Source organism: Heptranchias perlo, chromosome 37 (assembly GCF_035084215.1).
Source record: "Heptranchias perlo isolate sHepPer1 chromosome 37, sHepPer1.hap1, whole genome shotgun sequence".
Classification (NCBI taxonomy): domain Eukaryota; kingdom Metazoa; phylum Chordata; class Chondrichthyes; order Hexanchiformes; family Hexanchidae; genus Heptranchias; species Heptranchias perlo.
In genome coordinates this window covers 506,568-577,899 of record NC_090361.1, presented here as the reverse complement: position 1 = coordinate 577,899, position 71,332 = coordinate 506,568, and the positions used below count along the sequence as shown (strand labels likewise).

Sequence of the window (71,332 nt, the reverse complement as noted above, 5' to 3'; positions counted from 1 at the left end):
TCATGGGAGGAGGGGCATCACCGAAACCCCCAGCACTGTTGAAAACTTGTCCCCAGGGAGGCGGTGACTGTCCACCAGGACCAGGAGGTGAGGGATGGAGCTGATTCTGCACTTTCATTATTTCAGTTCTGCCAAATCAAGGAAGTGAAAGAAAATACTTTTCAAACAATTTACTAAACCCACAGGGATTTTGCCTCACACAACCACAGAGCTGAAGAGATCAGTAGCCCCCACCTTGTACCATTTGTCTGCTTCCCAATAACTTTGTGTCCAACTCACAAGCACAGAGCTGTGATTGGACCCGTCTAACTCTGCCCCTGGACCTGTTACTCCATTCCCAAGGGTTGCAAATAATCAGAAAGGAACAGTCTGGACACAGTTCTCACGAGGAACGTGGAGGACATGTTGTGGCTTTGTATGAAATTGTAGAGCATCTAAAGTCTGGAAGCAAACACACAGTTACATTTTGCTTCCATTCTTTCTGGAAGCTTCTCATTCTAGTGCCTGTGCTCCTCAGCTGTTACATTCAGGCAATATACCGGGCAAACTCAGGGGGCCAGGAGCCTTGGCTGTGGCAACTCGCACCTGATCATTCTGAGCAAAGGTTTAGTGGGGGGCGTCCCCGAGGGACATGTGTGTGCTCAGGGTATTGGTGCTCCGTAACGACCAAACAGAAACACGACAAGGGTGGATTTCTCAGTAGATTGGTTGGGAGACTTTTAAATATGATCCTCGTTTTCCAGGTGAGAGAAAATTCATATCGGTTGGACCCCCCCCACTCCCCCTCCTTCCTGTCAGTTGGCCCCCCCACTCCCCCTCCTTCCTGTCAGTTGGCCCCCCCACTCCCCCTCCTTCCTGTCGGTTGGCCCCCCCCCACTCCCCCTCCTTCCTGTCAGTTGGCCCCCCCCACTCCCCCTCCTTCCTGTCGGTTGGCCCCCCCCACTCCCCCTCCTTCCTGTCGGTTGGCCCCCCCCACTCCCCCTCCTTCCTGTCGGTTGGACCCCCCCCCCTCCCCCTCCCCCTCCCCCCCTCCCCCTCCTTCCTGTCGGTTGAACCCCCCTCTCTCCCCCTCCTTCCTGTCGGTTGGACCCCCTCTCTCTCTCCCCCTCCTTCCTGTCGGTTGGACCCCCCCTCCCCCCTCCCCCCCCCCCCCCCCTCCCCCCTCCCCCTCCCCCTCCCCCTCCCCCCTCCTTCCTGTCGGTTGAACCCCCCTCTCTCCCCCTCCTTCCTGTCGGTTGGCCCCCTCTCTCTCTCCCCCCTCCTTCCTGTCGGTTGGCCCCCCCCTCTCTCTCTCCCCCTCCTTCCTGTCGGTTGGACTCCCCCTCCCCCTCCCCCTCCCCCTCCCCCCTCCTTCCTGTCGGTTGAACCCCCCTCTCTCTCTCCCCCTCCTTCCTGTTGGTTGGCCCCCTCTCTCCCCCTCCCCCTCCCTCCCCCTCCCTCCCCCTCCCTCCCCCTCCCCCCTCCCTCCCCCTCCCTCCCCCTCCCCCTCCCCCTTCCTGTCGGTTGAACCCCCCTCTCTCCCCCTCCTTCCTGTCGGTTGGCCCCCCCTCTCTCTCTCCCCCTCCTTCCTGTCGGTTGGCCCCCCCCTCTCTCTCTCCCTCCTTCCTGTCGGTTGGCCCCCCCTCTCTCTCCCCCTCCTTCCTGTCGGTTGGCCCCCCCTCTCTCTCTCCCCCTCCTTCCTGTCGGTTGGCCCCCCCTCTCTCTCTCCCCCTCCTTCCTGTCGGTTGGCCCCCCCTCTCTCTCTCTCCCCTCCTTCCTGTCGGTTGGCGCCCCCTCTCTCTCTCTCCCTCCTTCCTGTCGGTTGGCCCCCCCTCTCTCTCCCCCTCCTTCCCGTCGGTTGGCCCCCCCTCTCTCTCTCCCCCTCCTTCCTGTCGGTTGGCCCCCCCCTCTCCTTTCCTGGAAATAATTAAGAATGATATTCCAGTTATGGATAGTTTTACTTTGAGCATGATTTTCATTTAAGGACAAATTCCAATTAAGAATGAGATTCAGATCACCGTAGATTCTTGAAGTTTTTGGTGGGCAGGAGCGGCAATTAAAGTTGCTTCAATTAGTTCATTTTGTCACTGGGAAAAACAGACTTTTTCTCAAACAAGTTCCAGAGATGGAATCTGGTCACAGGTTGGGGGGGAGGGAGGAGCAGAGAACACGAATCAAAGTGAGGGGACGACATTCCTTCCATTTAGTTATTCTGTTTGTTCGGTGTCTTTCCATGAAGCTGTGGGTTGCTCACTGCTTTTTGCGACATCTTATACGGATAGTATGGGTGGGATTTCCCGTGTCTGTAACACACCATGGACCCATGAGAGAGAGACTGTGTTAGTGTAAGAGAGAGAGAGAGTGTGTTAGTGTAAGAGAGAGAGAGAGTGTGTTAGTGTAAGAGAGAGAGAGACTGTGTTAGTGTAAGAGAGAGAGAGACTGTGTTAGTCTAAGAGAGAGAGAGACTGTGTTAGTGTAAGAGAGAGAGAGAGTGTGTTAGTGTAAGAGAGAGAGAGAGTGTGTTAGTGTAAGAGAGAGAGAGACTGTGTTAGTGTAAGAGAGAGAGAGACTGTGTTAGTCTAAGAGAGAGAGAGACTGTGTTAGTGTAAGAGAGAGAGAGAGTGTGTTAGTGTAAGAGAGAGAGAGAGACTGTGTTAGTGTAAGAGAGAGAGAGAGACTGTGTTAGTGTAAGAGAGAGAGAGAGTGTGTTAGTGTAAGAGAGAGAGTGTGTTAGTGTAAGAGAGAGAGAGAGTGTGTTAGTGTAAGAGAGAGAGAGAGACTGTGTTAGTGTAAGAGAGAGAGAGAGTGTGTTAGTGTAAGAGAGAGAGAGAGACTGTGTTAGTGTAAGAGAGAGAGAGAGACTGTGTTAGTGTAAGAGAGAGAGAGAGACTGTGTTAGTGTAAGAGAGAGAGACTGTGTTAGTGTAAGAGAGAGAGAGACTGTGTTAGTGTAAGAGAGAGAGAGAGTGTGTTAGTGTAAGAGAGAGAGAGAGAGTGTGTTAATGTAAGAGAGAGAGAGAGACTGTGTTAGTGTAAGAGAGAGAGACTGTGTTAGTCTAAGAGAGAGAGAGAGAGAGACTGTGTTAGTGTAAGAGAGAGAGAGAGACTGTGTTAGTGTAAGAGAGAGAGAGAGACTGTGTTAGTGTAAGAGAGAGAGACTGTGTTAGTGTAAGAGAGAGAGAGACTGTGTTAGTGTAAGAGAGAGAGAGAGTGTGTTAGTGTAAGAGAGAGAGAGAGTGTGTTAATGTAAGAGAGAGAGAGAGACTGTGTTAGTGTAAGAGAGAGAGACTGTGTTAGTCTAAGAGAGAGAGAGAGAGAGACTGTGTTAGTCTAAGAGAGAGAGAGAGAGACTGTGTTAGTCTAAGAGAGAGAGAGAGAGAGAGACTGTGTTAGTCTAAGAGAGAGAGACTGTGTTAGTCTAAGAGAGAGAGAGAGACTGTGTTAGTTTAAGAGAGAGAGAGACTGTGTTAGTTTAAGAGAGAGAGAGAGACTGTGTTAGTTTAAGAGAGAGAGAGAGAGACTGTGTTAGTTTAAGAGAGAGAGAGAGACTGTGTTAGTTTAAGAGAGAGAGAGAGACTGTGTTAGTCTAAGAGAGAGAGACTGTGTTAGTCTAAGAGAGAGAGAGAGACTGTGTTAGTTTAAGAGAGAGAGAGAGACTGTGTTAGTTTAAGAGAGAGAGAGAGACTGTGTTAGTTTAAGAGAGAGAGAGAGAGACTGTGTTAGTTTAAGAGAGAGAGAGAGAGACTGTGTTAGTTTAAGAGAGAGAGAGAGACTGTGTTAGTTTAAGAGAGAGAGAGAGAGACTGTGTTAGTTTAAGAGAGAGAGAGAGACTGTGTTAGTCTAAGAGAGAGAGAGAGAGACTGTGTTAGTCTAAGAGAGAGAGAGAGACTGTGTTAGTTTAAGAGAGAGAGAGAGAGACTGTGTTAGTTTAAGAGAGAGAGAGAGAGAGAGAGACTGTGTTAGTTTAAGAGAGAGAGAGAGACTGTGTTAGTTTAAGAGAGAGAGAGAGAGACTGTGTTAGTTTAAGAGAGAGAGAGAGACTGTGTTAGTCTAGAGAGAGAGAGAGAGAGACTGTGTTAGTCTAAGAGAGAGAGAGACTGTGTTAGTTTAAGAGAGAGAGAGAGAGACTGTGTTAGTTTAAGAGAGAGAGAGAGAGAGAGACTGTGTTAGTTTAAGAGAGAGAGAGAGACTGTGTTCGTCTAAGAGAGAGAGAGACTGTGTTAGTTTAAGAGAGAGAGAGAGAGACTGTGTTAGTTTAAGAGAGAGAGAGAGACTGTGTTAGTCTAAGAGAGAGAGAGAGACTGTGTTAGTTTAAGAGAGAGAGAGAGAGAGACTGTGTTAGTTTAGAGAGAGAGAGACTGTGTTAGTTTAAGAGAGAGAGAGAGACTGTGTTAGTTTAAGAGAGAGAGAGAGAGACTGTGTTAGTTTAAGAGAGAGAGAGAGACTGTGTTAGTCTAAGAGAGAGAGAGACTGTGTTAGTTTAAGAGAGAGAGAGAGAGACTGTGTTAGTTTAAGAGAGAGAGAGAGAGAGACTGTGTTAGTCTAAGAGAGAGAGAGAGACTGTGTTAGTCTAAGAGAGAGAGAGAGACTGTGTTAGTTTAAGAGAGAGAGAGAGAGACTGTGTTAGTCTAAGAGAGAGAGAGAGAGACTGTGTTAGTTTAAGAGAGAGAGAGAGAGACTGTGTTAGTTTAAGAGAGAGAGAGAGACTGTGTTAGTCTAAGAGAGAGAGAGAGACTGTGTTAGTTTAAGAGAGAGAGAGAGAGACTGTGTTAGTTTAAGAGAGAGAGAGAGACTGTGTTAGTTTAAGAGAGAGAGAGAGAGACTGTGTTAGTTTAAGAGAGAGAGAGAGAGACTGTGTTAGTTTAAGAGAGAGAGAGAGACTGTGTTAGTTTAAGAGAGAGAGAGAGAGAGACTGTGTTAGTTTAAGAGAGAGAGAGAGAGAGAGACTGTGTTAGTTTAAGAGAGAGAGAGAGACTGTGTTAGTTTAAGAGAGAGAGAGAGACTGTGTTAGTCTAAGAGAGAGAGAGAGACTGTGTTAGTTTAAGAGAGAGAGAGAGAGACTGTGTTAGTTTAAGAGAGAGAGAGAGAGAGAGACTGTGTTAGTTTAAGAGAGAGAGAGAGACTGTGTTAGTTTAAGAGAGAGAGAGAGACTGTGTTAGTTTAAGAGAGAGAGAGAGAGAGACTGTGTTAGTTTAAGAGAGAGAGACTGTGTTAGTTTAAGAGAGAGAGAGAGAGACTGTGTTAGTTTAAGAGAGAGAGACTGTGTTAGTTTAAGAGAGAGAGAGAGACTGTGTTAGTCTAAGAGAGAGAGAGAGAGAGACTGTGTTAGTTTAAGAGAGAGAGAGAGACTGTGTTAGTCTAAGAGAGAGAGAGAGAGACTGTGTTAGTTTAAGAGAGAGAGAGAGAGACTGTGTTAGTTTAAGAGAGAGAGACTGTGTTAGTTTAAGAGAGAGAGAGAGACTGTGTTAGTTTAAGAGAGAGAGAGAGAGAGACTGTGTTAGTTTAAGAGAGAGAGACTGTGTTAGTTTAAGAGAGAGAGAGAGACTGTGTTAGTTTAAGAGAGAGAGAGACTGTTAGTTTAAGAGAGACTGTTAGCTTAAGAGAGAGAGACTGTGTTAGTTTAAGAGAGAGAGAGACTGTGTTAGTTTAAGAGAGAGAGAGACTGTGTTAGTTTAAGAGAGACTGTTAGCTTAAGAGAGAGAGACTGTGTTAGTTTAAGAGATCTTGAAACATTTACCTGAGGAAGGAGAAAATCTCCGAAAGCTTGTGAATTTAAAATAAAATTGCTGGACTATAACTTGGTGTTGTAAAATTGTTTACAAGTGTTAGTTTAAGAGAGAGAGAGAGACTGTGTTAGTTTAAGAGAGAGAGAGAGAGAGACTGTGTTAGTTTAAGAGAGAGAGACTGTTAGCTTAAGAGAGAGAGACTGTTAGCTTAAGAGAGAGAGAGACTGTGTTAGTTTAAGAGAGAGAGAGAGAGAGAGACTGTGTTAGTTTAAGAGAGAGAGAGAGAGACTGTGTTAGTTTAAGAGAGAGAAAGAGAGACTGTGTTAGTTTAAGAGAGAGAGAGAGAGAGACTGTGTTAGTTTAAGAGAGAGAGAGACTGTGTTAGTTTAAGAGAGAGAGAGAGAGAGAGACTGTGTTAGTTTAAGAGAGAGAGAGAGAGAGACTGTGTTAGTTTAAGAGAGAGAGAGACTGTGTTAGTTTAAGAGAGAGAGAGAGAGAGACTGTATTAGTTTATGAGAGAGAGAGAGACTGTGTTAGTTTAAGAGAGAGAGAGAGAGAGAGAGACTGTGTTAGTTTAAGAGAGAGAGAGAGAGACTGTGTTAGTTTGAGAGAGAGAGACTGTTAGTTTAAGAGAGAGAGAGAGAGACTGTGTTAGTTTAAGAGAGAGAGAGAGAGAGAGAGACTGTGTTAGTTTAAGAGAGAGAGAGAGAGACTGTGTTAGTTTAAGAGAGAGAGAGAGAGACTGTGTTAGTTTGAGGAGAAAATCTCCGAAAGCTTGTGAATTTAAAATAAAATTGCTGGACTATAACTTGGTGTTGTAAAATTGTTTACAATTAGTTTGAGAGAGAGAGAGAGTGTGTTAGTTTGAGAGAGAGAGAGAGTGTGTGTTAGTTTAATCGTGAGTCTCAATGAAGAGGAACTTTCTGAAGAATCTTTGACGTTCAGTCGTTCAGTCGAAGTGATTGTGTGAGTTGATCTTTAAGGAATGGTTTTGTTGAGCTGATTGCTCTCAGTGGGTGGAGTCGAGGTGTAGACTCACTGATGTGGGTGTTGGGTGAATGCCAGATTCTCTGTCTGTGCTGAATACTATTGGCTAGTGACCAGGGCCGAGTTGGATTTGAGTCACCGTGGGTACCTGTTCTCACTGCCTGTAAATGTCTAAATAACACCATGGAGGCGGGGACTGAACCCCCAAACCACGTGGCTCACATTGGGAAACACAGTTGTTCATGTTGAACTGGAGACTAAGAGCACAGTCCATGCATTGGGCTTGTGAGAGCAGACAGTGAGGCTGAAGGTGCTGCCAAGATGGAATCTGCCCGAGACAGGCCAACCACAGTTCTCAGTATGATTAGTTTACACTGACGGACAGGGCTTGTTGCTTGCGTTACTGTGGTAGTGTGCGTAGTGTGTGTGGTACATGGTGTGTGTGTGTGGGGTACATGGTGTGTGTGTGTGTGGTACATGGTGTGTGTGTGTGGGGTACAGTGTGTATGTGGTACATGGTGTGTGTGTGTGGTACATGGTGTGTGTGTGTGGGGTACAGTGTGTATGTGGTACATGGTGTGTGTGTGTGGTACATGGTGTGTGTGGTACATGGTGTGTGTGTGTGGTACATGGTGTGTGTGTGTGTGTGTGTGTGGTACATGGCGTGTGTGTGTGTGTGTGTGGTACATGGCGTGTGTGTGTGTGGGGTACATGGTGTGTGTGTGTGGGGTACATGGTGTGTGTGTGTGTGGGGTACATGGTGTGTGTGTGTGTGGGGTACATGGTGTGTGTGTGTGTGGGGTACATGGTGTGTGTGTGTGTGTGTGGTACATGGTGTGTGTGTGTGTGTGGTACATGGTGTGTGTGTGTGGGGTACAGTGTGTGTGTGTGTGTGTGGTACATGGTGTGTGTGTGTGGGGTACAGTGTGTGTGTGTGTGTGGTACATGGTGTGTGTGTGTGTGGTACATGGTGTGTGTGTGTGTGTGGTACATGGTGTGTGTGTGTGGGGTACAGTGTGTGTGTGTGTGTGTGTGGTACATGGTGTGTGTGTGTGTGTGTGTGTGGTACATGGTGTGTGTGTGTGTGTGGTACATGGTGTGTGTGTGTGGGGTACAGTGTGTGTGTGTGTGTGGTACATGGCGTGTGTGTGTGGGGTACAGTGTGTGTGTGTGTGTGGTACATGGTGTGTGTGTGTGTGTGTGTGTGGTACATGGTGTGTGTGTGTGTGTGGTACATGGTGTGTGTGTGTGTGTGTGGTACATGGTGTGTGTGTGTGGTACATGGTGTGTGTGTGTGGGGTACAGTGTGTGTGTGTGTGTGGTACATGGTGTGTGTGTGTGGGGTACAGTGTGTGTGTGTGTGTGGTACATGGTGTGTGTGTGTGTGTGTGTGTGGTACATGGTGTGTGTGTGTGTGTGGTACATGGTGTGTGTGTGTGGGGTACAGTGTGTGTGTGTGTGTGGTACATGGTGTGTGTGTGTGTGTGTGTGTGTGGTACATGGTGTGTGTGTGTGGGGTACAGTGTGTGTGTGTGTGTGGTACATGGTGTGTGTGTGGTACATGGTGTGTGTGTGTGGTACATGGTGTGTGTGGGGTACATGGCATGTGTGTGTGGTACATGGTGTGTGTGGTACATGGTGTGTGTGGTACATGGTGTGTGTGGTACATGGTGTGTGTGTGTGTGGTACATGGTGTGTGTGTGGTACATGGTGTGTGTGTGTGGTACATGGTGTGTGTGTGGTACATGGTGTGTGTGTGTGGTACATGGTGTGTGTGTGTGTGGTACATGGTGTGTGTGTGGTACATGGTGTGTGTGTGTGTGGTACATGGTGTGTGTGTGTGGTACATGGCGTGTGTGTGTGTGTGGTACATGGTGTGTGTGTGTGTGGTACATGGCGTGTGTGTGTGTGTGGTACATGGCGTGTGTGTGTGTGTGGGGTACATGGTGTGTGTGTGTGTGGTACATGGTGTGTGTGTGGTACATGGTGTGTGTGTGTGGTACATGGTGTGTGTGTGTGTGGTACATGGCGTGTGTGTGTGTGTGGTACATGGCGTGTGTGTGTGTGGGGTACATGGTGTGTGTGTGTGTGGTACATGGTGTGTGTGTGGTACATGGCGTGTGTGTGTGGTACATGGCGTGTGTGTGTGGTACATGGCATGTGTGTGTGGTACATGGTGTGTGTGTGGTACATGGTGTGTGTGTGGTACATGGTGTGTGTGTGTGGTACATGGTGTGTGTGTGTGTGGTACATGGTGTGTGTGTGGTACATGGTGTGTGTGTGTGGTACATGGTGTGTGTGTGGTACATGGTGTGTGTGTGGTACATGGCGTGTGTGTGTGTGTGTGGTACATGGTGTGTGTGTGTGGTACATGGCGTGTGTGTGTGTGTGGTACATGGTATGTGTGTGTGTGGGGTACATGGTGTGTGTGTGTGTGGTACATGGTGTGTGTGTGTGGTACATGGTGTGTGTGTGTGTGTGGTACATGGTGTGTGTGTGCGTGGGGTACATGGTGTGTGTGTGTGTGGGGTACATTGTGTGTGTGTGTGGTACATGGCGTGTGTGTGTGTGTGTGGTACATGGTGTGTGTGTGGTACATGGTGTGTGTGTGGTACATGGCGTGTGTGTGTGTGGTACATGGCGTGTGTGTGTGTGGTACATGGCGTGTGTGTGTGTGTGGTACATGGCGTGTGTGTGGTACATGGCGTGTGTGTGTGTGGTACATGGCGTGTGTGTGGTACATGGCGTGTGTGTGTGTGGTACATGGCGTGTGTGTGTGTGGGGTACATTGTGTGTGTGTGTGGTACATGGCGTGTGTGTGTGTGTGGTACATTGTGTGTGTGTGTGGTACATGGTGTGTGTGTGGTACATGGCGTGTGTGTGTGTGGTACATGGCGTGTGTGTGGTACATGGCGTGTGTGTGTGTGGTACATGGCGTGTGTGTGTGTGGTACATGGCGTGTGTGTGTGTGGGGTACATTGTGTGTGTGTGGGGTACATTGTGTGTGTGTGTGGTACATGGCGTGTGTGTGTGTGGTACATGGCGTGTGTGTGTGTGGTACATGGCGTGTGTGTGTGTGTGGTACATGGCGTGTGTGTGTGTGGTACATGGCGTGTGTGTGTGTGGTACATGGCGTGTGTGTGTGTGGTACATGGCGTGTGTGTGTGTGGTACATGGCGTGTGTGTGTGTGGGGTACATTGTGTGTGTGTGTGGTACATGGCGTGTGTGTGTGTGAGGTACATGGTGTGTGATACTGTGTGTGTGGTACTGTGTGTCTGTGTGTCTGTGTCTGTGTGTGTGTGTGTGTGTGTGTGTGTGTGTGGGGTTGTGTGTGTGTGTGTGTGTGTGTGTGGGGTTGTGTGTGTGTGTGTGTGTGTTACTGTGTGTGTGTGTGGGGTTGTGTGTGTGTGTGTGTGTGTGGGGTTGTGTGTGTGTGTGTGTGTGTGTGTGTGGGGTTGTGTGTGTGTGTGTGTGTGTGTGGGGTTGTGTGTGTGTGTGTGTGTGTGGGGTTGTGTGTGTGTGTGTGTGTGTGGGGTTGTGTGTGTGTGTGTGTGTGTGTGGGGTTGTGTGTGTGTGTGTGTGTGTGTGTGTGGGGTTGTGTGTGTGTGTGTGTGTGTGTGGGGTTGTGTGTGTGTGTGTGTGTGTGGGGTTGTGTGTGTGTGTGTGTGTGTGTGGGGTTGTGTGTGTGTGTGTGTGTGTGTGGGGTTGTGTGTGTGTGTGTGTGTTACTGTGTGTGTGTGTGGGGTTGTGTGTGTGTGTGTGTGTGTGTGGGGTTGTGTGTGTGTGTGTGTGTGGGGTTGTGTGTGTGTGTGTGTGTGGGGTTGTGTGTGTGTGTGTGTGTGTGGGGTTGTGTGTGTGTGTGTGTTACTGTGTGTGTGTGTGGGGTTGTGTGTGTGTGTGTGTGTGTGTGTGTGGGGTTGTGTGTGTGTGTGTGTTACTGTGTGTGTGTGTGGGGTTGTGTGTGTGTGTGTGTGTGTGTGTGTGGGGTTGTGTGTGTGTGTGTGTGTGTGTGTGTTACTGTGTGTGTGTGTGGGGTTGTGTGTGTGTGTGTGTGTGTGTGTGTGGGGTTGTGTGTGTGTGTGGGGTTGTGTGTGTGTGTGTGTGTGTGTGGGGTTGTGTGTGTGTGTGTGTGTGTGTGTGTGTTACTGTGTGTACTTCCTGACAGTTCTGATGTGCATATTTTGGCTGAGTGATCGTGCATTGTCAGAATGATTATTGTGACCCACCATGAATCAGCAGTAATCAGGTCAGCTCCTCTCATTCTATTCACACACAGTAAGACCCCACCCTCAGGACTGAGTGTGTGGCACTGGGCAGGCAGGTTTGTAAAACAATTGCCCTCAGGATTTGTATCTCTGGTAAACCTTCTTTGAACAACTGAGTATCTGGATTAGTTCAGAGAGCAATAATAGTGTAGACTGGACAGTAGTGAACTAATTGGTTTAATGGTCAGGTCCTCCCCCCAAATTATGAGATTTACTAAATTCAGTTCTAAACTTGCCACAGTGGGACTTGCCTCATGGTTACTAGTCCAGAACCATTGCAATGTGTACGCAGCACCTCATGCAGTTCCCAGCAGACTAACAACTTCTCCCTAGTACAGATACCCAGAGGGATAATAACCCCTGCAAAGGGTCCAGGCAGAGTAGATATGCATCAAGTGTCGTCTTCTCTCAGAGGGCTGTGAATCTTTGGAATTCTCTACCCCAGAGGGCTGTAGATGCTGAATCATTGAATATGTTCAAAGCTGAGATAGACAGATGTCTGGACTCTAAGGGAATCAAGGGATATGGGGATCGAGGGGAAAGTGGAGTTGAGGTTGAAGATCAGCCATGATCTGATAGAATGGCGGAGCAGGCTCGAGGGGCCGAATGGCCTACTCCTGCTCCTATTTCTTATGTTCTTATGTCAGAAAGTTGTGTTGAGCCAGAGGGTCACCTCACTGCACTCCTCGAGACACATTCCTGAAGTGGACACCTCCAAAGATAGAGAAATAGTAAAGCAGAGGAAGGGAAGTGGGAGTTGAGGAAGAGACTGGGAAATCCTCTGGGTCTGGACTTGTCCAGTAGGTAAAGTTCTCAACACCCACGATGAGCAAAAGGATAGAGGCACTCGGAGGCAATGAGGTTACACACGGGGAAAAGAGAGAAACTCACCATGAGAACAGGAAAGGGATTGGTTGTGGGGATTCAATGATTATGGGGATAAAGGGCCTGTTTGGCAACAATGCCTGAATGGTGGAGGCTGTAGGAGAACTTTGAACTTTTCAGTTCCTCGCTGTCTCTGGTTTTCATGCAGTCCTTTGTACCTCACCGTCCTGTCTGTTTCTTGCTCTCCTCTCGGCACCCCCGCATCCCCTCTGTACCCCCGGCTGGCCCTTTGTACCCCTGCGTCCCCTCTGTACCCCGGCTGGCCCTCTGTACCCCTGCGTCCCCTCTGTACCCCCGGCTGGCCCTCTGTACCCCGGCTGGCCCTCTGTACCCCGGCTGGCCCTCTGTACCCCTGCGTCCCCTCTGTACCCCCGGCTGGCCCTCTGTACCCCGGCTGGCCCTCTGTACCCCTGCGTCCCCTCTGTACCCCCGGCTGGCCCTCTGTACTCCCGCGTCCCCTCTGCACCCCTGCGTCCCCTCTGTACCCCGGCTGGCCCTCTGTACCCCGGCTGGCCCTCTGTACCCCCCGGCTGGCCCTCTGTACCCCGGCTGGCCCTCTGTACCCCGGCTGGCCCTCTGTACCCCGGCTGGCCCTCTGTACCCCGGCTGGCCCTCTGTACCCCGGCTGGCCCTCTGTACCCCGGCTGGCCCTCTGTACCCCGGCTGGCCCTCTGTACCCCGGCTGGCCCTCTGCACCCCTGCGTCCCCTCTGTACCCCGGCTGGCCCTCTGTACCCCCGGCTGGCCCTCTGTACCCCGGCTGGCCCTCTGTACCCCGGCTGGCCCTCTGTACCCCGGCTGGCCCTCTGTACCCCCGGATGGCCCTCTGTACCCCCGGCTGGCCCTCTGTACCCCCGGCTGGCCCTCTGTACCCCCGGCTGGCCCTCTGTACCCCGGCTGGCCCTCTGTACCCCGGCTGGCCCTCTGTACCCCGGCTGGCCCTCTGTACCCCGGCTGGCCCTCTGCACCCCTGCGTCCCCTCTGTACCCCCGGCTGGCCCTCTGTACCCCGGCTGGCCCTCTGTACCCCGGCTGGCCCTCTGTACCCCCGGCTGGCCCTCTGTACCCCCGGCTGGCCCTCTGTACCCCCGGCTGGCCCTCTGTACCCCGGCTGGCCCTCTGTACCCCGGCTGGCCCTCTGTACCCCGGCTGGCCCTCTGTACCCCGGCTGGCCCTCTGTACCCCCGGCTGGCCCTCTGTACCCCGGCTGGCCCTCTGTACCCCGGCTGGCCCTCTGTACCCCCGGCTGGCCCTCTGTACCCCGGCTGGCCCTCTGTACCCCGGCTGGCCCTCTGTACCCCGGCTGGCCCTCTGTACCCCCGGCTGGCCCTCTGTACCCCGGCTGGCCCTCTGTATCTCCCCGCTTTCTCCTTTATTTCTATGAGGAGGAATATTTTTTGATGTCCTCGGCATCTTCCTCCCAAAATCACTTCTCTCTCCAGACGACAGCTAGAATCCTTGAATTTATGTCGCACCCATCACATTGTCAAACCATATCGATGTGCTTCATACATTGAGATTAGGTACAATTTGCAGATAAAATTGCACAAATACTCAACCGTCAACAAAAAAGTGACTAAACATTTCAGTTTCCAGCAGTATGAAGGTAAAACCATTCTGTCCTCGGCACAAGGCCTTTTTCTGCACTGATAATTCCATTCCACCGTTCGGCATTTCTGACACCTCCTGAAGAGTTCAGTATTTTATGGTTTTTTAACCTCTTGTAGCTCCAAGTTTTAAAAAAATGTTCAATTATGTTTTAATTCTAAATGATAACATTGTTAAATTTGTCTGGTGCTCCCTCATCATCTTCTAGAACTTTTATTTGATTAGACTGAAGATTAAAGTGTGGGCGGGAGAGACAATTTGCATTCAGCTAACAAAGCATTTCTGAAACTGTAGTGCATCCTGTGAAATTTGCCCCATCAATCACTCCCGGGGCAGGTACAGGGTTAGATACAGAGTAAAGCTCCCTCTACACTGTCCCATCAATCACTCCCGGGGCAGGTACAGGGTTAGATACAGAGTAAAGCTCCCTCTACACTGTCCCATCAAACACTCCCAGGGCAGGTACAGCACGGGTTAGATACAGAGTAAAGCTCCCTCTACACTGTCCCATCAAACACTCCCAGGGCAGGTACAGCACAGGGTTAGATACAGAGTAAAGCTCCCTCTACACTGCTCCAACTGGGGCACTGACACACTAGGACATAAGGGCACTGGGGCACTGGCACAGTAGGGCACTGATGCACTCACACGTGGGGCACTGACTGGGGCACTGACACACTAGGACACTAGGACACTGGGGCACTGGGGCACTGACAGATTGGCAGTCATCCCATATCCTTTCTGGTGAGATTGCCATTGGTGACAAACAGCAAACTGTTTTGTGCTGAGAAGCTGTGTTTGCTGAGGTGCTGAGACTGCCCAAACACACCGGACAGCAGAGAGAGGAATTATTTATCCCAGTCATCTGTTTGGAATCAAACCCAGATCGCTGATAAGGAAGAGGAGAATTGCACTGGAACAGAAATATATTTAAAATAAATTAGCCTCCAGTGAAAGTTTCAATGCTCAGATTTGACTCATTCTTCTCCAAATATTGAAACTCAGAACAAGTAAATAGCAATAATTCCGAAACTAACCAGATTTCTTCAAGACTTGGAATTGGTTGCACGGCAATGCAAGACGGTGCCTGACATTGGAAACTCCAAACACAGTCTCTACCGCCTCCCGCACACATTCTCTCTTTGCAATATTATGTTTGCTTCTTTAAAATTGTTTGATCTTTGGAGAGGCTATCAAAACAACCCCCTCGGACCTGACGGTAAATAGACTCCCCACAGGAGCTATGAGGTAAACTCAAAGATGTGGGAATTCAGGGTAAATTTTTGGATTGATAAGAAATTGGCTGAAGGGTAGGAAACAATGGAGACTTGTTTTAGAGCAGGGGTGGAGGAGAGAATTGAGTAGGGCCCCCTGGGATTGGCGTTGGGACCACTACTGACAACAACAACTTGTATTTATATAGTGTCTTTAACATAGAAAAAGTCCTGAGGTGCATTCAGACAGAAGGAGACACCGTGACAAAGGAGATATTAGGAGGGGTAAAAAGAGGTGGGTTTTAAGGAGGGTCTTAAGGAGGAGTGGGAGGTGGAAAGGCTTGGGGGGAGGGGGTTAGGGAGAGCATTCCAGAGATAAGGGCCTAGACAACTGAAGACATGGCCGCCATTGGTGGGGTAAAGGGAGAAGGAATGCACAAAAGGTCACAGTCAGAGGAATGGAGAATTTGGGGGAGGCTGTAGGATTGGAACAGGTTTCAGAGATAGGTCGGGGGTGGGATGCATGAAGGGGTTTTAAAGTGGAGCTACTGGGAGTGAGCACAGGGGTGCAGGACGACTGGGACAGTGTCGGATAGAATACAGACAGCAGAGTTTTGGATGAGCTTATGTTTGCAGAATGTGGAGGATGGGAGGCCAATCAGGGGAGCATTGGAATAGGTTCAGCCTGGAGCTCACAAAGGCATGGATGAAGGTTTTAAATTGAATTTATGAGACCTTTGAAATGAACGCCTCCAGAATGGGTTTCCTGGTCCACGGGAATCACAGCAGGTGAAAGGAGGTGAGAAGGGTCGATTGATGAGGTAAGTGCTTTTATTGCACTGTTTGTGGGCTCGGAGGAGCAGGAGTGCTTCCCTGCGGCTCACCTCGTGATGTCTGACTCCCCCCCGCCCCGCCAGCGATCGCCCCCCCACCCCGACCCCATCCAAACCCCGATGACTCCAATCTCTCCCAGGCTGCTTTCCAGTGCCTCAGTCTGGCTGATGGGCGTGAAACCTGTTGAAAAATTTTTGAAAATGGTCCTCCTGTCAAAATCGTCATGACATGTGGGAAATTCTTACTTCCAGGTTTCCCTGAAAATCCTTTCCTCGCTCTCTTCCCGGCTCCGAGTTAATATCTGGGGATGATGTTGCCAAAGGGCAGCATGTAGATAAAGGAGGGGTGAAGGGAAGATATTTGAGGGACTGCAGGGGTAATGCTGTAGGGTGGGAAGAGCAGCCATTGCTGGAGATACAGTGGCCTAGTAAGGGCAGTCCCACTGACAATGGAGGGGAGGCATTGAAGGAGAATGTTGATGCTGCAGATAGATCAATGGATGAGGAGGGACATTGCTCCCGATCTCAGACGATCTCATTTGTGACTTTGATAGGGGCTGTTTCCGTGCTGTTGTAGGGACAGAAATCTGAGTCGAGATTTAAACATGGAGTTGCGGGAAAGATGGGCACGAATTTGGGAGGCGACAAAACGTTCAAGATGTTTGGAGAGGCAAAGGAGGTTGGAGATGGGGCGGGAGTTTGAAAGGACAGAGGGGTCAAGGGTTGATTTTTTGAGAAGGGGGTTGATGATAAAAACATAAGAAATAGGAGCAGGTGTAGGCCATTCGGCCCCTCGAGCCTGCTCCGCCATTCAATCAGATCATGGCTGACCTTCAACCTTAACTCCACTTTCCCACCCGATCCCCATACCCCTTGATTCTCTAAAATAAGTAGTGCCTCAAATTCTGGCAGCGCTGATAGCAGTTTTGCAAGTGAGGGGGATAATAACTGAAGAGAGGGAACTGTTTACAATGTCAGCGAGCATGGGGGCCAGGAACAGAATCTAGGTGTTGAGCTGTTTAGTGAGAATAGGATCAAGGGAGAAGGAGGTGGGTGATCCTGCAGGTAGTGGGCAGTTTTGGAAGAGGAGAGTGAGGTCTGATAACACTTGATCTGGTCCAGCCACATCTGGTGACAGATGCACACAAATCTGCACCCCTTGTACTTGAGGGAGTGAGATGGGGGCCATACCAGGGAGAGTGACCAGGATGGAGAAGAGTAAAGGTTTTGTTGGGTACAGGTCATCAAAGGTAGAGGAGAGAGTGATTAAACAGATCGAAGGCTGCAGAAATATTGTGGCAAATGGAGGACCAAAGGCTGGAGCAGGTGGGATTGAGAGAGTGCAGTTATGAGTGACTTGGGGCAAAGGTTTTTCTCGGGGGGTTGGAAGGGGGTAGGAGGATGTTGGTGTTGCAGGATACAAGGATGTGATTAGAGAATGGCCTTGTCTCTGATCATCACCATAGGAATAGAGGTCAAAGGAGATGGCAAAGGTCAAGGGGGAGGCCATGAATATGGGTAGGAGAGTTTATATGGAGGGAGAGATTTAAGGAGGGCAGGAACACATTGAATTCAGAGGAGAGAGGGCTAGTGGAGCTGAGATGATGGTTTAAATCACCGAGGACGAGGAGTCTCTTAGTGCAGAAGCTGAGGGGAGAAAGGAGAGACGCATCCAATTTCATGCAGGATTGCAGAGAAGAATTCCCTCCTGTGTGCAAGGGTGCGTGCGTGAGTGTGTGCAAGGGTGCGTGCGTGAGTGTGTGCAAGGGTGCGTGTGTGAGTGTGTGCAAGGGTGCGTGCGTGAGTGCGTGTAAGGGTGCGTGCGTGTGACCGTGTGTAAGGGCGGCGTGTGACCGTGTGTAAGGACGTACGTGACTGTGTGCGCGTGTGACTGCATGCGCCTTTGACCACGTGTGATCATGTGCGCATTTGACCGTGTGTGTGTGTGTGTGTGTGTGTAATGGTGCGCGTGTGACCGAGTGTGTGACCGTGCATGTGTATGGGTGCAAGTGTCACTGTGTGTGGGTGTAGGTGTATGTGTGTCACTGTGTGTGTGTCACTGTGTGTGTGACTCCGTGTGTTTAAGGGTGTGTGTGTGTGACTGTGTAAGGGTGTGTGTGTGACTGTGTGTAGGGGTGCATGTGTGTAAAGATGCTTGTGTGTAAGGTTGCATGTGTGATTGCATAAGGGTGCGTGTGTTACTGTGTGTAAGGGTGTCTGTGTGACTCTGTGTGACTGTGCGTGTAAGGATGCGTGTGTGACTGTGTGAGTAAGGGTGAATGTGTGACTGTGTGTGTGAGACTGTACGTGTAAGGGTGTGTGTGTGACTGTAAGAGTATGTGTGTGACTCTGTGTGAGTAAGGGTGTGTGTGTGACTGTGTGTAAGGGTGCGTGTGGGTGAGTGTGTAAGGGTGTGTGTGTGATTGTGTGTGTGAGTGTGTGTGTGTGTAAGGGTGCGTGTGTGACTGTGTGGGTGTGGACTGTGTGTGTAAGGGTCCGTGTGGGACTGCATGTGTGTGACTGTGCATAAGGGTGTGTGTGTGACTGTGTAAGGGTGTGTGTGTAAGGGTGTGTGTGTGACTGTGTGTAAGGGTGTGTGTGTGAGTCTGTGTAAGAGTGTGTGTGTGAGTCTGTGTAAGGGTGTGTGTGTGACTGTGTGTAAGGGTGTGTGTGTGAGTCTGTGTAAGGGTGTGTGTGTGACTGTGTGTAAGGGTGTGTGTGTGAGTCTGTGTAAGGGTGTGTGTGTGACTGTGTGTAAAGGTGTGTGTGTGAGTCTGTGTAAGGGTGTGTGTGTGAGTCTGTGTAAGGGTGTGTGTGTGAGTCTGTGTAAGGGTGTGTGTGTGAGTCTGTGTAAGGGTGTGTGTGTGAGTCTGTGTAAGGGTGTGTGTGTGAGTCTGTGTAAGGGTGTGTGTGTGAGTCTGTGTAAGGGTGTGTGTGTGAGTCTGTGTAAGGGTGTGTGTGTGACTGTGTGTAAAGGTGTGTGTGTGAGTCTGTGTAAGGGTATGTGTGTGAGTCTGTGTAAGGGTGTGTGTGTGACTGTGTGTAAGGGTGTGTGTGTGAGTCTGTGTAAGGGTGTGTGTGTGAGTCTGTGTAAGGGTGTGTGTGTGACTGTGTGTAAGGGTGTGTGTGTGTGACTGTGTGTAAGGGTGTGTGTGTGAGTCTGTGTAAGGGTGTGTGTGTGAGTCTGTGTAAGGGTGTGTGTGTGAGTCTGTGTAAGGGTGTGTGTGTGAGTCTGTGTAAGGGTGTGTGTGTGAGTCTGTGTAAGGGTGTGTGTGTGAGTCTGTGTAAGGGTGTGTGTGTGAGTCTGTGTAAGGGTGTGTGTGTGAGTCTGTGTAAGGGTGTGTGTGTGAGTCTGTGTAAGGGTGTGTGTGTGAGTCTGTGTAAGGGTGTGTGTGTGAGTCTGTGTAAGGGTGTGTGTGTGACTGTGTGTAAAGGTGTGTGTGTGAGTCTGTGTAAGGGTATGTGTGTGAGTCTGTGTAAGGGTGTGTGTGTGACTGTGTGTAAGGGTGTGTGTGTGAGTCTGTGTAAGGGTGTGTGTGTGAGTCTGTGTAAGGGTGTGTGTGTGAGTCTGTGTAAGGGTGTGTGTGTGAGTCTGTGTAAGGGTGTGTGTGTGACTGTGTGTAAGGGTGTGTGTGTGAGTCTGTGTAAGGGTGTGTGTGTGACTGTGTGTAAGGGTGTGTGTGTGAGTCTGTGTAAGGGTGTGTGTGTGAGTCTGTGTAAGGGTGTGTGTGTGAGTCTGTGTAAGGGTGTGTGTGTGAGTCTGTGTAAGGGTGTGTGTGTGAGTCTGTGTAAGGGTGTGTGTGTGAGTCTGTGTAAGGGTGTGTGTGTGAGTCTGTGTAAGGGTGTGTGTGTGAGTCTGTGTAAGGGTGTGTGTGTGACTGTGTGTAAGGGTGTGTGTGTGAGTCTGTGTAAGGGTGTGTGTGTGACTGTGTGTAAGGGTGTGTGTGTGAGTCTGTGTAAGGGTGTGTGTGTGAGTCTGTGTGTAAGGGTGTGTGTGTGAGTCTGTGTAAGGGTGTGTGTGTGAGTCTGTGTAAGGGTGTGTGTGTGAGTCTGTGTAAGGGTGTGTGTGTGAGTCTGTGTAAGGGTGTGTGTGTGAGTCTGTGTAAGGGTGTGTGTGTGAGTCTGTGTAAGGGTGTGTGTGTGAGTCTGTGTAAGGGTCTACACTGTCACATCAAAGGTTGTTACTCAGACTGGTAAAAGGCGGGGAGTGGTGTTCCATGAGGATTGGTGCTGGGAACACTCTTGTTCACCATTTACATAAACGATATTAAACTTGTATAGAACCTTGGTTAGACCACACTCGGAGTATTGTGAACAGTTCTGGTCTCCATATTACAAAAAGGATATAGAGACACTGGAGAAGGTGCAAAAAAGATTTACAAGAGTGATGCCAGAGTTGAGAGGTTCCACATATCTGGAAAGATTGAACAGGCTGGGACCTTTTTCTCTGGAAAAGACAAGTCTGAGGGGTGACCTGATAGAGGTTTTTAAGATTATGAAAGGGTTTGATAGGGTAGACGTAGAGAAGATATTCCCACTTGTGGGGGAGACCAGAACTAGGGGGCCATAAATATAAGAGAGTCACTAATAAATCCAATAGGGAATTGAGGAGAAACTTCTTTCCCCAGAGAGTGGTGAGAATGTGGAACTCACTCCCACAAGGAGTGGTTGAGGTGAATAGTGGAGATGGATTTAAGGGGAAGCTGGATAAACACATGAGGGAGAGAGGAATAGAAGGAGATGCTGATAGGGTGAGATGAAGAGGGGAGGGAGGAGGCTCGTGTGGAGCATAAACACCGGCACGGACCAGTCGGGCCGAATGGCCTGTTTCTGTGCTGTACATTCTATGTAAATCTGTGTAAGTGTGTTTTTGAGATTGTGTGCAAGGGTATGTGCCAGTGTGTGTACGTGTGTTTGCGTGGACTTGTGTGAGATGGTGTGTAAGGCTGTAATTGTGTGTGTCAGAGAGTGTGCATGTGTGTGACTGTGTATAATCGTGTTTGGGTATTGATAACTGTCTAATGTGCAACATGTGAGTGTTGGTGTGTGTATCTGTGTGTTTGTTACTGTGTAATCTGGGCTGTAATACAGGATGTTGGATTGTGTAATTGAGAATGTGGAAACACAATGAAGGGTGAAAGCTGCACATGGAAATACTGAAGAGGAATCTACTTCTAAAAAAATTATATGTTAACAGGAAATAAGAACAGACCTGATAGAAAGTGCTGGGTATATTTTGCTTTAAATCCTCTGCTAAATTGGAGAGGCTTTTAACACCAGAATGGTAAAGAATTGTTCCTTACATTTCGACACAGAGCAAAATATTCCCCCCTGAGCAAGCTGCCAATGGAAATGGTGTATCGCTGGAGAGAAAATGATATGAAGACAAAGTCTGATAAAAATATCACAAATATTGAGGACGTTATTGCGGGTCTTGTGAACTATACGCATCCTGCAGGTGTGGTTAATGCTGGAAAAAGCATTCACTCTCGCTGTTGTCAATTTGACAAGCTGCAGGAAGCTCAGTCTCAGTGGTGTGGGCTATTGGAAGCTAAACATGTGGTTTCAAATTGACAAAAGACTGTGGGTGGGTGTTTAATGATGATATAAAGCACGGAGCCACAGCCTTAGCCCACTGGGTAAATGATCAGCTCCGGGGACCCGCGACGATCTTCAGTTCATTAATGTGTTGGACATCACTTTGCTTTAAAATCCAGTTTCACCAACAAGTTCTTTGCTTTGTTGATTTGTTTGCATCCAGGTCCCCAAAGATGGGGGACAGCTATGTTTATCCTTCAGTTTTCGTTGTGGATGGACAGGCAGACACTGTCCCGTTTGCAACCTCGAATAAAGGGAAACATTTGACTTTCACACACAAGTTCCTTCTGCTCTTGGTGCTCTTGGCTCTGATTGGGGATGGATTTGGAGCGTTCTATCTGTTGAGACTGCAATCTGATGTTCAGGAATTCAGCTCCATGTTTTCAGCTGCCAAGGTAAATCATGTCCAACTTATCCTTCTCTTATACTAAGTTGTGTCAATCAGTGAGACGTGTGTAGACAAACTGCAATCCACACACAAAGAAAATTTGGAGTGTCAGTAACTATTCTCTCACTACTTCCCAGACCAACAGCTCACTGCCTCCCTTGGTTAAAGCATCGTTCAGATCTGTCTGACCAATGGCTGTAAACGGACCTGTCAATAAAGTACAACAGGTCAAGTTTCACAAACTCAATGTCCCAACCTTCAAATCTGCACGGAATCTTCCGAGGTGGAAATGGCTCAGGTATTGAATGATCCAGACAGGATGTACATTATTCTGATTGGTGAACGGACCAAGTAAATGTCAGCAAAGATAAATCCAATCCAGAGACCACATTGGATCAATTAAAGTCAGAGAAACTCTCAGATTTATTGTGTTAATAATCCAATCACCGCAGGTCACAAACTCTCCGGGTGACATGTCTGTGAATGATTTGGGCCGGGTTGGTGGGATTGGGGTAAATGCTGGTCTCTGATGTTCAAACTGTGAGATTAATCAAAGCCAATAATTATGGGCGAATGTTTAACAATCAGTGTAAGTCTCACAGAGGTGGATGAGTGCGATCAGCAGAGAGATCGAGTGTCCGTTAAACGGGAGACACTAAAGATCTCGGGGTTAATAGTTGAGGGGACACAAACTGTGACAAAAATTGGGGCATATTTAAGGAGTGATAGTTGTTCCAATCTTTGAGCTAGTTTGGAACTCCCAACGTTTATTGTTCAGACTTTTGCAGATCTTGGAGTGAGAAATTATACAAGAAAAGAAATCCTTTGTATCAAAATTATTTTCACAATAGTAGCTTAGCATTTAGACTGCAACCTTTTATTAATTATCGTTCAATGAATTAGTTAGAATAATTTTACTGTAAGTACATATGCATATTACTGTTATCTATTCACTTGTTCATCTTTTGTTAAAGTCACAGTAGTTTAAGCCTAAATGAAGGTCCAATGTGATGCACCATTTTGCTTATTGACATTGCGAGAGATCTGACGGAGGCGCAGGATTATTCCATAGCAACAAACAATTACCACAAAAGTGGTTCTGTTCACTATCCTAGGCATATTGCCAAAAGCTTACTGAGCTATCAAGGCTATTGAAGATGGAATCATAGAATGGTTACAGCACAGAAGGGGCCATTCGGCCCATTGAGTCCGTGCCAGCTCTCTGCCAGAGCAATCCAGTTAGTCCCACTCCCCTATCCTATTCCTGTAGCACTGCAAATTTTTTCCCTTCCAGTACTTATCCAGTTCCCTTTTGAAGGCCATGATTGAATCTGCCTCCACCACCCCCTCGGGCAGTGCATTCCAGATCCTAACCACTCGCTGTGTAAAAAAGTTTTACCTCATGTCACCTTTGGTTCTTTTGCCAATCACCTTAAACCTGTGTCCTCTGGTTCTTGACCCTTCCACCAATGGGATAAGTTTCTCTCTATCTACTCTGTCTAGACCCTTCATGATTTTGAATACCTCGATCAAATCTCCTCTCAATCTTCTCTGTTCCAAGGAGAACAATCCCAGCTTCTCCAGTCTATCCACATAACTGAAGTTCCTCATCCCTGGAATCATTCTAGTAAATCTTTTCTGCACCCTTTCTAAGGCCTTCACATCCTTCCTAGTGCGGTGCCCAGAACTGGACACAATACTCCAGTTATGGCCAAACCAGTGTTTTATAAAGGTTCATCATGACTTCCTTGCTTTTGTACTCTATGCCTCTGTTTATAAAGCCCAGGATCCTGTATGTTTTTTTAACCGCTTTCTCAACCTGCCCTGCCACCTTCAGCGATTTGTGCACATATACCCCCAGGTCTCTCTGTTCCTGCACCCCCTTTAGAATTATACCATTTAGTTTATTTTGCCTCTCCTTATTCTTCCTACCGAAATGTATCACTTAGCACTTCTCTGCGTTACTCTGAGCCAGAAGGTCATGGGTTCAAATCGCACTCCAGAGACTTGAGTATATAATCATGCTGACAATCTAGTGCATTACTGAGGGACAGCTGCACTGTCGGAAATGCTGTATTTTAGTTGTAATGTTAAATTGGGTCTGCCCTCTCAGGTGGGTGTAAAAGATCCCAGGGCACTACTTGAAGAACTTGAAGGCCCAGGGAATTGAGACGTACCTATGAAAATGATTGTTAACTAAACAATCTAGAGTGAGACTGGTGGGAAAGTCCCAAAAACATAATATTGAGTATCAGAAATTTAAGTTTAAAGGAAGATTAAAAAGTTCGGCCATTTTTGGAAAAGAGGAGGTTTTAACTTTAAAGTTTTCACGACTGTGAAAGGAACTGTCAAACTGATCCTGGCAATTTTTTCCCCTGTGGTGAAGGATTAAAATCCCATAAATTAAACATGAGGAAGTTATGAGTAAGAAAGGAAGTTAGGAAAAACTTTTCACTGAATAAATTACAAGAGAAATGCATTGAAGTGGGCATTATAATTTAAAAAAAAATCAAACTTCATTCATATCACTGTCTCAGGATGGCCCAAAATATGTGTTGTGATGTAGGAAACATGTAATATACATGTTATGATGTAGGAAACGTGTAATATACGTGTTGTGATGTAGGAAACGTGTAATATACGTGTTGTGATGTAGGAAACGTGTAATATACGTGTTGTGATGTAGGAAACGTGTAATATACGTGTTGTGATGTAGGAAACGTGTAATATACGTGTTGTGATGTAGGAAACGTGTAATATACATGTTGTGATGTAGGAAACACGTAATATACGTGTTGTGATGTAGGAAACGTGTAATATACGTGTTGTGATGTAGGAAACGTGTAATATACGTGTTGTGATGTAGGAAACGTGTAATATACGTGTTGTGATGTAGGAAACGTGTAATATACATGTTGTGATGTAGGAAACACGTAATATACGTGTTGTGATGTAGGAAACGTGTAATATACGTGTTGTGATGTAGGAAACGTGTAATATACGTGTTGTGATGTAGGAAACGTGTAATATACGTGTTGTGATGTAGGAAACGCAGCAGTCAATTTGCACAGAGCAAGGTGCCACAAACAGCAATGAAATAAATGACCAGATAATCTGTTTTTGGGGGTGTTGGTTGAGCGATAATTCTCAGCCGAGACATCTGGAGACCTTCTCTGTTCTTCAAGTAGTGCCCTGGAATCTTTTACACCCACCTGAGAGGGCAGACAGGGCCTCGGTTTAACATTGTATCCGAACGATGGCATTTCAGACGGTGCATCACTCCCTCAGAACTGCACTGGAGTGTCAGCATGGATTTTGTGCTCAAGTCTCTGGAGTGGGGACTTGAACTCATGATCTTCTGACTGAGAGGTGAATAGGGAAAGATTATTTTCACTGGTTGGAGAGTCAGTGATGAGGCATCATCAATTTAAAATTGTCACTAAGAGAATGAGAAGTGAGGTTATCAGCATTTTTTTACACAGAGGATTGTTGGAGCATATAGAATATTTTGCTACAGGGAGCAACCATTGCATTTTTAAAGGGAAAATTGTATATATATTTTAAGCAAAAGGAGGTTACAGGACTCTGGGGAGAGCGTGGTATTAGGATTAGTTTTGGATTGCTCCAGCAAAGACCCAGCACAGAACCAATAGGTCAAATGGTGTCATTCTGTGCTGTAAACTTCTATAGTTCTATCCTAACATGACCCAGAATTGGGCCAATAATATATAAATACTGAATGGGTTAACTTAAACTCTGGAAGCATCACAGAAACAGAGTGAGTACACTTCAAACACTTTTCCTGTTCACACCTTGTGAGTTGGGTTCGATACCCGTCTTCCATTTTATATATTTTTATTTTTAAAATATTTGCTTTATTTTGCCAGACCAATGGGCGTGAATATCTGTGGCTAAAAGCTACCCAGAAATGTCAGTGTGGTGAAAACGAGTCACTAAAGACTTCACCTCCTGCTGTTCTGCTTAGTCATCAAATGAAATAAGAAACAGTGGGGTGGATTTAGATGTCAAGTGGCACCAAATCCAGCAAACCTATCCACTAAACAAAGAGTGATACTAAGGTGTCAAGCTGTGTGTCGTAGCGAGGTGTCAAGCTGTGTGTCGTAGCGAGGTGTCACGCTGTGTGTCGTAGTGAGGTGTCATGCTGTGTGTCATAGCGAGGTGTCACGCTGTGTGTCGTAGCGAGGTGTCACGCTGTGTGTCGTAGCGAGGTGTCACGCTGTGTGTCGTAGCGAGGTGTCACGCTGTGTGTCGTAGCGAGGTGTCACGGTACGTGTCGTAGCGAGGTGTCATGGTATGTGTCGTGGCAAGGTGTCACGCTGTGTGTCGTAGCGAGGTGTCACGCTGTGTGTCGTAGCGAGGTGTCACGGTGTGTGTCGTAGCGAGGTGTAACGGTGTGTGTCGTAGCGAGGTGTCACGGTGTGTGTCGTAGCGAGGTGTCACGCTGTGTGTCGTAGCGAGGTGTCACGCTGTGTGTCGTAGCGAGGTGTCACGCTGTGTGTCGTAGCGAGGTGTCACGCTGTGTGTCGTAGCGAGGTGTCACGGTACGTGTCGTAGCAAGGTGTCACGCTGTGTGTCGTAGCGAGGTGTCACGGTATGTGTCGTAGCGAGGTGTCATGGTATGTGTCGTGGCAAGGTGTCACGCTGTGTGTCGTAGCGAGGTGTCACGCTGTGTGTCGTAGCGAGGTGTCACGGTGTGTGTCGTAGCGAGGTGTCACGGTGTGTGTCGTAGCGAGGTGTCACGGTGTGTGTCGTAGTGAGGTGTCACGCTGTGTGTCATAGCGAGGTGTCATGCTGTGTGTCGTAGCGAGGTGTCACGCTGTGTGTCGTCGCGAGGTGTCACGGTACGTGTCGTAGCAAGGTGTCACGCTGTGTGTCGTAGCGAGGTGTCACGGTATGTGTCGCAGCGAGGTGTCATGGTATGTGTCGTGGCAAGGTGTCACACTGTGTGTCGTAGCGAGGTGTCACGCTGTGTGTCGTAGCGAGGTGTCACGCTGTGTGTCGTAGCGAGGTGTCATGGTGTGTGTCATAGCGAGGTGTCACGGTGTGTGTCGTAGCGAGGTGTCACGGTGTGTGTCGTAGTGAGGTGTCACGCTGTGTGTCGTAGCGAGGTGTCACGCTGTGTGTCGTAGTGAGGTGTCACACTGTGTCGTAGCGAGGTGTCACGCTGTGTGTCGTAGTGAGGTGTCACACTGTGTCGTAGCTAGGTGTCTCGCTGTGTGTCGTAGCGAGGTGTCACACTGTGTCGTAGCGAGGTGTCACGCTGTGTGTCGTAGCGAGGTGTCACGCTGTGTGTCGTAGCGAGGTGTCACGCTGTGTGTCGTAGCGAGGTGTCACGGTGTGTGTCATAGCGAGGTGTCACGCTGTGTGTCGTAGCGAGGTGTCACGCTGTGTGTCGTAGTGAGGTGTCACACTGTGTCGTAGCGAGGTGTCACGCTGTGTGTCGTAGTGAGGTGTCACACTGTGTCGTAGCGAGGTGTCACGCTGTGTGTCGTAGCGAGGTGTCACACTGTGTCGTAGCGAGGTGTCACGCTGTGTGTCGTAGCGAGGTGTCACACTGTGTCGTAGCGAGGTGTCACGCTGTGTGTCGTAGCGAGGTGTCACGCTGTGTGTCGTAGCGAGGAGTCACAGTGTGGTAGAGATCCCTCCACTCTTCCCTAACAGCCCGAGAGGTGTTCCCAATCCTTCCATACACAAACGCAATTTGTCTGGTCGTCTTTATCAACAAGATTTTCAATTTATTGCAATATTTTCCAAAATATCATCAGTTTTGTGCTGTGTATCTATGTCTACTGGGAACTAGTTACTATTACCCAAAGTTCTCACAATTTATGACTCCTACAAGAATCTCATCCCATCCTGGTACGGTAGCATAGTGGTTATATTACTGGACTAATAATCGGAGTTATGAGTCAAATCCCACCACGGCATTAAATAATTAAATAAAATATGGAATTTAAAAAAAACTAGTATCAGTAATGATGGCCATGAAACTACCGGATTGTCGTAAAAACCCATCTGGTTCACTAATGTCCTTTAGGGAAGGAAGCCTGCCGCCCTTACCCGGTCTGGCCTATATGTGACTCCAGACCCACAGCAATGTGGTTGATTCTTAATTGCCCTCTGAAATGGCCGAGCAAGACACTCAGTTGTAAAATCTCGCTAAAAAAAGTCATAATAAGAATAAAACCGGACGGACCACCCGGCATCGGACCACTAGGCACCGGACACGACAACGGCAAAACACCAAGCCCAGTCGACCCTGCAAGGTCCTCCTTACTAACATCTGGGGACTTGTGCCAAAATTGGGAGAGCTGTCCCACAGACTAGTCAAGCAACAGCCTGACATAGCCATACTCACAGAATCATATCTTTCAGCCAACGTCCCAGACTCTTCCATCACCATCCCTGGGTATGTCCTGTCCCACTGGCAGGACAGACCCACCAGAGGTGGCGATACAGTGATATACAGTCAGGAGGGAGTGGCCCTGGGAGTCCTCAACATCGACTCCGGACCCCATGAAATCTCATGGCATCAGGTCAAACACGGGCAAGGAAACCTCCTGCTGATTACCACCTACCGTCCTCCCTCAGCTGATGAATCAGTCCTCCTCCATGTTGAACACCACTTGGAGGAAGCACTGAGGGTAGCAAGGGCACAGAATGTACTCTGGGTGGGGGACTTCAATGTCCATCACCAAACGACTGATCGAGCTGGCCGAGTCCTGAAGGACATAGCTGCCAGACTGGGACTGCGGCAGGTGGTGAGCGAACCAACACGAGGGAAAAACTTACTTGACCTCATCCTCACCATTCTACCTGTCACAGATGCATCTGTCCATGACAGTATTGGTAGGAGTGACCACCGCACAGTCCTTGTGGAGATGAAGTCCCGTCTTCACACTGAGGACACCATCCAACGTGTTGTGTGGCACTATCACCGTGCTAAATGGGATAGATTCAGAACAGATCTAGCAGCTCAAAACTGGACATCCATGAGGCGCTGTGGGCCATCAGCAGCAGCAGAATTGTATTCCAGCACAATCTCTAACCTCATGGCCCGGCATATTCTTCACTCTACCATTACCAACAAGCCAGGGGATCAACCCTGGTTTAATGAGGAGTGTAGAAGAGCATGCCAGGAGCAGCACCAGGCGTACCTAAAAATGAGGTGCCAACCTGATGAAGCTACAACTCAGGACTACATACATGCTAAACAGCGGAAGCAACATGCTATAGACAGAGCTAAGCGATTCCACAACCAACGGATCAGATCAAAGCTCTGCAGTCCTGCCACATCCAGTTGTGAATGGTGGTGGACAATTAAACAACTAATGGGAGGAGGAGGATCTGTAAACATCCCCATCCTCAATGACGGCGGAGTCCAGCATGTGAGTGCAAAAGACAAGGCTGAAGCGTTTGCAAACATCTTCAGCCAGAAGTGCCGAGTGGATGATCCATCTCAGCCTCCTCCCGATATCCCCACCATCACAGAAGCCAGTCTTCAGCCAATTCGATTCAGTCCACGTGATATCAAGAAACGGCTGAGTGCACTGGATACAGCAAAGGCTATGGGCCCCGACAACATCCCGGCTGAGGTGCTGAAGACTTGTGCTCCAGAACTGGCTACGCCTCTAGCCAAGCTGTTCCAGTACAGCTACAACACTGGCATCTACCCGACAATGTGGAAAATTGCCCAGGTAGGTCCTGTCCACAAAAAGCAGGACAAATCCAATCCGGCCAATTACCGCCCCATCAGTCTACTCTCAATCATCAGCAAAGTGATGGAAGGTGTCGTCGACAGTGCTATCAAGCGGCACTTACTCACCAATAATCTGCTCACCAATGCCCAGTTTGGGTTCCGCCAGGACCACTCGGCTCCAGGCCTCATTACAGCCTTGGCCCAAACATGGACAAAAGAGCTGAATTCCAGAGGTGAGGTGAGAGTGACTGCCCTTGACATCAAGGCAGCATTTGACCAAGTGAGGCACCAAGGAGCCCTAGTAAAATTGAAGTCAATGGGAATCAGGGGGAAAACTCTCCAGTGGCTGGAGTCATACCTAGCACAAAGGAAGATGGTAGTGGTTGTTGGAGGCCAATCACCTCGGCCCCAGGACATTGCTGCAGGAGTTCCTCAGGGCAGTATCCTAGGCCCAACCATCTTCAGCTGCTTCATCAATGACCTTCTCTCCATTGTAAGGTCAGAAATGGGGATGTTCGCTGATGATTGCACAGTGTTCAGTTCCATTCGCAACCCCTCAGATAATAAAGCAGTCCGAGCCCGCATGCAGCAAGACCTGGACAACATCCAGGCTTGGGCTCATAAGTGGCAAGTAACATTTGTGCCAGACAAGTGCCAAGCAATGACCATCTCCAACAAGAGAGAGTCTAACTACCTCTCCTTGACATTCAACGGCATTACCATCGCCGAATCCCCCACCATCAACACCCTGGGGGTCACCATTGACCAGAAACCTAACTGGACCAGCCACATAAATACTGTGGCTACAAGAGCAGGTCAGAGGCTGGGTATTCTGTGGCAAGTGACTCACCTCCTGACTCCACAAAGCCTTTCCACCATCTACAAGGCACAAGTCAGGAGTGTGATGGAATACTCTCCACTTGCCTGGATGAGTGCAGCTCCAACAACACTCAAGAAGCTCGACACTATCCAGGACAAAGCAGCCCGCTTGATTGGCACCCCATCCACCACCCTGGCTGGAGAGTCTAGAACTAGGGGGCATAATCTCAGGATAAGGAGTCGGACATTTAAGACTGAGATGAGGAAGAATTTCTTCACTCAGAGGGTTGTGAATCTCTGGAATTCTCCACCCCAGAGGGCTGTGGATGCTCAGTCATTGAGAACATTCAAGGCTGAGATATAGATTTTTGGACTTGGGGGGAATCATGGGGTATGTGGATCGGGCGGGAAAGTGGAGTTGAGGTTGAAGATCAGCCATGATCTGATTGAATGGCGGAGCAGGGTCGAGGGGCCGAATGGCCGACTCCTGCTCCTATTTCTTATGTTCTTATGTAAAGCATTAAAAACAGAAAATACTGGAAATACTCAGAACCTAAAAGAGAAAAGGCAAGTTAACATTTCAGGTGGAGAGCCTTGGTGACAATGGAATTACTCACAGTAAATATGGAGCAGGCCAGTGAATTTGACCGAGGTTCCGATGGATTGATGATGCTGCTCTTTGACCGTCCGGCCAGCTCTTGGTGAGTCACCTCCATAATACTGAGATTGATGCACCATGTCACTGATTTTTTTTTCGTTTTATTTCAGAATTCTTCTCTTAATGCTAAAAGTATCCAAGGTGAGTGATGGCTTTGTTAAATTAGAGTTTACAAGGGCAGTAATGTATTTCCATATTTATAGAACTGTATTCAGTTAGGCGTGAGAATATGTGTGATTCATTGGGTTAGTTCAATGACCTTTTACCTTGGGATTTGAACTGATATCCAACCCAGATTGATGGGATTAAAATGCCTGCTGTTAGGGGCTGACATGAACAGGTAAGGGCCCACAATACAACACTGCTCCCAATTTGCCTCAAAATATCAGTCTCACTCAGAAAGACTGTAAGAATGATTGGTGCAGAATATGGAAAAATTCATGTAGGTTCTCATCTGAGACTGTTACATATCAGAGGCATTGTTAAACCAGCGATACTGGGCATCTGTCCCATGCTGTATCAGATTCAGGTTGCTTGATGGGCAGATGTAGAGGGAACTTTACTCCGTATTTAACGCAGGCTGCAGCTGATCTGGGAGTGTTTGATGGTGATACTCAGAGCAATTGATGGTGACATTTGGAAAGGTTAGTGTTGACATTGGAAGAGACTATTGTTGACACTTGCAAAGGTTGGCTCGTTGGTGACACTGGAGAGATTGGAGCAGATACTAGGGAAGGTCAATTGTGACACTAGGAGACATTGGTCGTGTCCTGGGAGAAGTCGATGGTGATACTCCGAGGTCGACACCAGGAGAGGTTGGTGCTGATTCTGGGACAGGTTGGTAGCCAGGAGGTGTTTGTTGTTGTGTTTTAATCGATTACTGAGATTTAGGAACATTGGAACAGGAGGAGGCCGTTCAGCCCCTCGAGTCTGTTCTGCCATTCAATTAGATCATGGCTTATTCTGTATCTCAACTCCATTTACCTGCCTTTTCTCCCTTGATACCCTTCCCTAAACAAAAGGTATATTTTTGCAATAGTATGATTGATGTTGCAGCTAGACTCGAAAGGGGCAATCCCACAAGCTTCTGCTGTGTTAACCTCAATGAGATTGAATAGAAACAATAGATTGTTGAGTCAATGCACATTACCCACCCCAAGATTCATCACTCAGATAGGCAACTTGAAGTCAGGAAGTGAGTTTTGAATCTTTGTTTTCCAATTTTAAAACTGATTCTGTTATTCCCACTCTCAGAGGGGAGCTGTGCTCGGTGGCAAAACATATTGGAGAATTGGCCCAACTCATCTTTGTAGCCTCATCTTTGACTCAGAGTGTAGCTTTCATTTTGCGAGCTTCCAAATGAAATAATCAGGAAAAGACCATCTGGTCCATCAAACCCAACCCCTCAGATATGGTACACGCAGAAACATCACTGAACTCCCCGTCTCTGAGCTCCCCGTCACTGAACTCCCCGTCTCTGAGCTCCCCGTCACTGAACTCCCCGTCACTGAGCTCCCCGTCTCTGAACTCCCCGTCACTGAGCTCCCCATCTCCCCAGTCACAATCTCCTGGCAGTGGTAAAAAAAGAGAAACCTCAGGCAAATTTAGGAAAAACTCTTGGAAATTCCTCCCACTTCCTATGGCAATTAAGCAGAACTCCAGAAAACTGTGGTAACCCATAATTCGTTGTACCTGAGCTACCCTAACTGGAAATGCCCTCCTCTCTCAGGAACCTGCCCAGTGCCATTTTGAAGGATTGTTGGGAATCCATTCCCAATGCTCCAATTATCTGTTTCCGAGGGCAATGACTGAAAAGAAATACTTCCCACCCTCTAACCTAACTCTTTGCCTGTGGACTTTTCACTCATGCTGACTAGTTGTACCATCAAAAAAAACCTAGCTAAATGGATAGAATCTAATCCTTTCATAATTTTTAAAAACCTCAATCATATCTCCTCTAGGCCTGTATTTCTCTCATGAAAATAGCTCCAGTGTCTGGTGCCCTCCTTATAACTAAGAGCCCGAACAATGGGTACCACGTTGACCATCCTCCTGTGTATCTTCTATAGGACGTTAATATCCCCCACCATGTGTGGGGACCAAAACAGGAACTCCTGCATGGCACACGTAACTGGAGTTTTCCCATTTCAACTGCGTTAAACTGCATTTATCAATATTGACGGACTTCTGCCACATTTGGATCCTGTCCCCTAACTTAACTAAATTGACTTGTAACCTGTTTATTTGATCTAAATTCCCAACTCTTGTGCAGATTATCTGTATTATGTGCAGATTTATAAGTATTGTATCAATACCCGCATCTAAATCATTTATCAAGATGATAAACAGCCACAGTCCCAACATGTAATCCTGTGGGATTCCACTCACTGGGACACAAACAGCCTCCCAGTAACTCACCCAACTGGCAGTGAGGTCATAGCCCAATCTTGTTCTCACTCAATATCTCCATGGGCACTTTCCAGTGATTCGAGGTGGGACCTCAATCTGATTGTTTCCCCATCTCCAGCCTGGGGATTAAAGGCAATTGTAGCAATCTAATTACCATCAGTTCACTCGGCACAGACTGCAGCTTGAATCCAGCAACACTCTCCCAATTGACAATGCCTTTCAGCCGCTAGGCCATTGGAGGAGCTGGATTTTGACTCTGAACAGGATGAAACTAGGAGACAGCAATCACTGAACTGACTCTGAACTGGATTGCAAAAATACAATTAAAAGCATAAATGCCATTTGTCAGCGTTTGAAGCTGATGTCACTGTTGATTTTTGTCATCAGATGCTTAGTCTATGTGCCAGCATCTGATGACAAAAATCAACATGAATCAAACTCGCCTCAGTGCTCTCTCCACCTGAGGCCAATACTTTAGATCTCAGCTGCTGCATACTTTAGGTGGGAATTCTTGTGAGAACCTTACAGGTTGCAGATGTCGGAATCCTTTCTAAAAGCAGCAGGAAGAGGGAAGAGGGAAGGAGAAATGAGGGTAACAAAGGGGGGAATCATTGGCAATGAAAGGGCAGGAAATGGACGGCAATGAAAGGGCAGGAAATGGACAGCAATGAAGGGGAGAAGGAAAGGTGAAAAACAGTTTACAGCACAGGAGGAAGGAACTTGGCCCATTGCGTCTGTGCTAGCTCTTTGATTGAGCCAATCCAAAACTAATCTCACTGGATGGCATTGAAGGGGAAATGAAGGAGGTAGTGGCTAGGAGCAGTACATTGGAGGGGAAGAGGAGAGAAGCTGGGAGTGGTGCTTTGGGGTGGGGAGGAAGGAAAGTGCCAGCTTGAACTGAAAGGAACAGAAGGGGAAAGCAGGGCCAGTGTGAACTGTGGGAAGAATATTCACATGAATGGGGACAGGGAGAAGCAGAGATTCCACTGAACAGAGTGGGGGTGGGGAAAGAGTGTCAGTTTGAAAGGAGCTAAAGAATAATGCCTAAATGAATACCAACTTGAACTGGGTTCAATTGATGGAGAAGAGTGTCAGCTTGAATTAAGGAGCTAGGGAAAAGTGGCAGGTTGAATTGAGAGGCAAGAAGGAGGAGTCTCAGTCGGAAGTGAGAGAGTTGGAGGAGGGAAGAGTGTCTGTGAAACTCTGAAATGAGTTCAGTGAACTGGGGTCAGGAGGTATTGGATTTGAGAGTTTGACCGTTGACGTAACTTTTGATGTGATAGTCTGTCTATTGAAAATCCAAACGTCACTTTGTTTTCCTTTCTATTAGATTAAAAATCTATTCATTGTGAAGTATAAAAATGCTTAAAATTAACCAGAATTAAATATTTTTAATGTAAAAGTTCAAAATTTTCTAACAAAGCACTGCCTCCAAACTCCCCGAGAAATGCACCACAGTTTGTGCTGTCAACATTTGGGTTTTCTCTAAAGGCTTTCATATAATTACCACCCCCCCCCCCGATACAAGTTCAGAGATGTTGGGTATACTTACATCTTAAATTACAAAACCCATGTAACTACGTGTTTATATGTCGTAGACTTATAATTAGGGCCATTATTGAGTATAATTAGGGCCATTATTGAGTATAATTAGGGCCATTATTGAGTTGTCAAGATTTTTGGGAATCTTACACCAGGTTATAGTCCAACAGTTATATTTGAAAATCTTGTGATGATCTTGAAAATCTGGTGTTGTAAGATTCCTTACATTTGTCCACCCCAGTCCATCACCGGCATCTCCACATCAAGATTTTTGGGGGCTGAGTCAGCTTTTTTGAAGCTTTGGGTCAGCTTTTGCTAGTTTTCTAGGTTGGCATGAATTACTAGTGGCCAGAAAGATCAACAAAAGTTTCTTATGTTGGCCCCAGATCCTGAATTAAAAAATACTTACGTTGTGCCACACGAATACTTTGCAACATGAACCATGATGGGAATTGTGTAAGATATGATTCCAAATGATAACATATTGAAAGTCTTTAGAATATTTGTAGCACTTTCTGTTTATATTCATGATTCTCTCAGAGAATGTTCAAATGTGATTTTATGAAGAATCTTTGTTTTATTATTTAGACGTGACCGTCAAAGATTCAACAATGCCTGCAGCTCATGTTACTGGTAAGACTATGCCTCAGCAAGTATCATAATTTAAAATAAATCAATCATATTGTCACACTGATAACATCATTCCATCTTACTGTAATAACCTCAGAACACTAACTGCGCTTTTATAAAGGTGTCTGATAAGGGGGTTCAATGCCTGTCACTATAATGGGGTTCAGTATGTCTCACTCATTGTTACAGGGTGAGTGTGCTGTAAAGGGGAACGGTAGCTTAATGGTTATGGTACAGGATTAATAACCCAGAGGTCATCAGTTCAAATCTCACCAGGACAAGTTGTGAAATTGAATTCAATAAATCTGGTAATTTGTGGGCAAGCACCAGAAAAATAACTATGAACATTTCCGGATTCTTGTAAAAAGCCAACCGGTTCACTCATGTTCTTCAGTGAACAGAACCTGTCACTCATTCCTGGTCTGGCCTACTGTGATTCCAGTCCCCAATTATATGGTTGACTCTTAATGTCCTCTGAAGTCCCTGGCAAGTCACCCAGTTTATTAACTGCTACAAAGTTCAATAAGACGATTGGATAAGCCTATCGGCAAATTGCCCAAGTTGGGAGAGCTGTCCCATAGACATTGCCTGAGAAGGCATCTAATATCTCAGCAACATCCAAGACTCCTCCATCGTCAGTCCTGTCCCATGGGCAGGATACACCCACCAGAGGTGGGAGCACATTACATATACATTCGGCTGGAGTGACTCTGGGAATCCTCAACATTGACTCCGGATCCCGTGAAGGCTCATGGAATCAGGTCTAACAAGGCCAACAAAACCTCCTGCTGATCACCACCCACCACCCCTCTCAAATGATGAATCAGTACCTCTGCACTTGTAGAAATCTCGGAGGGAAGCAAGGGTACAGAATATACTTTGGGTGGGGAATTTCAATGTCCACCAGCAAGGGTCTCAGAAGTAACACCACTGACCGAGCTGATAGAGTTCTGAAGGACAATTTGGGCATGCATCAGGTGGTTAGGGAACCAACATTTGGAAGTAACCTACTTGACCTCATCATCACCAACTTACTTGTCGTAGAAACGTGTGTCTATGATAGCATTGGCAGAAGTGACCATCACACAATCCTGTGAAGGCAAACTCTCATCTCCACAGTGAGGACACATTCCATCATCAAATGTAGCACTTTCTGCTAAATGGGACAGACTAAGGACAGATCTAGCAGCCAAAAACTGGGCGTCCATGAAGTTGTAGTCAAATTGTATACCACCACAATTTGTGACCTCATGGCCTGGCACATTCTTCAATTCTTGATCACCATCAAGCCAGGACAACAACCCTGGTTAATGTGAAGCAGAGATGGAGCTGAACCAGACATACCTAAGAATGAGGTGTGAAGCTTGTGAAGCAATGCACAGGGCTACCTGCATGATAAAAACCAAAAGCAGCAGGCTATAGACAGAGCTAAGTGATCTCACAACCAATACATCAGAGCAAAGATCTGTAGTCCTACCAATTACAGTCGAGAATGATGGTGGACAACCAGGAAACTAATTGGTGGAGGCCCCGTGAACATTTCCATCCTCCACCATGGTGCAGCCCAACACATGAGAAGAAGAAACAAATGCTTAAGTATTTACAAACATCTTTAGCCAGAAGGTCCTCAGGTCCCCACCATCATAGATACCAGTTTCCTGCCAATTTGATTCATTCAACATAATATTAAAAAGCGACTGAATGCACTGGACACAGCAAAGGCGATGAGCCCTGACAGCATCTTGGGTGTACTCCTGAATACCTGCATATAAGAGCAAGCTGTTCCAGTACAGCCATGATACTGGCATCTACCCAAAAATGTGCAGGACTACCCAGGTATGTCCTATCCACAAAAAAAGGAGACATCTAACCCTGTTAATTACTGCTCCATCAGCCATCTGCCAATCAGCAGTAAAGTGATGGAAGGAGTCATTAATAATGACATCAGCAAACATCTGCTGACCCACAGCCCGCTGACCCACAACCCTCTCGCCCACAGCCCGCTGACCCACAGCCCGCTGACCCACAACCCTCTGACCCACAACCCTCTCACCCACAACCCTCTCGCCCACAGCCCGCTGACCCACAACCCTCTGACCCACAACCCTCTGACCCACAGCCCTCTGACCCACAGTCCACTCATGCTATGGTTACAAGCACAATCAAACACAGCTGGCTGAAAATGAGACCGTCCTCTCACTAGTCTAGTCAGTCCACATATATCATTCATCATCCCTGAAACAAAAGGCTAGATCAGCCTTCTATCAATATTGAATTAAAGTCAGTCACTGACAATGACCTATGACCCTTGCTATGCAATGCAAAATCTGGAATCGTTTAACCCAATCAGCACCTTAAAGTTCATATTGTGTTTCTCCTGAAGGTGCAGCCCTAGTTTGAGGCGTCTCCTTTGAGAAATACCTCGTGCGACTGTGGGGGGTTTTAACTCCTCATCTGCCGTTTCTAGCAATTGAAAAATTAAACACAGACAAATTCCATTTTTTGACACCGTGCATTATAAGGGGGTTCAGTACCCACTGTGTTACTGGGAGGGTGGATTATAATCACACTGACTATATTACTGGAAGATGCATTATTAGGGGATGTGTATCTCTCATTATATCACTATAAGGGTGTATTGTAAAGGGGTTCATCATCTCTCACCGTCTATGCATCTTGCTGAGGGTTGACAACCCTCCTGTATTGTATGAGAGTCTCCTAGAATTGAGGATTGTTCTCCTGGTTACTGCAGTTAGCGGATAAGCAGGAGGACTGGGGGGTTCATGAATTTAAAGCTAAAGAATTAGCCTTCGGCCTGACAGTATTCCAATTCCCCCAACAATTTGAATGACCTGCATGGAGTCCTGTAAAATATTGGCCCAAATCATTTCACAGTTTGTTAGAGGGGTGGGGCCAGGATAAAGGTCAAAGGTAAAGGCCGGCAACAGTGAGAAGTGATAATCCAGGGAATGAGGAGGTTCTATTAATACAGGAGGTCGCATGGCTGGAGGGGGAAGCTGGTCCCTTCCTGTCCGTCAATTTCGTATGTTCGTAATGTGCTAGTAATAGGGAGTCTGTGCGAGTAATAGGGAGTCTGCGTGAGTAAAAGGGAGTCTGTGCAAGTAATAGGGAGACTGCGCGAGTAATAGGGAGACTGCGTCAGTAATAGGGAGTCTGCACCAGTAATAGGGAGACTGCACAGTAATAGGGAGACTGCGCGAGTAATAGGAAGAATGCACGAGTAATAGAGAGACTGCGCCAGTAATAGGGAGTCTGCTCGAGTAATAGGGAATCTGTGCGAGTAATAGGAAGTCTGCGCCAGTAATAGGGAGACTGCACAGTAATAGGGAGACTGCGCCAGTAATAGGGAGACTGCGCCAGTAATAGGGAGTCTGCGCCAGTAATCGAGAGACTGCACCAGTAATAGGGAGTCTGCGTGAGTAAAAGGGAGTCTGTGCAAGTAATAGGGAGACTGCGCGAGTAATAGGGAGACTGCGTCAGTAATAGGGAGTCTGCGCCAGTAATAGGGAGTCTGCGCCAGTAATCGAGAGACTGCACCAGTAATAGGGAGTCTGCGTGAGTAATAGGGAATCTGTGCGAGTAATAGGAAGTCTGCGCCAGTAATAGGGAGACTGCGCCAATAATAGGGAGACTGCACCAATAATAGGGAGACTGCACAGTAATAGGGAGACTGCGCGAGTAATAGGAAGAATGCACGAGTAATAGAGAGACTGCGCCAGTAATAGGGAGTCTGCTCGAGTAATAGGGAATCTGTGCGAGTAATAGGAAGTCTGCGCCAGTAATAGGGAGACTGCACAGTAATAGGGAGACTGCGCCAGTAATAGGGAGACTGCGCCAGTAATAGGGAGACCGCACGAGTAATAGGGCGACTGCACGAGTAATAGGGCGACTGCACGAGTAATAGGGTGTCTGCGCGAGTAATAGGGAATCTGTGCGAGTAATAGGAAGACTGCGCCAGTAATAGGGAGACTGCGCCAGTAATAGGGAGACTGCGCCAGTAATAGGGAGACCGCACGAGTAATAGGGCGACTGCACGAGTAATAGGGAGTCTGCGCGAGTAATAGGGAGTCTGCACCAGTAATAGGGAGACTGCGCGAATAATAGGGAAATTGCGCGAGTAATAGGGAGACTGCGCCAGTAATAGGAAGATTGCGCCAGTAATAGGGAGACTGCGCGAGTAATAGGGAGACTGCGCGAGTAATAGGGAGACTGCGCGAGTAATAGGGAGACTGCGCGAGTAATAGGGAGTCTGCACCACTAATAGGAGTCTGTGCCAGTAATAGGGAGACTGCGCGAGTAATAGGGAGTCTGCACCACTAATAGGAGTCTGTGCCAGTAATAGGGAGACTGCGCGAGTAATAGGGAGACTGTGCCAGTAATAGGGAGACTGCGCGAGTAATAGGGAGACTGCGCCAGTAATAGGGAGGCTGCGCCAGTAATGAGGAGCCTGCGCGAGTAATAGGGAAGCTGCGTGAGTAATAGGGAGACTGCGCGAGTAATAGGGAGACTGCGCGAGTAATAGGGAGACTGCGCGAGTAATAGGGAGTCTGCGTGAGTAATAGGGAGTCTGCGCCAGTAATAGGGAGTCAGCGCCAGTAATAGTGAGACTGCGCCAGCAATAGGGAGAATGCACCAGTAATAGTGAGACTGCGCAAGTAATAGTGAGACTGCGCCAGTAATAGTGAGACTGTGCCAGTAATAGTGAGACTGCACCAGTAATAATCAGACTGCATGAGTAATAGGGAATCAGCGCCAGTAATAGTGAGACTGCGCGAGTAATAGTGAGACTGCACCAGTAATTGTGAGACTGTGCCAGTAATTGGGAGACTGCACCAGTAATAGTGAGACTGCGCCAGTAATAGTGAGACTGCACCAGTAATAGTGAGACTGTGCCAGTAATTGGGAGACTGCGCCAGTAATAGCGATACTGCGCCAGTAATAGCGAGACTGCGCGAGTAATAGGGAGACTGCGCGAGTAATAGCGAGACTGCGTGAGTAATAGTGAGACTGCGCGAGTAATAGGGAGACTGCGCCAGTAATAGGGAGACTGCACCAGTAATAGGGAGTCTGCGTGAGTAAAAGGGAGTCTGTGCAAGTAATAGGGAGACTGCGCGAGTAATAGGGAGACTGCGCGAGTAATAGGGAGTCTGCGCCAGTAATAGGGAGTCTGCGCCAGTAATAGAGAGAGTGCACCAGTAATAGGGAGTCTGCGTGAGTAAAAGGGAGTCTGTGCAAGTAATAGGGAGACTGTGCGAGTAATAGGGAGTCTGCGCGAGTAATAGGGAGACTGCGTCTGTAATAGGGAGACTGCGCGAGTAAAAGGGAATTTGTGCAAGTAATAGGGAGACTGTGCAAGTAATAGGGAGTCTGCGCCGGTAAAAGGGAGTCAGCGTCAGTAATAGTGAGACTGCGCCAGCAATAGGGAGACTGCACCAGTAAAAGTGAGACTGCGCAAGTAATAGTGAGACTACGCCAGTAATAGTGAGACTGTGCCAGTAATAGTGAGACTGCACCATTAATAATCAGATTGCATCAGTAATAGGGAGTTAGCGCCAGTAATAGTGAGACTGCGTGAGTAATAGTGAGACTGCGCGAGTAATAGGGAGACTGCGCCAGTAATAGTGAGACTGCGCGAGTAATAGGGAGTCTGCGCGAGTAATAGGGAGACTGTGCCAGTAATAGCGAGTCTGCGCCAGTAATAGAGAGACTGCACCAGTAATAGGGAGTCTGCGTGAGTAAAAGGGAGTCTGTGCAAGTAATAGGGAGACAGCGCCAGTAATAGGGAGACTGCGCCAGTAATAGGGAGTCTGCTCGAGTAATAGGGAATCTGTGCGAGTAATAGGAAGTCTGCGCCAGTAATAGGGAGACTGCGCCAATAATAGGGAGACTGCACAGTAATAGGGAGACTGCGCAAGTAATAGGGAGACTGCACCAGTAATAGGGAGACTGCGCCAGTAATAGGGAGTCTGCGCGAGTAATAGGGAGACTGCACGAGTAATAGCGAGACTGCGTGAGTAATAGTGAGACTGCGCGAGTAATAGGGAGACTGCGCCAGTAATAGGGAGACTGCGCGAGTAATAGTGAGACTGCGCCAGTAATAGGGAGACTGCGCCAGTAATAGTGAGGCTGCGCCAGTAATAGGGAGACTGCACCAGTAATAGTGAGACTGCGCTAGTAATAGTGAGACTGCGCGAGTAATAGCGAGACTGCGCCAGTAATAGCGAGACTGCGCCAGTAATAGGGAGACTGCGCCAGTAAGAGGGAGACTGTGCCAGTAATAGTGAGACTGCATGAGTAATGGTGAGACTGCACCAGTAATAGTGAGACTGTGCCAGTAATAGGGAGACTGCGTGAGTAATAGGGAGACTGCGTGAGTAATAGTGAGACTGCGCCAGTAATAGTGAGACTGCGTGAGTAATAGTGAGACTGCATAAGTAATAGTGAGACTGCGCGAGTAATAGTGAGACTGCATGAGTGATAGTGAGACTGCGGCAGTAATAGGGAGACTGCGCCAGTTATAGGGAGACTGCGTGAGTAATAGTGAGACTGCACGAGTAATAGTGAGACTGTGCCAGTAATAGGGAGACTGCGCCAGTAATAGTGAGATTGCGTGAGTAATAGGGGGACTGTGCCAGTAATAGGGAGACTGCGCCAGTAATAGGGAGACTGCATGAATAATAGGGAGACTGCGCCAGTAATAGTGAGACTGCGTGAGTAATAGTTAGACTGTGCCAGTAATACGGAGACTGCGTGAGTAATAGGGAGACTGCGTGAGTAATAGTGAGACTGCGTGAGTAATAGGGAGACTGCGCGAGTAATTGGGAGACTGCGTGAGTAATAGTGAGACTCTGCCAGTAATAGGGAGACTGTGTGAGTAATAGGGAGTCTGCGTGAGTAATAGGGAGACTGCGCGAGTAATTGGGAGACTGCGTGAGTAATAGGGAGACTGCGCGAGTAATAGGGAGACTGCGTGAGTAATAGTGAGACTGTGCCAGTAATAGGGAGACTGCATGAGTAATAGGGAGACTGCGCGAGTAATAGGGAGACTGCGCGAGTAATAGTGAGACAGCGCCAGTAATAAGGAGTCTGCGCCAATAATAGGAGTCTGCACCAGTAATAGTGAGACTGCGCCAGTAATATTGAGACTGCGCCAGTAATAGTGAGACTGTGCCAGTAATAGTGAGACTGCACCAGTAATTGTGAGACTGCGCCAGTAATTGGGAGACTGTGCCAGTAATAGGGAGACTGCTCCAGTAATAGTGAGACTGCGCCAGTAATAGGGAGACTGTGCGAGTAATAGGGAGACTGCGCGAGTAATAGCGAGACTGCACGAGTAATAGGGAGACTGCGCGAGTAATAGCGAAACTGCGTGAGTAATAGTGAGACTGCGTGAGTAATAGGGAGACTGCACCAGTAATAGGGAGACTGCGCCAGTAATAGGGAGACTGCACCAGTAATAGTGAGACTGCGCGAGTAATAGGGAGACTGCACCAGTAATAGGGAGACTGCGCCAGTAATAGGGAGACTGCACCAGTAATAGTGAGACTGCGCCAGTAATAGGGAGACTGCGCCAGTAATAGTGAGACTGCGCCAGTAATAGGGAGGCTGCGCCAGTAATAGGGAAACTGTGCCAGTAATAGTGAGACTGCATGAGTAATAGTGAGACTGCACCAGTAATAGAGAGACTGCGCCAGTAATAGGGAGACTGCGCGAATAATAGAGAGACTGTGCCAGTAATAGTGAGACTGCACCAGTAATAGGGAGACTGCGCGAATAATAGTGAGACTGCGCCAGTAATAGGGAGACTGCACCAGTAATAGTGAGACTGAGACAGTAATAGGGAGACTGCGCCAGTAATAGTGAGACTGCGTGAGTAATAGTGAGACTGCGCGAGTAATAGTGAGACTGCATGAATAAGAGTGAGATTGCGCCAGTAATAGGGAGACTGCGTGAGTAATAGGGAGTCTGCATGAGTAATAGTGAGACTGCGCCAGTAATAGGGAGACTGCGCCAGTAATAGTGAGACTGCGTGAATAATAATGGGACTGCGCGAGTAATAGTGAGACTGCGCCAGTAATAGTGAGACTGCGTGAGTAATAGGGAGACTGCATGAATAATAGGGAAACTGCGCCAGTAATAGTGAGACTGCGTGAGTAATAGTGAGACTGTGCCAGTAATAGGGAGACTGCGTGAGTAATAGTGAGACTGTGCCAGTAATAGTGCGACTGCATGAGTAATAGGGAGACTGCGCCAGTAATAGTGAGACTGCACCAGTAATAGTGAGACTGCATGTGAAATAGTGAGACTGCGCCAGTAATAGTGAGACTGTGCCAGTAATAGTGAGACTGTGCCAGTAATAGTGAGACTGCACCAGTAATAATCAGACTGCGTGAGTAATAGGAAGACTGTGCCAGTAATAGGGAGACTGTACCAGTAAAGTGAGACTGCGCGAGTAATAGTGAGACTGCGTGAGTTATTGTGAGACTGCACCAGTAATTGTGAGACTGCGCCAGTAATAGGGAGATTGCGCCAGTAATAGGGAGACTGCGCGACTAATAGGGAGACTGCGCGAGTAATAGCGAGACTGCGCGAGTAATAGGGAGACTACGCGAGTAATAGCGAGACTGCGCGAGTAATAGGGAGACTGCGCGAGTAATAGGGAGACTGCACAAGTAATAGGGAGACTACGCCAGTAATAGAAAGACTGCGCCAGTAATAGTGAGACTGCGTGAGTAATAGTGAGACTGCACCAGTAATAGTGAGACTGCGCCAGTAATAGCGAGATTGCGCGAGTAATAGCGAGACTGCGCCAGTAATAGGGAGACTGTGCGAGTAATAGTGGGACTGCATGAGTAATAGTGAGACAGCGCCAGTAATAGGGAGACTGCGCGAGTAATAGGGAGACTGCGTGAGTAATAGTGAGACTGTGCCAGTAATAGGGAGACTGCATGAGTAATAGGGAGACTGCGTGAGTAATAGTGAGACTGCGTGAGTAATAGGGAGACTGCGCGAGTAATTGGGAGACTGCGTGAGTAATAGTGAGACTCTGCCAGTAATAGGGAGACTGTGTGAGTAATAGGGAGTCTGCGTGAGTAATAGGGAGACTGCGCGAGTAATTGGGAGACTGCGTGAGTAATAGTGAGACTCTGCCAGTAATAGGGAGACTGCGTGAGTAATAGGGAGACTGCGTGAGTAATAGTGAGACTGTGCCAGTAATAGCGAGACAGTGCGACTAATAGGGAGACTGCGCCAGTAATAGGGTGACTGCGCCAGTAATAGTGAGACTGCGTGAGTAATAGTGAGACTGCATGAGTAATAGTGAGATTGCGCCAGTAATAGGGAGACTGTGTGAGTAATAGGGAGTCTGCGTGAGTAATAGTGAGACTGCGCCAGTAATAGGGAGACTGCGCCAGTAATAGTGAGACTGCGTGAGTAATAGTGAGACTGCACGAGTAATAGTGAGACGGCACGAGTAATAGTGAGACTGTGCCAGTAATAGGGAGACTGCGCCAGTAATAGTGAGACTGCGTGAGTAATAGTGAGACTGCGCCAGTAATAGTGAGACTGTGTGGGTAATAGTTAGACTGCACCAGTAATAGGGAGACTGCGTGAGTAATAGTGAGACTGCGCGAGTAATAGAGAGAGTGCACCAGTTCTAGTGAGACTGCGTGAGTAATAGTGAGACTGTGCCAGTAATAGGGAGACTGCGTGAGTAATAGGGAGACTGCGTGAGTAATAGTGAGACTCTGCCAGTAATAGTGAGACGGTGCGAGTAATAGGGAGACTGCGCCAGTAAAAGGGTGACTGCGCCAGTAATAGTGGACTGCGTGAGTAATAGTGAGACTGCATAAGTAATAGTGAAACTGCGGGAGTAATAGTGAGACTGCATGAGTAATAGTGAGATTGTGCCAGTAATAGGGAGACTGTGTGAGTAATAGGGAGTCTGCGTGAGTAATAGTGAGACTGCGCCAGTAATAGTGAGACTGCGCCAGTAATTGGGAGACTGTGCCAGTAATAGGGAGACTGCGCCAGTAATAGTGAGACTGCGCCAGTAATAGGGAGACTGTGCGAGTAATAGGGAGACTGCGCGAGTAATAGCGAGACTGCGCGAGTAATAGGGAGACTGCGCCAGTAATAGGGAGACTGTACCAGTAAAGTGAGACTGCGCGAGTAATAGTGAGACTGCGTGAGTTATTGTGAGACTGCACCAGTAATTGTGAGACTGCGCCAGTAATAGGGAGATTGCGCCAGTAATAGGGAGACTGCGCGACTAATAGGGAGACTGCGCGAGTAATAGCGAGACTGCGCGAGTAATAGGGAGACTGCGCGAGTAATAGCGAGACTGTGCGAGTAATAGGGAGACTGCGCAAATAATAGGGAGACTGCGCAAGTAATAGGGAGACTGTGCGAGTAATAGGGAGACTGCGTGAGTAATAGTGAGACTGTGCCAGTAATAGGGAGACTGCATGAGTAACAGTGAGACTGCGCCAGTAATAGTGAGATGGTGCGAGTAATAGGGACACTGCGCCAGTAATAGGGTGACTGCGCCAGTAATAGTGAGACTGCGTGAGTAGTAGTGAGACTGCATGAGTAATAGTGAGATTGCGCCAGTAATAGGGAGACTGCGTGAGTAATAGGGAGTCTGCGTGAGTAATAGGGAGACTGCGCGAGTAATTGGGAGACTGCGTGAGTAATAGTGAGACTGTGCCAGTAATAGGGAGACTGCGTGAGTAATAGGGAGACTGCGTGAGTAATAGTGAGACTGTGCCAGTAGTAGCGAGACGGTGCGAGTAATAGGGAGACTGCGCCAGTAATAGGGTGACTGCGCCAGTAATAGTGAGACTGCGTGAGTAATAGTGAGACTGCATGAGTAATAGTGAGATTGCGCCAGTAATAGGGAGACTGTGTGAGTAATAGGGAGTCTGCGTGAGTAATAGAGAGACTGCGCCAGTAATAGGGAGACTGCGCCAGTAATAGTGAGACTGCGTGAGTAATAGTGAGACTGCACGAGTAATAGTGAGACGGCACGAGTAATAGTGAGACTGTGCCAGTAATAGGGAGACTGCGCCAGTAATAGTGAGACTGCGTGAGTAATAGTGAGACTGCGCCAGTAATAGTGAGACCGCGTGAGTAATAGTGAGACTGCGTGAGTAATAGTTAGACTGCACCAGTAATAGGGAGACTGCGTGAGTAATAGTGAGACAGCGCCAGTAATAGAGAGAGTGCACCAGTTCTAGTGAGACTGCGTGAGTAATAGTGAGACTGCGTGAGTAATAGTTAGACTGCACCAGTAATAGGGAGACTGCGTGAGTAATAGTGAGACAGCGCCAGTAATAGAGAGAGTGCACCAGTTCTAGTGAGACTGCGTGAGTAATAGTGAGACTGTGCCAGTAATAGGGAGACTGCATGAGTAATAGGGAGACTGCGTGAGTAATAGTGAGACTCTGCCAGTAATAGTGAGACGGTGCGAGTAATAGGGAGACTGCGCCAGTAATAGGGTGACTGCGCCAGTAATAGTGGACTGCGTGAGTAATAGTGAGACTCCGCCAGTAATAGTGAGACTGTGTGGGTAATAGTTAGACTGCACCAGTAATAGTGAGACTGCGTGAGTAATAGTGAGACTGCATGAGTAATAGTTAGACTGCACCAGTAATAGTGAGACTGCGTGAGTAATAGTGAGACTGCATGAGTAATAGTTAGACTGCACCAGTAATAGTGAGACTGCGTGAGTAATAGTGATACTGTGTGAGTAATAGTGAGACTGTGTGGGTAATAGTTAGACTGCACCAGTAATAGTGAGACTGCGTGAGTAATAGTGAGACTGCATGAGTAATAGTTAGACTGCGTGAGTAATAGTGAGACTGTGAGTAATAGTGAGACTGCACCAGTAATAGTGAGACTGTGTGAGTAATAGTGAGACTGCATGAGTAATAGTGAGACTGCGTGAGTAATAGTGAGACTGTGTGAGTAATAGTGAGACTGTGTGAGTAAAAGCATTTGGAACAGCGGACGGTTTCTCTTAGCAGGGAAAAAATGTTCAGCAGTGACCCAAAAACAGCTGAGGAAATTTCTTACCCAGACTTGCTCTGATTTCTAAATTATGTTGTAATCATCTCACTGAAATCTTTGTATTCTACAAAACAAAAAGACTGAAATATTTTATTCGGCCTTTTATGATACTGAGACACTCAACTAAGGTAAATGTAATAACATTGACAAACAGTGGGCAGATGTTATGTGAACAAACACCACGTGATTAAATACCACACAATCAAACCTCCAGGAATACGGCCAGCCAGAGTTGGTAACCCTAGGCTTGGTGACTCTCCTGTACAAAATTATATTTTTTTAACCTGACATGGTCACACTTTCTATGTTTACATTCTATTGAGTTGGTTTAATGCACGTCACTGGGACTCCCTTCTGTATGTGTGTATACCTGTGGAATACATTGGTAAATGTGAAATTAGTTAATTTTGCAACTGGTATATTGACTGTGAAAATTTTTATGTGATTTTAAGTGCTAACATGACTAGCTTTCACATCAAAGAATGGCCAAATCACTGCAGCATAAATTACTACATAAATAGTAATTACCCTTAGAGAGGGTGCAGAGGAGATTTACTAGAATGGTGCCAGGGATGAGGGACTTCAGTTATGTGGAGAGACTGGGAAATCTGGGGTTGTTCTCCTTAGAACAGAGGAGGTTAAGGGGAGATTTGATTGAGGTGTTCAAAATCAAGGACAGTTTTGACAGAATAAACAAAGAGAAACTGTTTCCAGTGACAGAAGGGTCAGTAACTAGAGAACACAGATTTAAGCTGTTCGGCAAAAGAACCAGAGGGGAGATGAGGAGAATTTTTTTACACAGCGAGTTGTTATGATCTGGAATGCGCTGCCTGAAAGGACGGTGGAAGCAGATTCAATAATAACTTTCAAAAGGGAATTGGAGAAATACTTGAAGGGATAAACTTTACGGGGCTGTGGGGAAAGAGCAGAGGAGTGGGACTAATAGGATAGCTCTTTCAAAGAGCAGGCACAGGCATGATGGGCCGAATGGTTATTCCACCTATTATGATACTGTGATGATAACTACTTTATTAGACTCTTCCAATCTGGGTCTCTTCCCCCCTGCCCGCCCCCAACTCTGAAAACAGTGTGCCCATCCCCAAACAGGCAATAAGACTTCAGCCATTTCCATGAATTCAATCTTTTTTCCCATTTTTCTCACTTTCTGACCCTGGCAGGTCACTCTCCAACTGATCATTTTGTGAGCCCAGACAATGAGTGTTCGATATTTAACTGCAGGAGGCATCACGGCCAAGCCCCACATGACATCTTTACACCTCACCTACACTTTCAGAGGTCATTGGATAATGTCCAGGACCAGGAACCCTGGCTGCCCGGGGCACTGAGGTCAATTGCAGTGTCCATTTCCTCTTCTGATTGTTATTAACTCAGCAAAGACTGAGAATTGAACCTGGGAGTGTCAAGTCTGTGTAGCTCAGGACCACACCAGGTGGTGTAGAATCATAGAATCATACAAGACAGAAGGAGGCCATTCGGCCCATCGTGCCTGTGCCAGTTCTTTGAAAGAGATATCCAATTAGTCCCACTCTCCTACCCTTTCGTCGTAGCCCTGTCTTTACACCTACAGGCCAGCTGCAACCTGCAATCTTTAATCAAGCATGCAAACAAAGGATAGAGTGAGACTTTAATGTAGTAAAACGTCCCAAGGCGCTTCACAGGAGCATAATGGGACAAAAACTGACACCGAGCCAAGGAAGGAGACTTAGGACAGGTACTTAGGAACGGAGGAGGCCATTCAGCCCCTCGAGCATGTTCTGTCATTCAATTAGATCATGGCTGATCTGTATCTTAACTCCATTTACCCACCTTGGTTCCGTGACCAATTAATCCCCTTACCTAACAAAATCTATCATTCTCAGTTTTGAAATTTTCAATTGACCCCCAGCCTCAACAGCTTTTTTGGGGGAGAGAGTTCCAGATTCCCACTCCCCTTTGTGTGAAGAAGTGCTTCCTGACATCACCCCTGAACGGCCTGGCTCTAATTTTAAGGTTCTGCCCCCTTGTTCTGGACTCCCCCCACCAGAGGAAATAGTTTCCCTCTATCTACCCTATCGAATCCTTTAATCATCTTAAACACCTAAATTAGATCACCCCTTAATCTTCTATATTTAAGGGCATACAAGCCTAGTCTTCTTCAAAGAGAGAGGTTTTAAGATGTGTCTTAAAGGCGGGGAGAGCTGAAGAGGTTTGGGGAGGGAATTCCAGATCTTAGGGCCTAGACAGCCACAGGCACGGCCACCAATGGTGGGGTAAAGGAAGTGGGGGATGCACAATAGGCCTGAATTGGAGGAACGCAGAGATCATGGAGGGTTGTAGTGCTGGAGGAGGTTACGGAGATAGGGAGGGGTGAGGCCGTGGAGGATTTGAACATAAGGATAAGTTTAAAATTGAGGCATTGCTGGACCTGGAGCCAGTGTAGGTCAGTGAGCACAGGGGGTGATGGGAGAATGGAACTTGGAGAGACTGAGGATAGGGGCAGTAGAGTTTTGGGTGAGCTCAAGTTTATGGAGGGTGGGAGATGGGAGACCAGTCAGGAGAGCATTGGAATAGTGGAAGTAACGAAAGCATGAATGATCACCACAGATAATTTGTAAAGGTTGAATGGGTGATGGAACTTGTCTGATTGGAACAATATTTATAGATGTTCTTATTCCTACAGGATGTAACTGCAGTGCTTCTGGGTATGACCGACTGCAGTGGGAGCACAACAGAGGAATTGCTTTCCTGCGTGGAATTGATTATAAAGAAGGAGCTTTGGTGATTAAAACATCTGGACATTACTTTGTTTATTCCAAGATCCTATTGGGAGAAATAAGTTGTGATGTTGAAAGAAATGGGTTTCTGAAACAGGCAGTATTCAAGGAGGGAGCAGCGTATCCAAAACCTATTGAATTAATGGCTGTTCGGAAATTCTTCTGCACAGGAGAGAGTGCGGACCAGTGGCTGGACAATAGCTACTTAGGCGCAATATTTGAATTTAATAAAGGGGATCATGTGTTCATTAAAATAACGGATAAACGACTTTTAAGAATCTCCAATGATGCAGAAACATTCTTTGGCGCTTTTATGATTTAATGTGTCTGTCAGACTCTCTATCCATTTGTCTCATTCAGTAAGAGATCACATCCTTCAATCTGTGTGCTTGTTTCCTGCTTTGCTGATGTGAGGGGTCTGAATTTAAGCACTCGATAATGATCAACTAGGCGTGTAGTTTTGATTTTACAATGCAAGCATTTACCCTGAAGCACTGCTCACAAAGCCTTACTCCTCATGATGTAAATACGGGCCACTTGTGTGTGATATTTGTTTCTGCTGCTCACTCACCCTCTCATGGCAAATGGGCACATGCTTGATTTAATGTTAGTCATTGTTTTATAAATCTATCTTTATTTATTGCTACTTCTCTGGAGTTCCCAGATTTTTTTTTGGTTACAGATTACAGTTCCCAATTGGTTCCAGACTGAGAAAAACAGTTCAGTTTACTTTGGGATTTGTCTAACTGGGGAAGAGAGGGAATATCAACTAATGATGGGACTCAAGCCCTTACTTTTTAAAATTCATTCTCGGGTTGTGGGCGTCGCTGGCGAGGCCGGCATTTATTGCCCATCCCTAATTGCCCTTGAGAAGGTGGTGGTGAGCCGCCTTCTTGAACCGCTGCAGTCCGTGTGGTGAAGGTTCTCCCACAATGCTGTTTGGGAGGGAGTTCCAGGATTTTGACCCAGCGACGATGAAGGAACGGCGATATATTTCCAAGTCGGGATGGTGTGTGACTTGGAGGGGAACGTGCAGGTGGTGTTGTTCCCATGTGCCTGCTGCCCTTGTCCTTCTAGGTGGTAGAGGTCGTGGGTTTGGGAGGTGCTATCGAAGAAGCCTTGGTGAGTTGCTGCAGTGCATCCTGTGGATGGTGCACACTGCAGCCACAGTGCGCCGGTGGTGAAGGGAGTGAATGTTTAGGGTGGTGGATGGGGTGCCAATCAAGCGGGCTGCTTTGTCCTAGATGGTGTCGAGCTTCTTGAGTGTTGTTGGAGCTGCACTCATCCAGGCAAGTGGAGAGTATTCCATCCCACTCCTGACTTGTGCCTTGTAGATGGTGGAAAGGCTTTGGGGAGTCAGGAGGTGAGTCACTCACTGTAGGATACCCAGCCTCTGACATGCTCTAGTAGTGAAGGCATTTATTTACTGCCGCTTTCATATTTGTTCTCATAGCCTTAGTCTCAGTCTATGTGTCCAAACACCCCTCCATCTGTGCTATCCCAATGGGGGTACCCCCTTCACAGGTGCTGTCCCAACGAGCCTGCCAGCCTCAGACTGCCTGTCTTACTGTTCCATTAGGACTGATTGCTTTAGTCTATTCCATCCTCACAGAACTGCCCATCTCAGCTGGACATTCTGTTGGTTACTTGATGCTTATGAGTTGCCTGATGCCCATATGTGATGCCAACGTTATTTTCTGTACATTGCTGGCTGCAGTTTTATCTTTTCTTGGTTTAATCTTGTATTAACGAGCAAACATGAAATAAATTTTAAAATATCTTTTTTTCTGTATTAACCTTTTTAAATTTGAATGAAATGACTGTTGCTGAGGTGATACTGTTTGTACCAGGCACATCTGGCATTTCTGTTTAAAAGTTGGTCAGTATCTGATATTCAGAATCTTATTGTAGTTTCAGGTGTAACGGCAGAGCATTTAATGTAAAGTTGTCGAGCAGGATTCATAGAAGCTGCTTGAATAAAATCAAACTCACAGGCTCTGCCCCAAGTGTTAGATTATTGCACTCAGGGTAAAATTGTGTGTACTGGTTTCTGCTGAACATTGATCCAAACACCAATCAGTGTGTCCCTTCCTGACGAGGGCGATGTCACCAGATCCAAGACTTTACAGGCCGGTTGAGGGCTCAGAAACGTTCACTTTAAAAACAGCACATGGAGCAACTATGTTAGCAATTGAGACCTGTGTCTTCTGCAGGCTTAGCGACAGTTTCTCACTGTGTGTCTCGTGTTTCTCACTGTGTGTCTTGTGTTTCTCAGCAACAGTTTCTCACTGTGAGTCTCGTGTTTCTCACTGTGTGTCTTGTGTTTCTCAGCGACAGTTTCTCACTGTGAGTCTTGTGTTTCTCAGTGATAGTTTCTCACTGTGAGTCTCGTGTTTCTCACTGTGTGTCTTGTGTTTCTCAGCGACAGTTTCTCACTGTGTGTCTTGTGTTTCTCAGTGATAGTTTCTCACTGTGAGTCTCTTGTGTTTCTCAGCGACAGTTTCTCACTGTGAGTCTTGTGTTTCTCAGCGACAGTTTCTCACTGTGAGTCTTGTGTTTCTCAGCGACAGTTTCTCACTGTGTGTCTCGTGTTTCTCAGCGACAGTTTCTCACTGTGTGTCTCGTGTTTCTCACTGTGTGTCTTGTGTTTCTCAGTGATAGTTTCTCACTGTGAGTCTCTTGTGTTTCTCAGCGACAGTTTCTCACTGTGAGTCTTGTGTTTCTCAGCGACAGTTTCTCACTGTGAGTCTTGTGTTTCTCAGCGACAGTTTCTCACTGTGTGTCTCGTGTTTCTCAGCGACAGTTTCTCACTGTGTGTCTCGTGTTTCTCACTGTGTGTCTTGTGTTTCTCAGTGATAGTTTCTCACTGTGAGTCTCTTGTGTTTCTCAGCGACAGTTTCTCACTGTGAGTCTTGTGTTTCTCAGCAACAGTTTCTCACTGTGAGTCTTGTGTTTCTCAGCAATAGTTTCTCACTGTGAGTCTTGTGTTTCTCAGCGACAGTTTCTCACTGTGAGTCTTGTGTTTCTCAGCGACAGTTTCTCACTGTGAGTCTTGTGTTTCTCAGCAATAGTTTCTCACTGTGAGTCTTGTGTTTCTCAGCGACAGTTTCTCACTGTGTGTCTCGTGTTTCTCACTGTGTGTCTTGTGTTTCTCAGTGATAGTTTCTCACTGTGAGTCTCTTGTGTTTCTCAGCGATAGTTTCTCACTGTGAGTCTTGTGTTTCTCAGCGACAGTTTCTCACTGTGAGTCTTGTGTTTCTCAGCAATAGTTTCTCACTGTGAGTCTTGTTTCTCAGCAATAGTTTCTCACTGTGAGTCTTGTGTTTCTCAGCGACAGTTTCTCACTGTGAGTCTTGTGTTTCTCAGCGACAGTTTCTCACTGTGAGTCTTGTGTTTCTCAGCAATAGTTTCTCACTGTGAGTCTTGTTTCTCAGCAATAGTTTCTCACTGTGAGTCTTGTGTTTCTCAGCGACAGTTTCTCACTGTGTGTCTCGTGTTTCTCACTGTGAGTCTCGTGTTTCTCAGCGACAGTTTCTCACTGTGAGTCTTGTGTTTCTCAGCAATAGTTTCTCACTGTGAGTCTTGTTTCTCAGCAATAGTTTCTCACTGTGAGTCTTGTGTTTCTCAGCGACAGTTTCTCACTGTGAGTCTTGTGTTTCTCAGCGACAGTTTCTCACTGTGAGTCTTGTGTTTCTCAGCAATAGTTTCTCACTGTGAGTCTTGTTTCTCAGCAATAGTTTCTCACTGTGAGTCTTGTGTTTCTCAGCGACAGTTTCTCACTGTGTGTCTCGTGTTTCTCACTGTGAGTCTCGTGTTTCTCAGCGACAGTTTCTCACTGTGAGTCTTGTGTTTCTCAGCGACAGTTTCTCACTGTGAGTCTTCTGTTTCTCAGCAATAGTTTCTCACTGTGAGTCTTGTGTTTCTCAGCGACAGTTTCTCACTGTGAGTCTTGTGTTTCTCAGCAATAGTTTCTCACTGTGAGTCTTGTGTTTCTCAGTGACAGTTTCTCACTGTGAGTCTTGTGTTTCTCAGCGACAGTTTCTCACTGTGAGTCTTGTGTTTCTCAGCGACAGTTTCTCACTGTGAGTCTTGTGTTTCTCAGCAATAGTTTCTCACTGTGAGTCTTGTGTTTCTCAGCAACAGTTTCTCACTATGAGTCTCTTGTGTTTCTCAGCAATAGTTTCTCACTATGAGTCTGGTGTTTCTCAGCGATAGTTTCTGACTGTGAGTCTTGTGTTTCTCAGCGACAGTTTCTCACTGTGTGTCTCGTGTTTCTCACTGTGTGTCTCGTGTTTCTCAGCGACAGTTTCTCACTGTGTGTCTCGTGTTTCTCACTGTGTGTCTCGTGTTTCTCAGCGACAGTTTCTCACTGTGTGTCTCGTGTTTCTCAGTGATAGTTTCTCACTGTGTGTCTCGTGTTTCTCACTGTGTGTCTCGTGTTTCTCAGCGACAGTTTCTCACTGTGTGTCTTGTGTTTCTCAGCGACAGTTTCTCACTATGTGTCTCGTGTTTCTCACTGTGTGTCTCGTGTTTCTCAGCGACAGTTTCTCACTGTGTGTCCCGTGTTTCTCACTGTGTGTCTCGTGTTTCTCAGCGACAGTTTCTCACTGTGTGTCTCGTGTTTCTCACTGTGTGTCTCGTGTTTCTCAGTGACAGTTTCTCACTATGTGTCTCGTGTTTCTCACTGTGAGTCTTGTGTTTCTCACTGAGTCTTGTGTTTCTCAGCGACAGTTTCTCACTGTGTGTCTCGTGTTTCTCACTGTGTGTCTCGTGTTTCTCAGCGACAGTTTCTCACTATGTGTCTTGTGTTTCTCACTGTGTGTCTCGTGTTTCTCACTGTGTGTCTCGTGTTTCTCAGCGACAGTTTCTCACTGTGTGTCTCGTGTTTCTCACTGTGTGTCTCGTGTTTCTCAGCGACAGTTTCTCACTGTGTGTCTCGTGTTTCTCAGTGATAGTTTCTCACTGTGTGTCTCGTGTTTCTCACTGTGTGTCTCGTGTTTCTCAGCGACAGTTTCTCACTGTGTGTCTCGTGTTTCTCAGTGATAGTTTCTCACTGTGTGTCTCGTGTTTCTCACTGTGTGTCTCGTGTTTCTCTGCGACAGTTTCTCACTGTGTGTCTCGTGTTTCTCACTGTGTGTCTTGTGTTTCTCAGCGACAGTTTCTCACTGTGTGTCTCGTGTTTCTCACTGTGTGTCTTGTGTTTCTCAGCGACAGTTTCTCACTGTGTGTCTTGTGTTTCTCAGCGACAGTTTCTCACTGTGTGTCTCGTGTTTCTCACTGTGTGTCTTGTGTTTCTCGGCGACAGTTTCTCACTGTGTGTCTTGTGTTTCTCAGCGACAGTTTCTCACTGTGTGTCTTGTGTTTCTCAGCGACAGTTTCTCACTGTGTGTCTCGTGTTTCTCACTGTGAGTCTTGTGTTTCTCGACGACAGTTTCTCACTGTGTGTCTCGTGTTTCTCACTGTGAGTCTTGTGTTTCTCAGCGACAGTTTCTCACTGTGAGTCTTGTGTTTCTCAGCGACAGTTTCTCACTGTGAGTCTTGTGTTTCTCAGCAATAGTTTCTCACTGTGAGTCTTGTGTGTCTCAGCGACAGTTTCTCACTGTGAGTCTTGTGTTTCTCAGCGACAGTTTCTCACTGTGAGTCTTGTGTTTCTCAGCAATAGTTTCTCACTGTGAGTCTTGTGTGTCTCAGCGACAGTTTCTCACTGTGAGTCTTGTGTTTCTCAGCAATAGTTTCTCACTGTGAGTCTCTTGTGTTTCTCAGCAATAGTTTCTCACCATGAGTCTGGTGTTTCTCAGCGATAATTTCTGACTGTGAGTCTTGTGTTTCTCAGTGATAGTTTCTCACTGTGAGTCTTGTGTTTCTCAGCAATAGTTTCTCACTATGAGTCTGGTGTTTCTCAGCGATAGTTTCTGACTGTGAGTCTTGTGTTTCTCAGTGATAGTTTCTCACTGTGAGTCTTGTGTTTCTCAGTGATAGTTTCTCACTGTGAGTCTTGTGTTTCTCAGTGATAGTTTCTCACTGTGAGTCTTGTGTTTCTCAGCGATAGTTTCTCACTGTGAGTCTTGTGTTTCTCTTTACTAATACTATGCTGACGTGGCGGAGATCACATCATTCTTAAATTTGTGTTAATGTTTCTTGTATAATGCATTACTATGACGGCCACGCCTTTAAAGAGCATGCCAGGAGCAGCACCAGGCGTACCTAAAAATGAGGTGCCAACCTGGTGAAGCTACAACTCAGGACTACATGCATGCTAAACAGCGGAAGCAACATGCTTTACACAGAGCTAAGCGATTCCACAACCAATGGATCAGATCAAAGCTCTGCAGTCCTGCCACATCCAGTTGTGAATGGTGGTGGACAATTAAACAACTAACGGGAGGAGGAGGCTCTGTAAACATCCCCATCCTCAATGATGGCAGAGTCCAGCACGTGAGTGCAAAAGACAAGGCTGAAGCGTTTGCAACCATCTTCAGCCACAAGTGCCGAGTGGATGATCCATCTCGGCCTCCTCCCGATATCCCCACCATCACAGAAGCCAGTCTTCAGCCAATTCGATTCACTCCTCGTGATATCAAGAAACGGCTGAGTGCACTGGATACAGCAAAGGCTATGGGCCCCGACAACATCCCAGCTGTAGTGCTGAAGACTTGTGCTCCAGAACTAGCTGCGCCTCTAGCCAAGCTGTTCCAGTACAGCTACAACACTGGCATCTATCCAACAATGTGGAAAATTGCCCAGGTATGTCCTGTCCACAAAAAGCAGGACAAATCCAATCCGGCCAATTACCGCCCCATCAGTCTACTCTCAATCATCAGCAAAGTGATGGAAGGTGTCGTCGACAGTGCTATCAAGCGGCACTTACTCACCAATAACCTGCTCACCGATGCTCAGTTTGAGTTCCGCCAGGACCACTCGGCTCCAGACCTCATTACAGCCTTGGTCCAAACATGGACAAAAGAGCTGAATTCCAGAGGTGAGGTGAGAGTGACTACCCTTGACATCAAGGCAGCATTTGACCGAGTGTGGCATCAAGGAGCCCTAGTAAAATTGAAGTCAATTTCAACGTAATTTAAAAGGGGTAACTAAGCTAAGGCAAGTCATGGCAGCAGACCTCGTACCCGTGATATGCCCCTCCTGCAAGATGTGGGAAGTCATGGACACGACCAGTGTCCCTGCCGACCATGTGTGCAGGAAGTGTGTCCACCTGCAGCTACTGACCGATCGTATCTCGGAGCTGGAGCTGCGGGTGGACTCACTGTGGAGCATCCGCGATGCAGAGAAACTCGTGGATAGCACGTTTAGCGAGTTGGTCACAACGCAGGTAAAGGGTGTCAGACAGGAAGTGAATGGGTGACCACCAGGCAGAGTAAGAGGTGCAGGCAGGTAGTGCAGGGGTCCCCTGTGGCCATCCCCCTCTCAAACAGGTATACCATTTTGGATACTGTTGGGGGAGATGGCACCGTGGCTGGCTCTGCTGCACAGGAGGGCAGGAAAAAGAGTGGCAGAGCTATAGTGATAGGGGACTCGATTGTAAGGGGAATAGACAGGCGTTTCTGCAGACGCAACCGAGACTCCAGGATGGTATGTTGCCTCCCTGGTGCAAGGGTCAGGGATGTCTCGGAGCGGCTGCAGGACATTCTGGAGGGGGGAGGGTGAACAGCCAGTTGTCGTGGTGCATATAGGTACCAACGATATAGGTAAAAAATGGGATGAGGTCCTACAAGCTGAATTTAGGGAGTTAGGAGTTAAACTAAAAAGTAGGACCTCAAAGGTAGTAATCTCAGGATTGCGACCAGTGCCACGGGCTAGTCAGAGTAGGAATGACAGGATAGCTAGGATGAATACGTGGCTTGAGAGATGGTGCAAGAGGGAGGGATTCAAATTCCTGGGCCATTGGAACCGGTTCTGGGGGAGGTGGGACCAGTACAAATTGGACGGTCTGCATCTGGGCAGGACTGGAACCAATGTCCTAGGGGGAGTGTTTGCTAGTGCTGTTGGGGAGGGTTTAAACTAATGTGGCAGGGGGATGGGAACCGATGCAGGAAGTCAGTGGGAAGTAAAGTGGTGACAGAAACAAAAGGCAGTAAGGGAGAGTGTACAAAACATGACCGGACAGATGGTCTGAGAAAGCAGGGCAAAGACCAAGGGAAGTCTAGATTAAACTGCATTTATTTCAATGCAAGAAGTCTGATGGGCAAGGCAGATGAACTCAGGGCATGGATGGGTACATGGGACTGGGATGTTATAGCTATTACTGAAACATGGCTAAGGGAGGGACAGGACTGGCAGCTCAATGTTCCAGGGTACAGATGCTATAGGAAAGATAGAGCAGGAGGTAAGAGAGGAGGGGGAGTTGCGTTCTTGATTAGGGAGAACATCACGGCAGTAGTGAGAGGGGATATATCCGAGGGTTCGCCCACTGAGTCTATATGGGTAGAACTGAAAAATAAGAAGGGAGAGATCACTTTGATAGGATTGTACTACAGACCCCCAAATAGTCAACGGGAAATTGAGGAGCAAATATGTAAGGAGATTACAGACAGCTGCAAGAAAAATAGGGTGGTAATAGTAGGGGACTTTAACTTTCCCAACATTGACTGGGACAGCCATAGCATTAGGGGCTTGGATGGAGAGAAATTTGTTGAGTGTATTCAGGAGGGATTTCTCATTCAGTATGTGGATAGCCCGACTGGAGAGGGGGCAAAACTTGACCTCCTCTTGGGAAATAAGGAAGGGCAGGTGACAGAAGTGTTAGTGAGGGATCACTTTGGGACCAGTGATCATAATTCCATTAGTTTTAAGATAGCTGTGGAGAAGGATAGGTCTGGCCCAAAAGTTAAAATTCTAAATTGGGGAAAGGCCAATTTTGATGGTATTAGACAGGAACTTTCAGAAGTTGATTGGGAAAGTCTGTTGGCAGGCAAAGGGACGTCTGGTAAGTGGGAGGCCTTCAAAAGTGTGATAACCAGGGTTCAGGGTAAGCACATTCCTTATAAAGTGAAGGGCAAGGCTGGTAGAAGTAGGGAACCTTGGATGACTCGGGAGATTGTGGCCCTAGTCAAAAAGAAGAAGGAGGCATATGACATGCATAGGCAGCTGGGATCAAGTGGATCCCTTGAAGAGTATAGAGATTGCCGGAGTAGAGTTAAGAGAGAAATCAGGAGGGCAAAAAGGGGACATGAGATTGCTTTGGCAGATAAGGCAAAGGAGAATCCAAAGAGCTTCTACAAATACATAAAGGGCAAAAGAGTAACTAGGGAGAGAGTAGGGCCTCTTAAGGATCAACAAGGTCATCTATGTGCGGAACCACAAGAGATGGGTGAGATCCTAAATGAATATTTCACATCGGTATTTACGGTTGAGAAAGGCATGGATGTTAGGGAACTTGGGGAAATAAATAGTGATGTCTTGAGGAGTGTACATATTACAGAGAGGGAGGTGCTGGAAGTCTTAACGCGCATCAAGGTAGATAAATCTCCGGGACCTGATGAAATGTATCCCAGGACGTTATGGGAGGTTAGGGAGGAAATTGCGGGTCCCCTAGCAGAGATATTTGAATCATCAACAGCTACAGGTGAGGTGCCTGAAGATTGGAGGGTAGCAAATGTTGTGCCTTTGTTTAAGAAGGGCGGCAGGGAAAAGCCTGGGAACAACAGACCGGTGAGCCTGACATCTGTAGTGGGTAAGTTGTTAGAGGGTATTCTGAGGGACAGGATCGACAGGCATTTGGAGAGGCAGGGACTGATTAGGAACAGTCAGCATGGTTTTGTGAGAGGAAAATCATGTCTCACGAATTTGATTGAGTTTTTTGAAGGGGTAACCAAGAAGATAGATGAGGGCTGTGCAGTAGACGTGGTCTACATGGACTTTAGCAAAGCCTTTGACAAGGTACCGCATGGTAGGTTGTTACATAAGGTTAGATCTCACCGGATCCAAGGTGAGGTAACCAATTGGACGCAAAATTGGATTGACGGCAGAAGACAGAGGGTGGTTGTAGAGGGTTGTTTTTCAAATTGGAGGCCTCTGACCAGCGGTGTGCCTCAGGGATCGGTGCTGGGTCCGCTGTTATTTGTTATTTATATTAATGATTTGGATGAGAATTTAGGAGGCATGGTTAGTAAGTTTGCAGATGACACCAAGATTGGTGGCATTGTGGACAGTGAAGAAGGTTATCTAGGATTGCAACGGGATCTTGATAATTTGGGTCAGTGGGCCGATGAATGGCAGATGGAGTTTAATTTAGATAAATGTGAGGTGATGCATTTTGGTAGATCGAATCGGACCAGGACCTACTCCGTTAATGGTAGGGCGTTGGGGAGAGTTATAGAACAAAGAGATCTAGGAGTACAGATTCATAGCTCCTTGAAAGTGGAGTCACAGGTGGATAGGGTGGTGAAGAAGGCATTCAGCATGCTTGGTTTCATTGGTCAGAACATTGAATACAGGAGTTGGGATGTCTTGTTGAAGTTGTACAAGACATTAGTAAGGCCACACTTGGAATACTGTGTACAGTTCTGGTCACCCTATTATAGAAAGGATATTATTAAACTAGAAAGAGTGCAGAAAAGATTTACTAGGATGCTACCGGGACTTGATGGTTTGACCTATAGGGAGAGGTTGGATAGACTGAGACTTTTTTCCCTGGAGAGTAGGAGGTTTAGGGGTGATCTTATAGAAGTCTATAAAATAATGAGGGGCATAGATAAGGTAGATAGTCAAAATCTTTTCCCAAAGGTAGGGGAGTCTATAACGAGGGGGCATAGATTTAAGGTGAGAGGGGAGAGATACAAAAGGGTCCAGAGGGGCAATTTTTTCACTCAAAGGGTGGTGAGTGTCTGGAACGAGCTGCCAGAGGCAGTAGTAGAGGCGGGTACAATTTTGTCTTTTAAAAAGCATTTGGACAGTTACATGGGTAAGATGGGTATAGAGGGATATGGGCCAAGTGCAGGCAATTGGGACTAGCTTAGTGGTATAAACTGGGCGACATGGACATGTTGGGCCGAAGGGCCTGTTTCCATGTTGTAAACTTCTATGATTCTATGATTCTATGAATCAGGGGGAAAACTCTCCAGTGGCTGGAGTCATACCTAGCACAAAGGAAGATGGTAGTGGCTGTTGGAGGCCAATCATCTCAGCCCCAGGACATTGCTGCAGGAGTTCCTCAGGGCAGTGTCCTCGGCCCAACCACCTTCAGCTGCTTCATCAATGACCTTCCCTCCATCATAAGGTCAGAAATGGGGATGTTTGCTGATGATTGCACAGTGTTCAGTTCCATTCGCAACCCCTCAGATAATGAAGCAGTCCGAGCCCGCATGCAGCAAGACCTGGACAACAACCAGGCTTGGGCTCATAAATGGCAAGTAACATTCGTGCCAGGCAAGTGCCAGGCAATGACCATCTCCAACAAGAGAGAGTCTAACCACCTCCCCTTGACATTCAACGGCATTACCATCGCTGAATCCCCTACCATCAACATCCTGGGGGTCACCATTGACCAGAAACTTAACTGGACCAGCCATATAAATACTGTGACTACAAGAGCAGGTCAGAGGCTGGGTATTCTGCGGCGAGTGACTCACCTCCTGACTCCCCAAAGCCTTTCCACCATCTACAAGGCACAAGTCAGGAGTGTGATGGAATACTCTGCACTTGCCAGGATGAGTGCAGCTTCAACAACACTCAAGAAGCTCGACACCATCCAGGACAAAGCAGCCTGCTTGATTGGCACCCCATCCACCACCCTAAACATTCACTCCCTTCACCACCGGCGCACAGTGGCTGCAGTGTGTACCATCCACAGGATGCACTGCAGCAACTCACCAAGGCTTCTTCGACAGCACCTCCCAAACCCGCGACCTCTACCACCTAGAAGGACAAGGGCAGCAGGCACATGGGAACAACACCACCTGCACGTTCCCCTCCAAGTCACACACCATCCTGACTTGGAAATATATCGCCGTTCCTTCATCGTCGCTGGGTCAAAATCCTGGAACTCCCTTCCTAACAGCACTGTGGGAGAACCTTCACCACACAGACTGCAGTGGTTCAAGGCAGCGGCTCACCACCACCTTCTCAAGGGCAATTAGGGATGGGCAATAAATGCCGGCCTCGCCAGCGACGCCCACATCCCGTGAACGAATAAAGAAAAAACCCTCCTGGTCAATCAGAAATCGAGAACATGTTATATTGTTAATCATTCACCTTTTACAAAATCATTACAATATAAATGTTTGCTTTCTGATTATTTGAAGAAAGTTTATCCACAAATATAATATATTTTGTAGTTGATTGTAAAGTTAATGAGTTACAGTCTGCAGATTTTTAATAAATTTTCATTATGAAGGATTGCAGACTCTTAATTTCATCGGTAAATCTGTCAAAGCAAAATTATTCTATTCCTAACAAAAATGCACCAGACCCACAGCAAACATCAGCCATGTGAAACTGGACAAACAGAAAACAGGAATCAGTCGTTGAAGTAATGTGTAAAATAATGGAAAGCAGTGAAACTCCAGTGGTGCAGTTCTCAGCTTAACAACAGACTACAGCACCAGCTCACTCCTACACATTAGCTCACTACTACAGCACCAGCTCACTCCTACACATTAGCTCACTACTACAGCACCAGCTCACTCCTACACATTAGCTCACTACTACAGCACCAGCTCACTCCTACACATTAGCTCACTACTGCAGCACCAGCTCACTCCTACACATTAGCTCACTACTACAGCACCAGCTCACTCCTACACATTAGCTCACTACTACAGCACCAGCTCACTCCTACACATTAGCTCACTACTACAGCACCAGCTCACTCCTACACATTAGCTCACTACTACAGTACCAGCTCACTCCTATACATTAGCTCACTACTACAGCACCAGCTCACTCCTACACATTAGCTCACTACTACAGCACCAGCTCACTCCTACACATTAGCTCACTACTACAGTACCAGCTCACTCCTATACATTAGCTCACTTCTACAGCACCAGCTCACTACTACAGCACCAGCTCACTCCTATACATTAGCTCACTACTACAGTACCAGCTCACTACTGCAGCACCAGCTCACTCCTATACATTAGCTCACTACTACAGTACCAGCTCACTACTACAGTACCAGCTCACTCCTATACATTAGCTCACTACTACAGCACCAGCTCACTACTACAGCACCAGCTCACTCCTATACATTAGCTCACTTCTACAGTACCAGCTCACTACTACAGTACCAGCTCACTCCTATACATTAGCTCACTTCTACAGCACCAGCTCACTACTACAGCACCAGCTCACTCCTATACATTAGCTCACTACTACAGTACCAGCTCACTACTACAGTACCAGCTCACTCCTATACATTAGCTCACTACTACAGTACCAGCTCACTACTACAGCACCAGCTCACTCCTATACATTAGCTCACTACTACAGCACCAGCTCACTCCTATACATTAGCTCACTACTACAGTACCAGCTCACTACTACAGCACCAGCTCACTCCTATACATTAGCTCACTACTACAGCACCAGCTCACTCCTATACATTAGCTCACTACTACAGTACAAGCTCACGACCACAGCACCAGCTCACTCCTATACATTAGCTCACTACTACAGCACCAGCTCACTCCTATACATTAGCTCACTACTACAGTACCAGCTCACTTCTATACATTAGCTCACTACTACAGTTCCAGCTCACTACTACAGCACCAGCTCACTCCTATACATTAGCTCACTACTACAGTACCAGCTCACTCCTATACATTAGCTCACTACTACAGTACCAGCTCACTACTACAGCACCAGCTCACTCCTATACATTAGCTCACTACTACAGTACCAGCTCACTCCTATACATTAGCTCACTACTACAGTAACAGCTCACTACTACAGCACCAGCTCACTCCTATACATTAGCTCACTACTACAGCACCAGCTCAAAACTACAGCACCAGCTCACTCCTATACATTAGCTCACTACTACAGCACCAGCTCACTCCTATACATTAGCTCACTACTACAGTACCAGCTCACTACTACAGCACCAGCTCACTCCTATACATTAGCTCACTACTACAGTACCAGCTCACTCCTATACATTTGCTCACTACTACAGTACCAGCTCACTACTACAGCACCAGCTCACTCCTATACATTAGCTCACTACTACAGTACCAGCTCACTACTGCAGCACCAGCACACTCCTATACATTAGCTCACTACTACAGCACCAGCTCACTCCTATACATTAGCTCACTACTACAGTACCAGCTCACTACTGCAGCACCAGCACACTCCTATACATTAGCTCACTACTACAGCACCAGCTCATTACTACAGCACCAGCTCACTCCTATACATTAGCTCACTACTACAGCACCAGCTCACTACTACAGCACCAGCTCACTCCTATACATTAGCTCACTTCTACAGCACCAGCTCACTACTACAGCACCAGCTCACTCCTATACATTAGCTCACTTCTACAGTACCAGCTCACTACTACAGTACCAGCTCACTCCTATACATTAGCTCACTACTACAGTACCAGCTCACTACTACAGCACCAGCTCACTCCTATACATTAGCTCATTGCCACACATCACACTCTTAGTAACAGTTTTAAATGTTGAACATCTGCTGTGTGTGTTTCGGGGCTGTGCATATTGTAGGATGACTGAGTCCATTCTATGGTCCATTATTCCAGATGTGTAAAAAAATATGAAGCTATGATGCCCAATGATAATCCATGATACTGACTGCCACCAACACCTGTAGAGTCACATCTGGAATCTTCTAAAGTTCCATCCATGGACTCCTCATCATTCACATGCTGCCTCCATCCCCAAAATCCATTTCCACTCGAACATTTCCCTTCCCATTCCTTCCTCACCCGACTCCCACTGAAATCCTCTCCACGCCTTTCTCACCTCCAGGCTCAACTTTTCTAATGTCCTCCTGATTGGCCTCCCAAGCTCCACCCTACACAAGCTCCAACTCATTCAGATCTTTGCTGCCAGCATCCTAGTCCCTAATAATTCCCACTTGCCCATTACCCCTGTCCACACTGAATCCCATTGGCTCCCCATCTCCCAGTGCATTGATTTCAAAATCCTTACTTCATTGACAAATCTCTCCATAGTCTCATTTCCCTTTTCCCCCTGAACCTTATCCAGCCCTCTGTTCCAGTTTGCACTCTCTGCTCTCAGTCCAGACTAATGTGCTTCGCCCTCATCTGCCCCGTTCACCAACCTGGAACTCTCTCTGCTTCATGTCTGATCTGTCCTTTGTGAAACACCACGGGAAGCTTTACTATGTTAACTGTACTGTATAAATGTAAGCTACAGTTGTCGCTGCATCATGTACTGGTTTATTGCCTTAAGAAGAGTAGAGGGTTAGTTAAAGCCAAGTAACATCTGGTCAGAGTGCTTTAGATTTTACAGGGACTATAGCAGAAGGCAGAGACGAGATACAGTGAAATGGACACAACAATCCAGTGTGGTGGAGTGTTGTTGTTTGGAGAGCACCCTTTCCACTTGTTTGCAGGAAGGACGATACCTAACAAAGGAATCATTCAGTTATTGAGAACTCAGCCATTCTTGTCCTACATCCAGTGCACTCATTCCTGTGAAATGAATCATTACATTGTAATTCCCCAGCACCACATGTTAAAAACCAAAACTCACTTTCTATCTAACACTTTTAATCTCACTGATCATTTTGGTGTCAATCTGTGTAATTCTTTCTTTACCCAGATGACATTTGCAGCCAAATGATAATGTTGATGATACCGACAGTGAAGAAGTAGAACTCTCTCCTTCAGAATCAGTGCAAAGTAACAAAAAGATAACAGTACAAATATTTTAAATATATTCGTTCTCAATCCCAGTCTGATATTGATCTGTGCTCAACAGTTCTAGCCTGCCCGCATCTTCCCTCTGTCTGTGTCTCTGTGTCGCTGTCTGTGTTGCTGTGTCTCTGTTTGTGTGTCGCTGTGTCTCTGTGTTTGTCTGTGTGTCACTGTGTCTCTGTCCCTGTGTCACTGTGTCGGTGTTGCTGTGTCTCTGTCTGTGTCTCTGTCCCTGTGTCACTGTGTCTGTGTCGCTGTGTCGGTGTTGCTGTGTCTCTGTCTGTGTCTCTGTCCCTGTGTCTCTGTCCCTGTGTCGCTGTGTCGGTGTTGCTGTGTCTCTGTCTGTGTCTCTGTCCCTGTGTCGCTGTGTCTCTGTCTGTGTCTCTGTCCCTGTGTCACTGTGTCTCTGTCTGTGTCTCTGTCCCTGTGTCACTGTGTCGGTGTTGCTGTGTCTCTGTCTGTGTCTCTGTCTGTGTCTCTGTCCCTGTGTCACTGTGTCGGTGTTGCTGTGTCTCTGTCTGTGTCTCTGTCTGTGTCTCTGTCACTGTGTCTGGCACTTTTTCATATTTTGATATATACAATTTCTTAGAATCGCAACTCAATCTATCAAACAACAAAACATTAATATTTATATATTAATAAATTAAATTCATCCCCACAACCCAACTGTGTAATATTTTGGATGTTACTGGTGAGATAGGTGCAGTACTGATTAGCAGATTCTAGTAACTGAAATAACATTAGCAAAATAATGCAGGAGGAGCCATTTTACCTTCTGCATCTGTGTATTATTTTACTTGTAAATAGAAGCAGGGAAATCTATTCCGTTTGTGCACAGTGTTTTCGTGGCGGGGATTTCTCTGCCTTCTCAGCTGGACAGAATATGTTGGGCATGTCACGTATTCCCAGTAAGCGACTTACCACAATTCAGGTTAAAGATTGACCCTTGGTTATACGAATACCCAGCATAAAATAATGATCTAGTTTTTGATTCATAAAAGACTCAGGGCTGAATTCCAATTCCAGGGAGAAGTCAGAAGAGACAAAGAGGATTAGGTATAAAAAAACTGCGTGTCATCTCCTCCAGTTTTGGGAATCTTGCTGTGCACTAATTGGCACTGACTGCACATCAAAAGTATTTCATTAGCTTTGGGATGTCCTGAGGTCTTGAAAGGCATTCTATAAATGCAACTTCTTTCTCAATATTAACTATGGTCCATATGCATGATATTTTAATGAGGTCAAAAATGGGTTTAATAAATTAATTAAAAGTTTTCTTTTATTTGTTCATGGGATGTGGGCATCGTTGGCAAGGCCAGCATTTATTGCCCATCCCTAATTGCCCTTGAGAAGGTGGTGGTGAGCCGCCTTCTTGAACCGCTGCAGTCCGTGGGGTGAAGGTTCTCCCACAGTGCTGTTAGGAAGGGAGTTCCAGGATTTTGACCCAGCGACGATGAAGGAACGGCGATATATTTCCAAGTCGGGATGGTGTGTGACTTGGAGGGGAATGTGCAGATGGTGTTGTTCCCATGTGCCTGCTGCCCTTGTCCTTCTAGGTGGTAGAGGTCGTGGGTTTGGGAGGTGCTGTCAAAGAAGCCTTGGCGAGTTGCTGCAGTGCATCCTGTGGATGGTACACACTGCAGCCACTGTGCGCCGGTGGTGAAGGGAGTGAATGTTTAGGGTGGTGGATGGGGTGCCAATCAAGCGGGCTGCTTTGTCCTGGATGGTGTCGAGCTTTTTGAGTGTTGCTGGAGCTGCACTCATCCAGGCAAGTGGAGAGTATTCCATCACACTCCTGACTTGTGCCTTGTAGATGGTGGAAAAGCTTTGGGGAGTCAGGAGGTGAGTCACTCGCTGCAGAATACCCAGCCTCTGACCTGCTCTTGTAGCCACAGTATTTATTTGGCTGGTCCAGTTAAATTTCTGGTCAATGGTGACCCCCAGGATGTTGATGGTGGGGGATTTGGCGATGGTAATGCCGTTGAATATCAAGGGGAGGTGGTTAGACTCTCTTGTTGGAGATGGTCATTGCTTGGCACTTGTCTGGCGCGAATGTTACTTGCCACTTATGAGCCCAAGCCTGGATGTTGTCCAGTTCTTGCTGCATGCGGGCTCGGACTGCTTCATTATCTGAGGGCTTACGAATGGAACTGAACACTGTGCAATCATCAGCGAACATCCCCACTTCTGACCTTATGATGGAGGGAAGGTCATTGATGTAGCAGCAGAAGACGGTTGGGCCTAGGTCACTGCCCTGAGGAACTCCTGCAGCAATGTCCTGGGGCTGAGATGATTGGCCTCCAACAACCACTACCATCTTCCTTTGTGCTAGGTATGACTCCAGCCACTGGAGAGTTTGCCCCCTGATTCCCATTGACTTCAATTTTACTAGGGCTCCTTGGTGCCACACTCGGTCAAATGCTGCCTTGATGTCAAGGGCAGTCACTCTCACCTCACCTCTGGAATTCAGCTCTTTTGTCCATGTTTGGACCAAGGCTGTAATGAGGTCTGGAGCCGAGTGGTCCTGGCAGAACCCAAACTGAGCATCGGTGAGCAGGTTATTGGTGAGTAAGTGCCACTTGATAGCACTGTCGACGACACCTTCCATCACTTTGCTGATGATTGAGAGTAGACTGATGGGGTGGTAATTGGCTGGATTGGATTTGTCCTGCTTTTTGTGGACAGGACATACCTGGGCAATTTTCCACATTGTCGGGTAGATGCCAGTGTTGTAACTGTACTGGAACAGCTTGGCTAGAGGCGCAGCTAGTTCTGGAGCACAAGTCTTCAGCACTACAGCCGGGATGTTGTCGGGGCCCATAGCCTTTGCTGTATTCAGTGCACTCAGCCGTTTCTTGATATCACCTGGAGTGAATCGAATTGGCTGAAGACTGGCTTCTGTGATGGTGGGGATATCGGGAGGAGGCCGAGATGGATCATCCACTCGGCACTTCTGGCTGAAGATGGTTGCAAACACTTTTGCACTCACGTGCTGGACTCTGCCATCATTGAGGATGGGGATGTTTACAGAGCCTCCTCCTCCTGTTAGTTGTTTAATTGACCTCCACCATTCACGACTGGATGTGGCAGGACTGCAGAGCAGCAGATGATGCACTGGGCCAGACTGTGAAAGAAATGAAGCTAGGGAATGTTGCAGAGGGCTTATTGGACAGTAAAGCTCCCCCAGGGCTGATAAAGCAAGATGAGATGGCAAAATTGTACAATAGGAAGTTACTGAGGGCATGAGGTAGAAGCATGAAAATTGTACCACCAACTGCGGCCTAAAATCAGTGCCCAAGGTAATCACCAGTGATATTAGTGAATTTTATAATAACCCAAGGTGAGGGGTCAGAGAAAAGGACATGTGAGAAATATAAATCACCTGGGCATGACCCAGCAGAAGGGGATCAGACTAGAATCAATGCAGAATCTAGCGAAGGTTGGGGAAGTTTAGTTAAGAATAGTTAATTGATAGCGTCCTCTTTGAAATGGCTGCATCCTTGCCTTTACTTAACAATGAGGAGAAAGTATTTCACAACCTGGTCACTTTCTGAATATCAGGACCATGCAGGGTAAGATTCTAATCAAATACTTCCAGACTGGCACAGACAGCCAGAAGGGGCAAGGGCAATACAAGGAGGGACTAAAGAAGAGCTCACAATTTCAGTGAGACCAACGTCCAAACCCTCTTCAAGGAAGCTTAACAGAGGAGGGACAGAATGAGAGAACATATCAAAAAAATGTTTCTCATGCCATATGAAGGGAGTTGGCAGTAGCACTGAGAGGGATCTCTCTTACCCCCAGAATTGGAGATCAGTGCAGCAAGTAACCTGACCATCCAACCCTTTTCTTAATTGGACTCCCTGGCCACCAGAACACACCTTCAACCTTTAACTTTAAGAGCTGCACAACTAACTCTTCAAACTGCACTCTGGTTAAGAGAGTCATTAACTAGGAATCTTACAGTGTGTATCGCCATCTCCCCTCGCAGCACTTCCTTCCATACACAACCTTAAAAATCCCTTCCTCCACTTTAATAGGGGGAATAATACCAGCTGCCCGATGCCCTCTGAGATTGTCTTCAATTGTCACCTTTCACTCAATCGAGAAGTTTGTGCACAATGCCCACAATCGATAGGGCAGCAGAGGGGACATTCTGGGCATTAAGGAGCTCACTCCCTTTGTGGAGCAGGCGTAGAGTCGGTGGGGATCCACACTGCTCTTACTGTGGGAGGTTGTGAGATCGGGGGCTGTGGCATTCCCGTGAAGCAGCAGACAAGATTCCACCCCCTTCGAAATAGAAATATATAAAAGACACAAGACGGAAACAGGCCATTTGGCCCATCCAGTCTGTGTTGGCATTTACCCGCCACACGAGCAAATAGTTCCAATCACATTTACCCATCGTCTTCCCATATACACAGTCAAAATAACTAACACTGGTGCACACCATTAACCACTGTACACTGCCACAGGAACCCCAGTACTTTTTTAACTGTTGGCTAAACACTGTTGATCATTTGATCACTGTACAAATAACTGAGACATTTTGACAAAATGCAAATATTTCTTTATGGGATGAGGTGTATTAAAGTGATGCTTCTGATGGAAACAGGAAGTAATTTTATTCAATTCTTAGGTATCAAAATAAGTGTCAGAAAGCTCCTCAGCACCAGATCTTATCAGCGGATGAGCAAGCAGTTTCTGTTCCAGACGCAGCACTGAAGCGAGGTAGTAAATGGAAATTGTTGACTGTTGTTGATCTGAATAAAACCACAGTCACTGTGGCTCTGGTACTGCACAAACAAATCAACAGGTCACATCTCACAGACCTGAATAAAACTACAACTTCCTAATCATTCATCTTTCCTCTTTTGGTGTTTTTTTTCACTCTGACACTGTAAAAAGGAATTTTATAGCTCTTTATACAGTTAATAATTTCCTGTATGCCCTGGGTCAGCAAGGTATTTGGGTTTTCAATAAATGGGCATTGCTCATTATACGATTGAGTTGCCCTGTCTATCCTGTACAATAGAGTCACACCAAATGCCCACCTATTGTCTTCTATTGGACTGACTGATGTAGAATTTTCTAGACCCACTGAGGTAGATTTTTACCAATCATTAGTTTTGAAGTTTTATTGCCATGTCTGTCAGATTGTCATTGTATGATGCTAAACAGTGGAAGCAGTCCTGTCACATCGACTGGCAATGGACAATTAAACAACTAACGGGAGGAGGAGGCTCCTGGAACATCCCCATCCTCAATGATGGAGGAGTCCAGCACTTGAGTGCAAAAGACAAGGCTGAAGCGTTTGCAACCATCTTCAGCCAGATGTGCC

The 71,332-nt window shown here is 47.1% G+C and overlaps 1 protein-coding gene across 1 annotated transcript; it reads left to right on the top strand.

The window, feature by feature from the left end:
- Positions 1–21,144: 21,144 nt before the first annotated feature.
- Positions 21,145–52,244, top strand: LOC137304256 (tumor necrosis factor ligand superfamily member 14-like). Its single transcript, XM_067972809.1, has 4 exons — positions 21,145–21,488; positions 30,789–30,819; positions 35,218–35,262; positions 50,030–52,244. Exons 1-4 carry the CDS (start codon positions 21,180–21,182, stop codon positions 50,443–50,445), a joined length of 801 nt encoding a protein of 266 aa, XP_067828910.1. The 5' UTR covers positions 21,145–21,179; the 3' UTR covers positions 50,446–52,244.
- The last annotated feature ends 19,088 nt before the right edge of the window (positions 52,245–71,332 follow it).

Excerpts from the sequence above, each read along its gene's own strand:
- LOC137304256 (XM_067972809.1), top strand. The coding sequence starts at position 21,180 with ATGTGTTGGACATCACTTTGCTTTAAAATCCAGTTTCACCAACAAGTT. Across the intron at positions 21,489-30,788 it reads CCATGTTTTCAGCTGCCAAG|AATTCTTCTCTTAATGCTAA; the intron begins GTAAATCATGTC and ends GTTTTATTTCAG. Across the intron at positions 30,820-35,217 it reads TAATGCTAAAAGTATCCAAG|ACGTGACCGTCAAAGATTCA; the intron begins GTGAGTGATGGC and ends TTTATTATTTAG.